The sequence below is a fragment of the Silene latifolia genome, chromosome 8 (genome assembly GCF_048544455.1).
Source record: "Silene latifolia isolate original U9 population chromosome 8, ASM4854445v1, whole genome shotgun sequence".
NCBI lineage: Eukaryota > Viridiplantae > Streptophyta > Magnoliopsida > Caryophyllales > Caryophyllaceae > Silene > Silene latifolia.
The window spans coordinates 23,715,369-23,787,457 of NC_133533.1; the positions used below are offsets into that span (position 1 = coordinate 23,715,369).

The 72,089-nt window shown below is 41.8% G+C and overlaps 2 long non-coding RNA genes across 2 annotated transcripts; both read left to right on the forward strand.

Moving 5' to 3' along the window:
• Window positions 1-19,107: 19,107 nt before the first annotated feature.
• On the forward strand, window positions 19,108-22,028 carry LOC141594209 (uncharacterized). The gene is made up of 4 exons (XR_012522064.1): window positions 19,108-19,251; window positions 19,351-19,418; window positions 20,266-20,352; window positions 21,844-22,028. It is a non-coding gene; the product is annotated as an uncharacterized LOC141594209 (long non-coding RNA).
• Window positions 22,029-25,023: 2,995 nt separating this feature from the next.
• Window positions 25,024-27,928, forward strand: LOC141594210 (uncharacterized). Its single transcript, XR_012522065.1, has 3 exons — window positions 25,024-25,369; window positions 26,194-26,280; window positions 27,777-27,928. It is a non-coding gene; the product is annotated as an uncharacterized LOC141594210 (long non-coding RNA).
• Window positions 27,929-72,089: the final 44,161 nt, after the last annotated feature.

Sequence of the window (72,089 nt, forward strand, 5' to 3'; positions counted from 1 at the left end):
AGCGACCTACCAGCGGCCACCTTTGATGAAGGAGATACATACGACGAACGAGAACATCAAGACGCACTTATTATCACCTTATCGATGGCTAATTGCACAGTCAGGAAGGTCTTGGTAGATACAGGAAGCTCGGTCAACCTAATCATGCTGAAAACCATAGAAAACATGGGATTCAGCGAGAAGGATTTGCAGAAGAAGACTATTCCGCTAGTAGGCTTCAGTGGGGAAACATCCAACTCATTAGGCGAGATAGTCATCCCAACCTATGTGGGATGAGTCAACAAGCAAGTCAGGTACCTGGTTATAGACGGCCCCTCCACCTACAATGTCATCTTGGGAAGACCATGGCTGCACCAGATGAAAGCGGTCCCCTCAACATATCACCAGTGCATAAAGTTCCCCACACCATGGGGAGTAGAAACAATAAGAGGAGATCAGGAGGAAGATGGAGGTTGCTATAAGAAGGCACTTAAGTGCACTGCCAGCCCTCCCGCATAACAATTACAGAAACAACCTATCCAGGACGAATACATCGAACCCCCAGCAGAAGAGCTGAATCAAATCAACCTGGACAAGCTGCACCCAGAAAGAACCGTGCTCATTGGAGCAGGATGCACAGGAAGCTTGAGACGACAATTAGTCAAGTTCCTACAGGATAACATGGATTATTTTGCATGGTCATATGATGACATGATAGGAATAGATCCATCCATCATAACGCATAAGCTTAGTGTGGACCCAAAGTGTAAACCCATCCAGCAGAGAAGAAAAAAGTTTGCAGCGGAAAGAAACAAAGTGATCAACCAAGAGGTAGATAGCCTGCTGGCAGCAAAGAAAATAAGAGAAGTAAAATATCCAGGATGGCTGTCTAACGTAGTGGTGGTGCCAAAGAAGAATGAAAAGTGGAGAGTATGTGTGGATTTCACCGACCTCAACAAAGCATGCCCTAAAGATCCATTCCCGCTGCCTCATATTGATGCAATGGTGGACGCAACAGCTGGACATGAGATGTTGACATTCCTGGACGCATGGAGTGGATACAATCAGATTAAGATGGATCCTGCAGATCAAGAGAAGACGGCATTCATGTCCGAAAGAGGACTATATTGCTACAACGTCATGGCATTCGGCCTAAAGAACGCAGGCTCCACGTATCAAAGGCTGGTTAACCGCGTGTTCAAAGAGCAGATAGGAAGAACTATGGAGGTATATATTGATGACATGGTGGTGAAATCAGAAAAAGCCAAAGATCACATGCGACACCTGGCAGAAACATTCTGCACCCTCAGGGAATACAAAATGAAGCTAAATCCATCTAAGTGCACCTTCGGAGTATCTTTTGGCAAATTCTTAGGCTATATTGTAACCCAAAGAGGAATAGAGGTCAGTATCGAGCAGATCAAAGCTGTCTTACAAATGGAGTCGCCTGAGAAGCCCAAAGATGTTCAAAGACTAGCTGGAAAGGTAGCAGCCCTGAACAGGTTCATTTCAAGATCTTCAGATAAATGCAGGTTGTTTTACGACGTACTAAGGAAAAGCCAGAAGTTTGAATCGACCTCGGATCACGAGTAAGCCTTCAGAGAATTGAAACACTACCTCAGCAGCCCGCCGCTGCTGTCGAAGCTGAAACCAGGAGAACCACTATTTCTATACCTGGCCATCACAGAGGTGGCAGTGAGTGCTGTCCTGGTCAGAGAGCAAGAAAAGGAGCAGAAGCCAGTATACTACGAGAGCAAGTCTCTGCTGCCGGCAGAGACCAGGTACACATCTCTTGAAAAGTTAGTACTAGCATTGGTAGTAGCATCTCGCAAAATGCGCCCCTATTTTGAGTCCCACATCATACATGTCGTGACCAACTACCCGCTAAAATCTATCATGAGGAAGCCTGAACTATCAGGCAGAATGTCAAAATGGTCTGTACACCTCAGTTGGTACGATATCCAGTATGACCCCAGAACAACAATCAAATCGCAAGCACTCGCCAACTTCTTGTCGGACTTATTGACCATCCATAATCTGGCAGATACGGAGATCCTCACCTTAGAGGGAAGCAAGGAGACATAGGTCTGGCAGATGCATATTGACGGAGCCTCCAACCAAAGGGGGGCAGGTGTGGGATTAATCCTGCGATCACCACAGGGAGACCTGATAGCGCAAGCAATAAGATGTGAATTCAAGGCAATCAACAATGAAACAGAATACGAGGCCTTGATATTGGAAATGAAGCTAGCTCTGGAGTTAGGGGTCAGGCACCTGCGCATATCCAGTGACTCTTTGCTAATAGTCAACCACGTAAACGATGAGTTTATAGCCAGAGATTCGAAGATGATTGCATACTTAAAAGCAGCAAAGGAGTTAAAACAGAAATTTGAAACATCAAGCTTAAACAGATCCCCAGGGATCAGAACGTGGAAGCAGATGCCTTAGCAACTCTGGGGGCAACATTCAAACCAACAGAACTATCCAACATTCCAATAGCACACATGCTGGAGCCTTCCATCCGGAAGGCAGATGAAGTATATAAGGGAGAACTGGAGGATTCACGGAATGGAGAAGGAGACCAGGCAGTTACAGAGGAAGGTAAGAACTTACAATCACCTGATCAAACATCTGAGCAGGCAGATGACTGGGATTGGCGCACACCTTACCTAGACTGGCTGCATCATAACAAGCTGCCAGACGACAAGAAAGAAGTGAGAGCTTTTAAAGTGAAGGCCTCCAGGTTCATACTCATTGATGATATATTATTCAGAAAATCACTAGCAGGCCCCTACTTATGGTGCCTGGAAAAGAAAGAAGCACAAATTGTGTTGCATGGTCTCCACAGTGGTGAATGTGGAAACCATGCAGGGGGCAGGAGTCTGGCAAATAAAGCCCTCAGACAGGGATACTACTGGCCTACAATGAAGGCAGATGCAGCAGAGTACGCACGCAAATGTGACGCCTGCTAGCGCTCAGACCAATGATCCATCGCCCAGAGAACCCTTGCACCCTATCATTTCTCCCTGGCCATTTATGGCATGGGGCATGGACATAGTAGGACCTCTGCCACGAGCCACAGAAAACAGAACCTGGATGCTGGCAATGACAGATTACTTCTTCAAGTGGATAGAGGCAAAAGCATTCACAGAAGTAAAAGATAAACAAGTCATTTCGTTTATAAAACGGAACATCATTTGCAGGTTTGGTATCCCATCAGAAATCATATGTGACAATGGCTCACAATTCATCTCCAACGACACCAAGGGATACTGTGCCAGGTGGAATATCACCCTAAAAAAGTCAGCACCCAGGACCCCGAAGTCCAACGGGCAAGCTGAATCCAGCAACAAAATCATCATGGACAATCTGAGAAGGAGGTTACAGGAGTTAGGAGGAAAGTGGGCAGATGAATTGCCACTAGTGTTATGGTCGGACAGAACGACACCAAAGATAGCAACAGGTCAAACACCCTTCAGCCTGGTGTTTGGCGCGAACGCAGTCATTCCGTCAGAAGTTCTAGTTCCCACTCACAGGTATGAAAATATGACAGGGGAACTGAACAATGCAGAGATGATCAGAAGCCTGGACACAATTGACGAGCTGCGAGCAAGCGCAAAAATCCGTATGACTGCCTACAAACAGTCAGTAGCCAGAAGTTATAACAAGAATGTGAAAGTCAGGCACCTGGAGGTAGGAGACCTGGTTCTCCGTGAGGTGTTTCAAAACACCAAGAATCAAAAAGCAGGCAAATTCGCCTATAAATGGGAAGGACCATACCAGGTAGAAGGAGTTGTTGGCCATGGTGCATACAGACTGATGACTATGGACGGTCAAATCATACAATGCCCATGGAACATACTTCACCTGAAGAGATATTACTTTTAATAATAAGTAGACTTTAGCTTTCAGAATGATGTACTATGAAAAGCCATCATTTTTAAAGTTAAAATAAAAATCCGGTAGTTGGCATACTGCCAATTTCACTTTTATTTCTGGTGTCTCTAGCTCTTTTTAAAACTTCAAACTACTATTAGATGGTGTGGTCTGGCAGCATCCTGGGACCACAATTGCTCTTGTACCCCATGAGATGGCGACAGGTATTTCACATCATTTTAATAGATTTTCCTATTTTCAGGCTTCTCTAGGTACATCACTCTGAATTCTGGTGTCTATGGTACTTTGAAAGGATATCTAGCAGGACTGTCAACTGCCAACGCGGGGTGACAAGGCACATGGCACTCCAACATGCCTAACCTATTCTCTCCACAAGGAGCACCCTCACCAAAGCGGTTGTGGAACATACGAAAGGGAGCCGGTTTGACTAAACACGCTTACCCAGCTACCCCTGATCCCACCCCCTGGGCGTAGCTCGCACTAATCGCAATTAATCAGGGCCCCAGCATGCATGCACACGAACATGGAACGTAGGGATATCTGCGCTACCTGAATCCTGCAGCGTCCCATTGGTCCTAGAATGACGATAAACTTGCCTAAATTACGCCCCTGTTGGCTTTAAACGTGATGAACACCTTGCGTCATGAACAAGGTTAAGTAGTCCAAAACTGCGGCATACGCTTAAATCAGCCATCAGGCTGACACGACAGCTAGCTTAGTCTGGATCAACCTCTTCAGGCTGACGAGGCTGGTCTAAATCAGCCTCTTAGGTTGACACGGCCACTCCTCCTTACATTGCGGCATATGCCTAAATCGCCCATCTGGTCGACACGGCGACTAATGAGTCGAACGTCGCCTTTTCAGGATGAAAGGACTCGCCTAAATCAGCCAAGCAGGCTGACACGACAACTTCCTAAACTAAGGGAATCTAAGAAACAAACACAAGATATAAATTAAACCTTGCCAAAACCTCGGCAAGGATATTCCAAAATACGGCCCCTGAGTTTTAACCACCACATTGGCGGAGCAACCACAAAAAGAGAGTTTTAAAACTTACAAGTCTGCCACCTATGGGCCAGACTGCCAAAAGTCCATCAAAACATAAAAATACTTAATTATCGGTTACATTAATGACCTCCACCTCTGGCACCTCTTCTGCCTGCTGACCCCCTGTTTCAGGTACCGCACCAGCTTGCACGCCCCCAGCTGCCATAGCATCCAAAGCTCTGTCAGCAGCATCCTGGGCCACTCCAGCGTCACCCCAGCAGCTTGCTCAGCCAATGCAGGAGAATTCACCTCCCCAACTTTAGGCATCAGCGCACTCAGGTTATATTGGGTGGGGTAGAGCATCTCCAGCTGCTTCTCCTCCTCCTCTATAGTTTGCTGGATAGGAGCCTCCTCAAAAGCAGCACGCATTCCGCTGATTTTTCCCCGCCAGGTAGCATAAGCAACAACGTTGGTGGCCAGGGAGATCAACTCGTTGATCTTCTCATCAGAGCGCTTGAGGGAGTCAGAGAAAGTGCTGCACACCTCTTGAGTACGAGCCAGCTGATCAGTCTCTTCCTTCAGCTTTTTCTTGGTGACAGCAAGCTCAGTCTTCAACTCCACCACACGCTCCTTCAGATCAGACCACTGCTGCGCCAAATCGGCAATAGTCCCCTTCAGCTCCTGGTTTTTTACGTTGGTAGCATGGCTGGTGGTCTGCACTATGTTGATCATCTTCCTATTATAGAGTGCAGACTGGAGGGTCTGGGGCAAGAAAGTCAGAAGTCAGCAAGAGAAATCTAAACAAAAGCAAATAAATAGGTAGAAGATGAAGAGCATTCACCATGAAGGCGTTGTGCACGTCGTTCTCAGCCATCTCCTCTGGGGAGAACTCTGAGAATGTCTCCTTCAGAGGAGGGGAGAGCAGCTGGTTAATCTCCGGCCAGTATGGCACCTTATCCACATTCCCAAAACCTTCTGGGAAATGAGCAGTAATGTCTCCGCTAGATGAAGAACGAGGACTGACAGGAGGAGTAGGCCGATGACGAGACAACGGGTCAACCTCCAAGGGCTCGGGTGCAGCAGAACTGGAAAACGTAGGAGGAGTCTGGAAGGAAGCAGCATGAGCACTCCTCTTAGAGGCAGAGGCCACGTCAGGGCTGGTAGAAGGTCTCTTCCTTTTGGCGCTTTGGAGGATGATTTCTAAAGGATCAACTTTTGAACCTGCAAGCAGATGTAGTCTCAGGCGTCAGGATAACTAAGGCATTAATAAAAGTTGCCAACTAAAACGATTGTGGTAAGCTCACCAGAAGACATCTTTGTGAGTGATTGAAGAGGGTTGGAAGAGGAAGCGGTGAAAAACCGGGGAGCAGGTGGGAACTTTCTCTCGATTCGGAGATATCGAACAATTTTGCGCAGCGGGATCTTGGCACCAATGCGGGTCAGGTCACAGGGGCCTGCACGAAGACGATGAAGTAAGCTAGTAAGCAGCGAGATAAAATAAATCAGGCGACAGGAAGGCAACTTACTCGAAGTTATGACCCATTTCTCGAAGATGTAATCGGCAGGAGGCTAGATGGAGTCCTTCCTCACAAAGAAGAAGTCCTCAAACCATTTCTCATCACGGGATTTGGACACGTGTCTGAAGAGAGTCTCTCCACGGCCCCGAAATGAGAATTGACCCCTACCCAGGGACCTGATATTGTACATATGGGCTAGATCGCCCAAAGTGATAGATTTACCAGTGTTCTGACCGGCGGCCAGGTAGTAAAGAAGAACGCTCCAGATGGCAGCAGAAATTTGTGCCTTGGCGAAGTTATTGGTAAAGATGAAGTCTTGAATGAGTTTAGGAAAAGGAAAACGGAGGTCGTATCTAAATGGGTACAGATAAAAACCAACCCACTTCGGACGAAGGGCGTCAGCTTTCTGTCCCGGTTCAGGGATGGCAATGTCCACCCCTTCACCAAGACCAAGCAGACTCTTGATCATGGGAATGTCGGCCGGAGTCAAAGCGGAGTCACGATCGTGGGGATGCTTAAAGAGTCCCCGAGAAGTAAAGGTTGGGTCAAGATTACGGTCAGCAGGTGCATGGGTTGATGAAGATTGTCGGGTTTTACCCATGATGAAGAAAGAGAAAATGGAAATCAAAGAAGGAAAATAGGAAGAATACCTGGTAAAAGAGACGGAGGGGAGTGGAACAGTGAAGCCGGCAAGATGAAAAAGGAGGGAAGTTGAGGGTTTAGAGAGAGGGAGAGTTTTTGAAATGGATTGGAGTAAATGAAAGTACAAAGTGGGGGTTGGGATTATAAAGAGGAGAGAGGGAGTAGGGTGCGATAAAAGAGGAATAGGGCGGTTGACGTGATGGATTGTATGAAAAGGAGTGTAAAAGACGGCTTAGGGTTTTAGCATTCGATTACGTAAATTCCTTGCTCGACACCTTAAAGCGTACTTCACAAGAAATTTGGGGTAAACTGTTTGGGCTAAAAATAACATAATAAGGAAGGCCCACTTAATGAAATAAAAGGCTATGGGAGGAGTGATAAGGAGGAAGAAAGCCCGTAATTAGGAAAAGGGGGAGCGGACTGAAAGAAGACCATGGGCCCATCAGAGGAGACGTCCGGATTAAGGAAAGACGAGTTAGGGAGAAGTTAAGGAGATCAGGGAGAATTGGGAAAGGCGGCCGAGTTTGGAAAGAGTTCTTATGGAAATTATATTCCCTTTCCATAATCAAAGTAGGACATATCTAGGGTTCTCACCCTATAAATAGCCAAGGAAGCAAATCAAGAAGGACATTCAACAACGCATCCACACACATATCAACACCACGTCATTAGCATATTCTTATACTCAAATATACATCCGTCCAAGATCTTGCAGGCCTGACGCCTAGCGCCAGCAGGATTAGTTTTACGCTTCAATTGTAATCATCCTCCTATTCAAGTATAGTGCGATATTTGGCAGGGTACCGTCCCTCCCGCGGTTGTTCCCACATTGGGTTTTCCGCGTCACCAAATCTTGCGTGTCAATTTATATTACGTACTTTATTTCTCTATTTACTTATCAACATACGAACAATCATACGATCGACCAACGAGTAAGACCGCATTGACCATAATCAATCAACTTGGTAAAAAATACCTAAACACTTGTTGCGATGAGTATTCTGGCAGGACTACACACTTTAGTGTGTAGTCAGGTGTGTGGTGATGTGATGGAGTTTGGTTGATTGGATTGGATTATAGTATTGTCTTATTGCAGCTGTTTGTTTTCTGTAATCACTACTGACCCCGTTTAATTGTTTTAAAAACTGTGGTGATCGATTCCGGGATGGTGAGCAGGTATGAGTTGATGCGCATGGGATAGCTGGGTTGAGTCTCACGAGCTGTTTAGAAGTCTTCCGCTATGTCAAAACATTCTCTTATATTGTTTTAGTTGGTTTGACAGTTTCGAGAAACGTTTGTATTTTACTTTAGCAGTTTTGGGATTTGAACTTGTATCGCTTTAAACTTAATTATTGAAGTATGTTTCTTTATGGTCTATTTGATATTTATTACCTCGAGTAACTGAGATGGTAGCATTTCTATGCCTTAAGTGGTCCTAGTAAGGCACTTGGAGTATGAGGGTGTTACAAATATAGCAGAGGTAAGTCGGGTATCGTAATCCATAAGGAGGCTATTATATCTACTTGTTATTCTAGTCAGTCACGGTAACAAATTGGGGGGTGTTTTGGATTGGTTTCTAAACTACTAAAAGAAATGTAAAGCAGAGAGAGACAAACAATAAAGACAGTAAAGAGAAATAAAGGATGTGATCAAATATAGAGAGAAATGCTAGGATGTTGGTTCGCCATGATATCACACAATTCTGCTAAAGGTAGATAAGTCGGTCTGATGTGAGAAGGGTAAAGGAAAGGTCCTCTCGGTCCGCTATCCACCTTAAAATACAACTAACTTAGCTTTCACCCCCATTAGTGTAGTCTATTGTTCATAGCAGGTCTGTCATTCCAATCTCTCGATCTAGGTCTGAATTTAACCGGATTAACTAGTTTAGAAGCGTGCACTCAACTAAACGATTACAATTAAATTGCTATGAATCAATTCTCACGGTCAAAACCGTCTAATATAATTGTAACATTATTGTTTCACTACCATGGCTCCCCTAATCCTAGCAACAGAGAAATTAGCTACTCATGGCGATGAATAAAACAATAACGACGATTAATGTAATGACAAGAGATATGATATAGAGATGAATAAAAAGAAATTGCATAAACCAATTAACACTACTAATAAAAACAGAAATTAAGAACAAGAAATTAAAAGTGCAAAGGAGAATTAAACTAAATTAAGAGAGTAAAGAGAGATTACAAAGCTTAAGATCCGGCAATGAAACGTTGAACAAAGGAAAAGAAAAAGTGTTTGCTGACCGAATGCTTAAAAGTAATTAAGAGATTCTGAGATTAATGAAAGATAAAAGATAACCTAACCTAATGACGTATTTCCTTTATATAGGAAAGAAAAATTATTAAACATGTAATTAACAAAATAAATAAGTCCTTGCGATAAAATCTCACGTAAAACAGCAAAGCTCTCAATCGAGCAACTTCAATATCCTCGATAAAGCAATTCCTTGGCAAAACCTCTCGATCGAGTACTTTACATACGCGATCGAGGAACCTCAAAGCAGCACCTCTCGATTGAGCACGGCAGGGTCTTGATCGAAGTCTTCTCACCACCCATATTTACTCGATCAAGCAGAAAGACTAACAAAAGTCTTCGATTGAGTACACTACCACTGAACCGCTCCTTACTTCGTTGGTTAGCTTCCGAGACCACTTCACGCTTTCCGAGGTAAAGACAATTCCGCTTAAATTCTTCGATCTCCATAAATGCATGCTAAGGGACAGAAAAAGGCATGATTTCGCTACCTTCGGGTCCGTTCCTGCAAATAAAGCAAAGCAAACCAAAGTAGACTATTCGGGCATTTCGTAGCTGAACACTACGTGAATGACATAGAAATACGTGCAATAAAGGCTCAAAAAGACTATATAAAATGTACGTATCAAGGGTGTAGCTGAAGGCGTGGGCGTGGACGTGGACGCGGGTGTGAGCCTAGCCTGTGTAGGTCTAGACCCCTCTCTGACTTCCCTAACAGCAGGGGAAGCCTCTTCCGTTTCTTAGAAATGGGTAGAAGTGATGTCAAGGAGGTAAAAAGGTCGAGGTGGTGGTAGTCTACCCCTTATAGTAGTCAAATGTGAAAGACGGGGTAGAGAGGGTGAGGGTAAAGTCATGGACGGGGAAGTGCCTATCTTCCACGTCCTATGGTCAGCTGCTAGGCAGTTCATAGAAAACATGACTGAAATATCAATGACATTATCCTTATCCATATATTTAAGACTACAGAGAAAGTCGGGGAAAAGGCGGCGGGCAATATGACTCACTAGCCCACTAGACGCTATCGTGCCCGAAACTTTTAACCCGATAGTGTTAAAATGCTGAGCTGTCAAGTAGGCAATGTTAAAGACAAAAGGGTTACCGCTATCAATGTTCAGGTACCCGACTAAAATGGACAGCTCAGTATTATTAACATTGTTAGGCTCATGAGGACCAAAAATAGTTTCTCCAAGCAGACGGAGAAAGTAGCGGGCTGGAGGCAAGTGGACGTGGGCACCACGTCGCTGACCGTAGGGGATGTGTGACAATGTAGTCCAAACCTAAGGCATGAGCTTCCTAGGAGGCTCAATGGAACCATCACTAACTAAGCCTAGCCGTTCTCTAAACTCAGCTAAAGTCCAAGAAAAGGTAGTGTTAAACAGACGAAAAGTGATGCAGGTGTTCCCAAGGTCAGTCGCATATCACTCGAAAGAGCTAAAGAATTCTAAGATCAGTGTCATATAGGTAAGCTCTTTGAAAGTAGCCAATCCCAACATTCCCATCCCTTTGAGCAGGTCAACAACGGGCCTAAAATTCTTAGAGTCTCTAGGGAAGGTCAATACAGAAAACGGGTCGAATTCATGTGACATTCCCAAATTTATTTAAAAAACGAGTTCGGTAGGACGGGGACAAGAATCATAACTCTGGAAACTCAAATAGAGCTTATGTAGAAGTTTCTGCAACATTCCTTACAGGGGCCCGCATCGCATTAGCACGAAAACCTGTGCCTGTCCCGGACCGCAAACCAGTAGCAGCAGCAACCGTAACAATGGCGGTAGTAGTAACGGGTGTCGACACAGCAGGGGTCGACACCGTCGGAGTAGTAGCAGTTGTAGCAGTGACAGCGGGGGCAGCATTAGGGATAGTGGCGGCAGCAGGGACCACTGACTGAGACGGAGTCGAAGTCGACGCAGAGGTTGTCGACATTGGATTTTCGACTCCGGTTTCTTTACTGCTATCCATAACCACACAAAAAGCAAGTTCCAAATCACATTCAATCAGCAAAATTTAATTTCCCCAAATCAATTTTCAAAACTCTAATTTGTATAAAACTAGAGGAAAATTGCATTTAAACAATGAAGAAAGGGGAAGAGAACTTACTTGAGAAATTACCCAACAAAATAATCAATAAAAACCAAATACAACTTCAAATTAATCGAATAAAATCAATTTTTTTTCGCAAACCCTAGCTCGAAAATCCTTAAATTAAACGAGATTTTGTGAAGCAAATAAGGGGTAAATGGTTTAATTGATGATTAAAGTGTATTTGGGTAATTTAATTGGTAAAAATGGGGAAGAAATTGAGATTTTGGTTGAGGGAATAGGGTTGTCGATGGAATTGGGGAAGAATATAAAAAACAAGCAAATGAAATAGAATGAGGAAAAGAAGTACTTCCTCGTGTAATAACAGCTTGAACTGCTCGATCGAGAGCTTTTATCCCTAATTTGCTCGATCGAGTGATATTTCTGCTCCATCGAGAACCTCTGATATTTGCTTGTTCGATCGAGAGGTTGGAACAGCTCGATCGAGGACTTTTGCTTGGGAATTTTCTCGATCGAGCACATAAAGTGTTTGATCGAGGACTTTTGTCTTTGCATGCTTCCCAATGATTAGAATTCTTCCCAAAACCTGCATAATACGCAATAATATTTCCCGCAAAAATACCAAACACCAAAAAATGCGCAGTCTATATTCGTCCTAAGCTAATTAAATCTAACTAAGCTAGTACTATAGTCTAAATCAAATAACGAAATAAGTGTCTAACGGAATTACAAATTACAAAATGTTACAAACGGGATAGCATCCCGTTTCATCCTCTGAAACAATTAAACAGCCCAAAACTGGGCTTCTGGCTCGATGAGGTCCCTTCAGCATTGGTGATCTCCGTCTTCATTTTCCACACAACTGAGCCATCGGAAGGGGAATAATGCATCTCGTAATCCGCATCCCTTCTCTTGTCTTTGTCAGACTTTTTCTTTCTATGTCCCCTATGATCTTTAGCGCCATTAGTGCTAGGTTCCAATTACAATACACCAAGTCCGGCAACGAGATCTCCATTGTCCATTCCGCCAACTCCTGCAGAAGCAAAACAACAGAATGGTCCTCCATTTCGCTCCCATACTGAGGCGGAGGTGTCACAACAGCACTGTATGACTCAATAACAGTAATCAAGAGATCCTCATCGGGGTCTATAGAGGGAATAGCGTTACAGGGCATGACTTGCATGGGAGCCCTACGAACACATGACTGGGTGAAAGTCAAATCCTCCTCACCCACATGAAATGTCAAAGTCTTAGCCCCGACATCGATTATTGCATGAGCAGTATGCAAAAATGGTCTTCCCAAAATGATGGGAGTGTAGAAATCCTCGGGTATGTCTAAGACTATGAAATCAACGGGAATAAAGAATTTCCCAATCCTAACAGGGACGTCCTCTAAGACTACTAATGGCCGTGATAATGAGAGATCGGCCATCTGTACGGTCATGTTTGTGCATTAAAATTTTGTCAATCCAAGTGTCTTTGCAAGAGACAGAGGTAAGACACTTACGCTAGCTCCTAGGTCACACAGTGCATTATCAATTAAATAAGTCCCAATATGACAGGGAATTGAGAACCTACCTAGGTCAGCCAATTTCGGTGGAGTCTTATTCTGAAGAAGTGCGGAGCACTCCTCAGTCAAAGCCACTGTTTCAGTTTCATCTATATTCCTCATATGTAAAAGAATTTCTTTCATAAATTTTGAGTAAGAGGGTACCTGGGTGAGTAATTCAGCTAACGGAATGTTAACTTTAAGACTTTTCAAAATATCGACAAATCTGCCGAATTGTTGTTCCGCCTTTGTCCTCCGTAGCCGCCCCGGAAATGGAACTTGGGGCTTATAGGAATTATCCTTATTTGCATATTTATCGTCCAAATTAGATTTAGACGACAAATTAACACTTTCAGCATTAATTGTGCTCGATCGAGTAACATCACCACTCGATCGAGAGCTTTTCTCAGCACTTTTGCTTGATCGAGCAGTTTGAGTTGCTCGATCCAGAGACTTGTTTTCCTCAGTGTTCAATCGACCACTTCCATCTCCTCGATTGATCACTTCTTCAGTAAATTCGCTCGATCGACCATCAGAAACTGGTCGATCGAGTAGTTCCCGTGACTTCGTTACTTTTTCGTCAAAAGACGCCTTTTCATGAACAGCAGCTTCAACTCCCGAGTCTAGAATTTTAGCATTCTCAGTTGGCATTTTGGGTCACTCATAAGAAATACCACGCCTTAAACTGATCAAATTTACCATCTCATGTGGTTTCTTGTCAGGTTGTGACGGTAATTGGCCCGGTTGTCTTGAAGCTTGCTTAGTAGCTAGATGAGCTAACTGGGACTCAAGCAAATTAATAGAGGCATCTCTCGTTTGTTCATTTTTTTTGCATCTGAAGTGCAAGTGTTTGCACTAGTGACTTCAACTCAGCTATATCATTGTTACCACTAGAAGATGCTCCTTGCTGATGCGGCGGTGGGAAAAAATGAGGCTTTTGAAAGCCTTGTTGTTGATTCCGATGGGGTGGAACATAAGTTTATTGTTGTTGCGGTGGAGTTGTAGGATTCAACACATTCTGGCTATACCACCTCAAATTGGGATGGACTCCAGCTTGATTGATAAATAGGAGCCTCCTTGCCTGAATTATTTAAAAGCAAAGACTTGCTCCTTCTCAGCTAAACACTCCACTGCAACAACAATATCTCTCACATGAGACGGTCTCTTGTCTAGACAACAAGTGAACCGTTTGTTGCTTTCCCACAGCTTGCAATTCTAGTTTATCAAACCTTTCATTCATGGCTTCCAGTTGAGCCACAAATGCACTATTATCCGTAGCAACTATTCTAGTGCCACTCCTTGGATTCCCATATTCAGCACAATGGGTAGCCATCTCCTCTATAATATGCGAGCCCTTATCATCATCAATATTCTTCTGAAATCTTCCATTAGCTGCAGCATCTACAATAGCATGGTGGTCATCATACAACCCATTGTAGAACTGGTTGCACAAAAACCAATGGCCAAACCCGTGATGTGGGACAGACCTAACCAGCTTCTTAAACCTACACCATGCTTCATACAAGTTTTCAGTCGGATTTTGTTTAAAACTTGTAATCTACCCTCGTAATGCATTCGTTCTCTGCGGAAGGTGGTATCTCTTGTAGAAAGTAAGAGCTAGGGTGTTCTAATAAGTTATCTATGCTACAGTCCTATCCAAGTCAGTCAACCACTCTCGGGCTCCATCGGTAAGAGAAAAAGGAAACAATACTTCCTTAATCTTCTCTTGGGTCACTCCCTAAGTAGCAGGGATAGTAGAACAATAATCTGTGAAGACCTCCATATGCTTCCTTGGATCCTCACCAGCTACTCTTCTAAACATGTTTCTATCCACCAGATTAATATAGGAGGGGAAATATATCGAATGCACACCCCTCATCGGTTGCAAGCTTGAAACCCTTAGGAATAGAATCAACTGTCGGCTTAGAATGACTAGCAATGTTAGGCATCCTCGCAGATTTAGTAACGATTAAAGAAATAGATGTGTCTTCCTCTAAAGACTGAGCTTCTATAAAAGTGAAATTTTCTAGAACTGGTTCAAGAGTACTCAAGTCTTCCTCTCGACGAATCTCTCTCAATAAGTTTTATCTACGGCGAAATGTCCTCTCTAGTTTAGGATCAGCTGGTACTAACTCTGATTTGTTGAACCTGGGAATAAACAAAACTAAGAGAAAAGAATAAGAACTGTCCCAAGGAATTAAAAATCCCTCGAGACTAAAACAAACTAAAATAAAACAAGTAAATAAAATAGTTGCCTCCCCGACAACGGCGCCAAAATTTGACACGGCTGTCACAACCCTATAAAAAATAAACCTAACCGGCTCTAACTAATGTAGCAGAGGTAACTCGGGTATCGTATTCCACAGGGTGGCGGTCACTATCTACTTGTTATCTAGTCTGTCTACGGTCACAAAATGGGGGTTTGATTGAGTTGTTTTGACTAAACTAATGAACTGAATAAAAACAATAAAGGAAACATCAAGCAAAATTAAAAATAATGAAATAAGATGTGATCAAATAAGAGAAAGATGCCAGGATGTCGGTTCACCATGATTTTACGCAAATCAGCTAATGGTAAGGTTAGTCGGTCTAATGTGAGAAGGGTAGTGGAAAAGTCCTTCCGGTCTGCTATCCGCCTTAGATTCTTCCTAAATAGCTTCCGCTCTAATTAGGGTAGTTTATTGTTCATAACATGTCTATTCATTCCAATATTTCGATCTAGGTCTTAATTTAACCGGGTTAATTAATTCAGTTGTGTGCACTCAACCTAATAATTACTGTTATATTGGTATAAAACAATTCTCACAACAAAAACCTCCTAAACTAATTATCACATCATTATTTTACTATCATGGCTCCCCTAATCCTAGCATTAAGGGAATTAGCTACTCATAACGATAAATAAGACAATAACGATAATAAATAAAACAATGATAAATACAGTATTAAGATGATTAAAGAGAAATTTCATAAACTAATGAAAGCTATTAAGGAACAAGAGATTTAGTGTAGCAAAATAAGGGAGAGTAAAGAAATTACACAATTCGAAGATCCGTAAAATGAAAAGCAAAGCAACGTTGACAAGAGTCTCGAAATTAATGACAGATTAAAGATTAAAGATTTAGAGGTCTCTAAACCTAATTAAGTCTCTCCTATTTATACGAAAGATATTTTATTAACCTAATGCGATAACTTAGGATATTAAATAAACAAGTTCACGCAAGAAAATCTCGCGTCAGATGTCAAAGTGGTCGATCGAACACCTTCAAACTTCTCGATCGATTAATTCCTAACAAAAACCTCTCGATCGAGTATAAAAACTAATCGATCGAGGAACACCAAATAGCCACTTCTCGATCGAACACAGCAGGGGTTCGATCGAGGACTTCTCACCATCACAAAGCTCTCGATCGAGCAGCTAAGCCCGCAAAAGCTCTTGATCGAGTTAACTGCCACTGAATCAGCCATAGGACGTATGATTTAGCTTCCGAGATGACTTCACGCATCCCAAGACAGTAGCATTCTCGCTCCAATTATTCCATCTCCTAAATGCAAGCTAAAGGGACAGTAAAAGGCTCAATTCTGCTTCTTTCAGGTCCATTCCTGCAATTAGAGCCAAACGAACCAAAGTAGACTATTCAGGGCATTTTGTAGCCTAAAACTACGAGAATTGCATAGAAATACGTGCAAATAGGATTTAAAAAGACTATATAAAATGCACGCATCAGTACTGACTTAGGCATCAAAGAGAGACCCCTTATCAACCCCTTATCAAAGTGATTTCATTTTATAATTTTTTAAAACTTATTTTAATGACTTTTTTTCACGCAACTAATAATATCGTATTTTTGTTTTATCAAGAGTAAGTATGTGTCACAACATTGCCTAAAAATATTAACAATTTGTATTATATAATTGGATTACTTCATGGGAATAATCCATCATATGGGTGCCCTTCAAATAACACTCCATCCTACTCGTAATTCTAATTAAATCCATCATATCTGTTTAGGCTAAAATTAGCACAACAAAGGAGGCCCACTTAATAAAATAAAAGCTATGGAAGGAATGATAAGGAGGAAGGAAGCCTGCGGATGGAGGAAGGGGGAACGGGCTAAAGGGAGGTCAGGAGCCCATCATAGAAGGCGTCCGGACTAAGGAAATAGAAGTTAGGGAGAAGTTAGGGAGATCAGGGAGAATTAGGAAAGGCGGCCAAGTATGAAAAGAGTTCTTATGGAAATTATATTCCCTTTCCATATTCAAAGTAGGACATATCTAGAGTTTTTACCCTATAAATAGCCAAGGAAGCAAATCAAGAAGGACATTCAACACACCCGTATTCACACATCCACATTCAAGATCACACCTCGACATATTATACTCAAATATACGTTCGTCCAGGATCTTGCAGGCCTGACGCCTAGGGCCAGCAGGATTAGCTTTGTGCCACAATTGTAATCATCCCCCTATTCATAGTGCAATACTTGGCAGGGTACCGTCCCTCCCGCGGTTGTTCCCACATTGGGTTTTCCGCGTCACCAAATCTTACGTGTCAATTTACATTATGCGCTTTATTTTTCTATTTACTTATTAACATACGAACGATCATACAACCAACCAACGAGTAAGACTACATTGACCCTAATTAATCGACTTGGGTAAAAATACCTAAACAGTTTGGCGCCCACCGTGGGGCATTGTGGTCGTCAATCGTTGATATTCTAGATACACAATGGATAAGCAAGCATCTGAAGCCGTGTCAGGGAGCAGGCAACCATCGCCACCGCCACCATCTACTCAAAATCCAACGTCAGCAGTGGCCACGCAGGCTCCCGGACACACCTCAAGAATCATACCGATAACAAAAACCTCTTTACCTCCTAAGGCTCCTGCTATCGCGGCCCAAGCCAGATCAGATAAAGGAACAGTAAGTTCAGGCCTCCCTCCGCCACCTAGTCCCACACAAATCCTGCTCACCGGCATAGAAAATCTTCAGAAAGCTATGGAAAACATGAGAGAAGACCAGAGGAAAGCTGAAACTGAAGCAAGAAGGAGGGACAGAGAACTCTGGGCACAGATAGACATCCTAAAACAGCAGTCTGTCACCCCAGCAAGCAGGATAGACGTGGGAAGGCCTACATTAGTAGATCTGACGCAGGGGGCATCAGGCAGCATGAATTCACTTCGACAGGTACCGGCTGAATTAATAACAAGATTGGATCTGTCCACGATACCATCATATGGAAGGATAACCCCACAAGGGCTGGGATACCTCACGCCAGATAACTGGCCCGCAGCTAGCTGTATGGAAGTACGAGCAGGTGGCATCCCTGTCAGCAGCCCCGCAACGATCGATCAGACGCCTGGAGCAGGATCCGAGTCAAACCAACAAATGGACTGGCAGCAGGGGACAGTCGTTACAACTCCTCCTCTAGCAGCTGGAACACATCAGAACCGTCAAGAGCTCGGATCAGGAGGCAATATATTTAACCAGCAGGCAGCCGACAGGCGGACCCCAGATTCAGGCAGCATAACAAATCATGTAACACCCCGTATTTTATTAAGTTGGATAAAATTCTTTTAATTGCTACTTTATATTTAATTACGTTGGTTAACGATTTATATATTTATTTTCTCAGCTAATTAATTAATTTCATCATAATTCGATACGTTAATTTTAATAATCATTAATAAGTTTATTGAAAGTTAGTTCAAGTTTATTGAAATTAGTTCGAGTTTATTTATTTAATAATTTCCGTTTCTTTACGAGTCCTTATGAAAGTTGTTTTAAGTGAACCCGAGATGGATTTTGGGAACAAAACCGTCCAATTAGCTATTTTGAGCTTATTTCACTAAAATAGCAATTTTTATTAATATCCGTTAGTTTCGTAAAAATCACTAATAATTCCGATTCAAGCTGATATCGTATTATTTCCGTTAACTAGCTGAGTTTATTTTATTTTCACTCATTAAATTTATTTATTATTAATTCCGTTTTTTACTGAAACTTTTACTAAAAACCGATTTTATTAACTCGAGGCGGTTTTACAAACGAACGAAAGTACTTAACGATGAAGAAACGTACGTATAATTAGTAGCTAGCAAGCTAGCTGGTGTTTCATTATTATTATTATTATTATTACATTATTATTGTTGTGGTTGATCATGCGTGACACCCCACACCTCCCTCCTCTTTTCCTTTGTTTTTCGTTCTACCAGCAAACAACAGACAACAACAACATTGAAACAACAGCTCCTCCGTACGCCATTTCCCATCGTTCAAACCCCAGATCCCGCCTCCATTCTCAACCAAATTCCATAATTTTTGTACCATTCTCTTCCCCTTTCCTTCCTCCTCCTTTTAAGGTAAGAAAGTCTCCTTTTTGTAGTGGTTTCGTCTTTCGCCGTCTTATAAAAGTGTCGTCTTTTAGCTTCTTTATTCCGTTTTCTTGCCCTTTTATGAAGGATTCGAAGACCCGGGGTGAGGCTCGTGCCTTGTGGACCATTTATTCGAAGAATAAGGAGCGTTTAAGGTAACGGTGATAGGTTACTCGAATTATTTATAATACTAGCTATTATATTTCCTATTGTTAAGTTAATTTTATTATTTGTGAGATGGGTCGAGAAAATTGTATAAGAGGATAATAGTTTAGTTACCAAGATAACAATGATTTGTGTGTGCGATATGATAAAGTAGCTAATGCACAAATATATTCTCGTGATTACGTCAATTAAGGTTGGGTATTAAATGGATGATCTGAAATCTAAATACATGTGCGGGTGGTATCATATTTTGGAAAGTACAGGAGATGGAGGATTTAGATAGAACTTGTTGATAGTGGTTGGATTAATTAAGTTTGAGTATGAGAAGTTTGACAACGGATAAAGTAGCTTCAACTATTTCGAATTTTTGGTTTTATATTCAAATTGTCGTTTTCTTTGACCTCGACTCGTGGGTGAGTAGCTTAGAGTTTTACTCTAAGTGTTGAGCACGGTTCTTTGAGCCTTTGGCAAAATTGATATTGAAATTGAGATGAAAATCTGGTTACTATGGAGTATTATTTTATGAGACGGAGTAATGAGTAGGACGGAGTAATGAGAGAGATGGGGTAGAGAGTTGAGATTGAATTAATTTTTGGGACGAGATTGACTTTTATAAGGTTGGCCGTGGCCTGCTGTAGCCTGGCCGTGGCCTGTTGTAGCCTAGCAGCAGCTGGCAGTGGCCTGGCCGTGGCCTAGGCAGTGGCCTGGCCGTGGCCTAGGCAGTGGCCTGGCTAAGTCGCGAGTTTGGTTTATTTAAAATATAATTAAATTAATTTACGTCTCATATTTTATATAAAGATAATTCGTTAATATCGTCCTTTCACATAATTATTTTAGGTGGCTCATATGGGGTTGAAGATGAAGAGTAATTTTGGGGTTTTAGAAGCTTTCTCAAGTTTTTACTTGTCTCTTTGCTAGCGTAAGGTAACTATTCCGAGTTACTCGACGAATTAATGTCACATTAGTAGTTAATGTGTGCCTGTTGTTTGTTAAGTGTTTAGGTGATTGATAATGTGTTACTTTCGTTTTTCACATGATAGAAATTAGAAATAGCATGAGAATAATATTGCGATAAAATTTGTAATTTGGGCCAAAGCGGCCAAGACTCGAGTGGGGGATTGACCGAACGAGTTTGGTCAAACTAGGTTTAAACCATCGGCCTCGATTTGACCGATGACCGTCGCGGGACTCGGGTCGAGGGTTTGTCTTTGAGGTGAGATTGGATGTTTTATGTTATGCCTTGATATTTGTAATTATCATTTCACATGTTGGTTGTTGGATGCTTTGGATGAAATTTTATATGAATTGGATAATCGGCCTTTTTCTTGTTTTAGGCCATTTATTATATCTCTATTTCACATGTGTAGTTAGTTGAATTTAAGTAGTTTCTTATATTGTAAAAACGGCCCTAGATTCCCTGAAGCCTTTAATATGCTTAATATTGTTAGAATTGGAAATTGGTATTGAGGATTCTGCTGGTTTATCTGCTGAATAGACATTTATATAGCCTTTCACATGATAGAATGTTAGCATTTATGTTGGTAAGTTAGACTCTTTGCCACTTAGGGTTAAGTGGGTGTCTTACTTATCTTGTGTGGTGAGTCTTGTGTGGTGTGGGCTAAAGTATTCAAGCTGAGACTAGCTGGGACTAGGTCCTAGGTGAGTATTTCGGCCTTCATCATAGATAGGTCTTTATAGTCTTTGACGAGTATATGTTCACTGCTTGATAGCCTTTGTGTTCCTGACTAGTGGATTTATATCCAAGTTGGGGCATGACCTCGTTACTTATTTTGTTAGTAAGTGGTCAGCTTAAGTACTAGCCAACCCTTTGGTGGACTCCTTAGGGTACTCACTTCATTGTTTTAAAAAAAGTTGTGGGTCTTGGGTGCGGTGGTGTGTATCCGCATGTCTAGGTCTGCGCAGATTTTAGGCCAGGGTTGTGTTGTGTCTTGGCCATGTTTTATTAATATTAACCGGTGAGCCAAGATACCGGTTCGATTACCTTCCCTACCTCGTGGTATAGACTCGAGTTAAAAAGTGACTATTGACCGTGCTAAGAACTTATGCCTGTCTTTGATATATTGCCCTTTCTTGTTTGATGATTCTATGAATCATAGAAGGTGAGATGCAAGCCGGCTATGGTTGATAGAGTTTGGATTCCCGGATGTTATTTGATTCAAATGATAGGGTAGTATGAGTCGGTCTAGTATTAACATGCTAGGACTATGTGTTGTTATATTGTTGTTCACATGATAAGCACGATTGTCTAGCATCTATATGCTAAGGCTATGTGTTATTCATATTCATATTCTTATGTTTACATGTTATATTAATTATGACATTTCGTGGCTGGGAGAACTCGGAGTTACTCCCCACTGACCGTGGCTTTCGTATTTGTATAAAATGCGATTTGAGGTAGGTGATGCATATATGGGGTACATGGACGAGCTAGCGAGCAAAGTAACCTTGGGATCTAGACTGGTTTTATTTCATTGTGACCCTTAAACCCTTTTTTGTCACATACATTTTAGGGACATATGTCTCCCTTTCTCATATTTGGTTTGTAAAACTTTGTTTCGCGACTTTAGCGATGTTTCATTCATGAGATTTATTTTGGACCTTGCATGTTTGACACCTTCCCTTTTGGATATCTTTATAACGAGTTCGGGTTTTAAAAATTAAGGTGTTTTTACCCAATTGAACCTATTACAAACATATCCTGTCAGTTTTTCTGTAGAATTACGTGTTTATTTTTCCGCAATAAATGGGGGTGTCACAGTTGGTATCAGAGCATATTTGCTCCCGACGCACGTTTGTGCACCCCACTATAAATAACTTGACCTTAAAATAATAAACTTGAGAGACGGGTAGGATGGGTAGATTTAGGATCTTATGTTGTAGTCTCTTTGTGTTTGCTCTTTGTTAGGTACTAACCTGTTTGTTGATTGTCATTTAATAATTGTTGCGTTCTTGGATCAATGACCGTGAGCTTATCTATAGCTAATGGAGTTATTACCCTTATTATAAAAAAATTTGAACTAAAGGTTTTGAAAATATTTTAATGTTTTTCACTGGTTTTAACGCCAATTAGTGTTAAACTTGTTATTGGAGACGTCTGATAATTAGTTTTATCATTTGTTGGTGTAAAAATGTACTTTTATGTCTTTGAATTGGAATATTGATGTTCTTGAGTGATCGCCAAGAGTATCTCCGTTCCATTGAAAGGACACTTATATTTTACGAAGATCAAGATTTGGTGCCTAATGCTGAAGATTGAAGATTTGTTCAACCTTTGAAGAATGCTTCTACTTCCTTGAAGATGTTTCTCGTTCTTTGTGTATCTCGCCTTATTCTTAATCTCTTTGTGCTTATCCTCCTTCTAAACTCCCTTCTGTTTTACTTTAAAAGCTACGCTTGTACTCCTAACTTGTCTTTTGTTCCTTGCTAATCCTCCCTTAACTCCATTTGATAGTACTCTTTCTTTTGAGGAATGTTGACCTTGGTTGGAAAACTTGACTCTTGAGGAGATTGTTTGTGTTTGACCATTTCCTGGTTTTGAGAGGATTTGATGATGGAAAGACTTAGGTAAGGTGATGAGACATACTTAGTGATTCTTATACCTAGTTCCTTGATTAAGTGAGTATAATTGATTGGTGGATTATTTGTGTTAGGAATGAGTTGCCTATGTAATTAAAAGTTATAGAACTTAGCTTTGTTGTTTATGTTTTGGGATTTGAAAGCTTAGTAGGTTGAGCGTCGTCACCCTAGGATAAACATGAGATAAGTTTAGAATATGAATTTGGAAGAAAACCCATTTTTAGATGTTAACAATCCCGTATAGATTGGGAATGTGATTTGGTCGTTTTGTCATGAAGGTACAATACCCTAATAGGCGTTTCCTTGTTGTCTAATTTCCCTTTCTCCTTGATCATGAGCGTTACCGTTCATACCTCCTTTCCTCGCTTCATCTTGCTCCTCCTTTAAGTTTGACACTCGTACCTGGTGAAACTCTATCTTTGACATCCTTGTAAATTTGACTTCAATTCTTATCCCTAGGAAGTTCATCATACCTCTTTTGTTGGTTAAGCTTGAACCCTCTTAGCATACTTGTATCTATGATGTCTAACTTACTTTTCATTTCACACAATTTCTAAATATTTCAAACTACTATTTTTGGTTCGTTGTTAAAAATTTATGTTACCATTACAAAATTTTCCCTACTTGTAAAGATTTGGAAAATGAAAATTCGATTTGATTCTCTAATTGTTCTTTGAGTATAGACTTCCTTATCATGGTTTTGAGTTGCTAAACCTGAGATTTTTGTAAATTTTATCCAATTTCTATTCACTTTGATCTATTATGATGCCTTTGTCAAAGTTTAATATTATATTTCAGGAATTTAACTCCCCTTTTAGTTATTTAAAGGTGAAACCTTTATTTCCATTTTGGCTTATGCAAAAGAAAATTTGGGTGGACTACCTTTTCTTTGGATTTTAACGTTAATCGGACGTTATTAGAGACGTTTAATAGCTTGTTCTACTCTTGTCGACGAGTGATTTTCGGTTTTAAATTTGTCTCTGACTTGGAAAGTTAGCGTTCTTGTGTGCACGACAAGAGCAATTCCGTTCCATGAACGAGACTTATATTTTTGAAAACTCTTCATTAATGTTTTTTGAAGGTATTTTGATTTTTGATTTATACAAATGATTTGACTTTTGACCTTATCTTTGATTTGGAAGGTGATGTTCTTGAATACGTAACGAGAACACTTTCGTTCCCTTGATGAGAATCTGGTTCTGTCGGAAAATTTTATTTGAAACTTTTGAAAGAATTTTGATTCTTACGATAAATAACCTTTAAAATGTTTTGGTTACCGATTCCAATTTCAGTTTTATTTTCATAACCTTCCATTTATACTTTCAAGTTTCGAGGACGAAACTTTTTAAAAGATGGGGTGATTGTAACACCCCGTATTTTATTAAGTTGGATAAAATTCTTTTAATTGCTACTTTATATTTAATTACGTTGGTTAACGATTTATATATTTATTTTCTCAGCTAATTAATTAATTTCATCATAATTCGATACGTTAATTTTAATAATCATTAATAAGTTTATTGAAAGTTAGTTCAAGTTTATTGAAATTAGTTCGAGTTTATTTATTTAATAATTTCCGTTTCTTTACGAGTCCTTATGAAAGTTGTTTTAAGTGAACCCGAGATGAATTTTGGGAACAAAACCGTCCAATTAGCTATTTTGAGCTTATTTCATTCACTAAAATAGCAATTTTTATTAATATCCGTTAGTTTCGTAAAAATCGCTAATAATTCCGATTCAAGCTGATATCGTATTATTTCCGTTAACTAGCTGAGTTTATTTTATTTTCACTCATTAAATTTATTTATTATTAATTCCGTTTTATTACTGAAACTTTTACTAAAAACCGATTTTATTAACTCGAGGCGGTTTTAAAAACGAACGAAAGTACTTAACGATGAAGAAACGTACGTATAATTAGTAGCTAGCAAGCTAGCTGGTGTTTCATTATTATTATTATTATTACATTATTATTGTTGTGGTTGATCATGCGTGACACCCCACACCTCCCTCCTCTTTTCCTTTCTTTTTCGTTCTACCAGCAAACAACAGACAACAACAACATTGAAACAACAGCTCCTCCGTACGCCATTTCCCATCGTTCAAACCCCAGATCCCGCCTCCATTCTCAACCAAATTCCATAATTTTTGTACCATTCTCTTCCCCTTTCCTTCCTCCTCCTTTTAAGGTAAGAAAGTCTCCTTTTTGTAGTGGTTTCGTCTTTCGCCGTCTTATAAAAGTGTCGTCTTTTAGCTTCTTTATTCCGTTTTCTTGCCCTTCGAAGACCCGGGGTGAGGCTCGTGCCTTGTGGACCATTTATTCGAAGAATAAGGAGCGTTTAAGGTAACGGTGATAGGTTACTCGAATTATTTATAATACTAGCTATTATATTTCCTATTGTTAAGTTAATTTTATTATTTGTGAGATGGGTCAAGAAAATTGTATAAGAGGATAATAGTTTAGTTACCAAGATAACAATGATTTGTGTGTGCGATATGATAAAGTAGCTAATGCACAAATATATTCTCGTGATTACGTCAATTAAGGTTGGGTATTAAATGGATGATCTGAAATCTAAATACATGTGCGGGTGGTATCATATTTTGGAAAGTACAGGAGATGGAGGATTTAGATAGAACTTGTTGATAGTGGTTGGATTAATTAAGTTTGAGTATGAGAAGTTTGACAACGGATAAAGTAGCTTCAACTATTTCGAATTTTTGGTTTTATATTCAAATTGTCGTTTTCTTTGACCTCGACTCGTGGGTGAGTAGCTTAGAGTTTTACTCTAAGTGTTGAGCACGGTTCTTTGAGCCTTTGGCAAAATTGATATTGAAATTGAGATGAAAATCTGGTTACTATGGAGTATTATTTTATGAGACGGAGTAATGAGTAGGACGGAGTAATGAGAGAGATGGGGTAGAGAGTTGAGATTGAATTAATTTTTGGGACGAGATTGACTTTTATAAGGTTGGCCGTGGCCTGCTGTAGCCTAGCCGTGGCCTGTTGTAACCTAGCAGCAGCTGGCAGTGGCCTGGCCGTGGCCTAGGCAGTGGCCTGGCTAAGTCGCGAGTTTGGTTTATTTAAAATATAATTAAATTAATTTACGTCTCATATTTTATATATAGATAATTCGTTAATATCGTCCTTTCACATAATTATTTTAGGTGGCTCATATGGGGTTGAAGATGAAGAGTAATTTTGGGGTTTTAGAAGCTTTCTCAAGTTTTTACTTGTCTCTTTGCTAGCGTAAGGTAACTATTCCGAGTTACTCGACGAATTAATGTCACATTAGTAGTTAATGTGTGCCTGTTGTTTGTTAAGTGTTTAGGTGATTGATAATGTGTTACTTTCGTTTTTCACATGATAGAAATTAGAAATAGCATGAGAATAATATTGCGATAAAATTTGTAATTTGGGCCAAAGCGGTGCCAAGACTCGAGTGGGCAGTTGACCAAACGAGTTTGGTCAAACTAGGTTTAAACCAGTCAGCCTCAATTTGACCGATGACCCGTCGCGGGACTCGGGTCGATGGTTTGTCTTTGAGGTGAGATTGGATGTTTTATGTTATGCCTTGATATTTGTAATTATCATTTCACATGTTGGTTGTTGGATGCTTTGGATGAAATTTTATATGAATTGGATAATCGGCCTTTTTCTTGTTTTAGGCCATTTATTATATCTCTATTTCACATGTGTAGTTAGTTGAATTTAAGTAGTTTCTTATATTGTAAAAACGGCCCTAGATTCCCCGAAGCCTTTAATATGCTTAATATTGTTAGAATTGGAAATTGGTATTGAGGATTCTGCTGGTTTATCTGCTGAATAGACATTTATATAGCCTTTCACATGATAGAATGTTAGCATTTATGTTGGTAAGGTAGACTCTTTGCCACTTAGGGTTAAGTGGGTGTCTTACTTGTCTTGTGTGGGGAGTCTTGTGTGGTGTGGGCTAAAGTATTCAAGCTGGGACTAGCTGGGACTAGGTCCTAGGTGAGTATTTCGGCCTTCATCATATATAGGTCTTTATAGTCTTTGACGAGTATATGTTCACTGCTTGATAGCCTTTGTGTTCCTGACTAGTGGATTTATATCCAAGTTGGGGCATGACCTCGTTACTTATTTTGTTAGTAAGTGGTCAGCTTAAGTACTAGCCAACCCTTTGGTGGACTCCTTAGGGTACTCACTTCATTGTTTTAAAAAAAGTTGTGGGTCTTGGGTGCGGTGGTGTGTATCCGCATGTCTAGGTCTGCGCAGATTTTAGGCTAGGGTTGTGTTGTGTCTTGGCCATGTTTTATTAATATTAACCGCTGAGCCAAGATACCGGTTCGATTACCTTCCCTACCTCGTGGTATAGACTCGAGTTACAAAGTGACTATTGACCGTGCTAAGAACTTATGCCTGTCTTTGATATATTGCCCTTTCTTGTTTGATGATTCTATGAATCATAGAAGGTGAGATGCAAGCCGGCTATGGTTGATAGAGTTTGGATTCCCGGATGTTATTTGATTCACATGATAGGGTAGTATGAGTCGGTCTAGTATTCACATGCTAGGACTATGTGTTGTTATATTGTTGTTCACATGATAAGCACGATTGTCTAGCATCTATATGCTAAGGCTATGTGTTATTCATATTCATATTCTTATGTTTACATGTTATATTAATTATGACATTTCGTGGCTGGGAGAACTCGGAGTTACTCCCCACTGACTGTGGCTTTCGTATTTGTATAAAATGCGATTGACAGGTAGGTGATGCATATATGGGGTACATGGACGAGCTAGCGAGCAAAGTAACCTTGGGATCTAGACTGGTTTTATTTCATTGTGACCCTTAAACCCTTTTTTGTCACATACATTTTAGGGACATATGTCTCCCTTTCTCATATTTGGTTTGTAAAACTTTGTTTCGCGACTTTAGCGATGTTTCATTCATGAGATTTATTTTGGACCTTGCATGTTTCACACCTTCCCTTTTGGATATCTTTATAACAGGTTCAGGTTTTAAAAATTACAGGTTTTTACCCAATTGAACCTATTACAAACATATCCTGTCAGTTTTTCTGTAGAATTACGTGTTTATTTTTCCGCAATAAATGGGGGTGTCACAAATCAGCAGTACTTGGAGTTAAAAGAAATACTGAGCAGGTCCCAGAGTTGCCACCCCCACTCGAGAAAGCAGCTCTGGAAAGCTACACCGACTCACCATTCGTGGACACCATATCCATCACAGCAATACCAAAGGGATTCACAAATCAAAATATGCCTCTCTTCGATGGCACGGTAGATCCCTTTGATCATATAAGCCAGTACAAGCAGAAAATGATGACAGTAACAGCTGTAGGGCAAGTCAAGGAGGCTTGCATGTGCAAAGGGTTCGGGTCCACCCTAACAGGACCAGCACTTCGATGGTTTGTGAGCCTGCCCAACAGGTCGATATCCACATTTGCTGAATTGGTGAACGCATTTACTCAACAGTTTGTAAGCAGCGGAAAACCACAGAAGCATGCAGGAGATCTGTACAGAATCGTCCAGGGGGCAGGAGAGAGCATTGGAGAATACAATACCAGGTTCAACAATGAGAAGGTAGCAGTACGAGAGTGTGATGTCTCAACAGCAGTAGAAGCCTTCAGAAGAGGCCTCCACCACGACTCCGACCTATATAAGCAGCTAACCATGCATCCATGCCATAGTTTCGAGGCGGTACAGGAGAAGGCAGCTGCCGCAATCAGATTGGAGGAAGATATCTCAGCCAGAGCCAGCTTACTAAGCACGCCAAGTATCTCTAGTACCTCAGCCGTGGAGAAATCAGGAAGAAAGCAAACCACCAGCAAGAAGGATGAGAGATACAGACCATATGGGAGGGGAGTCAACAAAATCGAGGAAAATCAGCTACTCCCCACTTTGGCAGAGTATGGATTCACTACAGGTATCGGAGGAATCCTGAAGGCACTCAGGGAGATGGGAGATAGAGTCAGGTGGCCTAACCCACCAGTAGGAGAACAAGCTTGGATAAAGGATAGCAAGAAGAAGTGTGAGTTCCACCGTGATATTGGGCACAACACTGAGGACTGCTACACATTACGAAGAGAGATCAATTAGCGCCTGTACGAACAAAGAAAGCTGAGCCACCTATTACCAAGTGGGGGCAAGCAGCAAGATAAGGTAGGCTCCGATAAGCCGGCAGACCCACTCACATGCACCAAAATCATAAACGTGATAACAGGCGGCTCGGACTTAAGCGGACTGACATACTCAGCAGCTAAAAGACGTGCCACCGAGATCAAAGGAGACAGGCCAGCCAATTCTTGCAGAATTTCACACAGTGACCTGCCAGCGGTCAGTTTTGATGAAGGAGATACATACGACGAGCGAGAACATCATGACGCACTTATTATCATCTTATCGATGGCCAATTGCACAGTTAGAAAGGTCTTGGTAGATAAAGGAAGCTCGGTCAACCTAATCATGCTGAAAACTATAGAAAATATGGGATTCAACGAGAAGGATTTGCAGAAGAAGACTATTCCGCTAGTAGGCTTCAGTGGAGAAACAGCCAGCTCACTAGGCGAGATAGGCATCCTAACCTATGTGGGAGGAGTCAACAAGCAAGTCAGGTACCCTGGTTATAGACGGCCCCTCCACCTACAACGTCATCTTGGGAAGACCATGGTTGCACTAGATGAAAGCAGTCCCCTCAACATACCACCAGTGTATAAAATTCCCCACACCATGGGGAGTAGAAACAATAAGAGGAGATCAGGAGGAAGCTAGAGGCTGCTATAAGAAGGCACTCAAGTGCATTGCCAGCCCTCCCGCATAGCAATTACAGAAGCAGCCTATCCAGGGCAAATACATCGAACCCCCAGCAGAAGAGCTGGATCAAATCAACCTGGACAAGCTGCACCCAGAACGAACCGTGCTCATTGGAGCAGGATGCACAGAAAACTTAAGACAACAACTAGTCAAGTTCTTACAGGATAACATGGATTGTTTTGCATGGTCACACGATGACATGATAGGAATAGATCCTTCCATCATAACACATAAGCTTAATGTGGACCCAAAGAGTAAACCCATCCAGCAGAGAAGAAGAAAGTTTGCAACGGAGAGAAATCAGGTGATCAACCAGGAGGTAGATAGCCTGCTGGCAGCGAAGAATATTAGAGAAGTAAAATATCCAGAGTAGCTGTCTAACGTAGTGGTGGTACCTAAGAAGAATGGGAAGGGGAGAGTATGTGTGGACTTCACCGATCTCAACAAAGCATGCCCTAAAGATCCCTTCCCGCTGCCTCATATTGACGCAATGGTAGATGCGACAACTGGACATGAGATGTTAACATTCCTGGACGTATGGAGTGGATACAATCAGATCAAGATGGATCCTGCAGATCAAGAGAAGACGGCATTTATGTCTGAAAGATTAACATATTGCTACAACATCATGCCATTCGGCCTAAAGAACACAGGCTCCACATATCAAAGGCTGGTTAACCGAATGTTCAAAGAACAGATAGGAAGAACAATGAAGGTGTATATTGATGACATGGTGGTGAAATCAGAAAAGTCCAAAGATCATATGCGGTATCTGGCAGAAACATTCAGCACCCTCAGAGAATACAAAATGAAGCTAAATCCATCTAAGTGCACCTTCGGAATATCTTCTGGCAAATTCTTAGGCTATATAGTAACCCAAAGAGGAATAGAGGCTAGCATAAAGCAGATCAAAGCCGTCTTGCAACTGGAGTCACCTGAGAAGCCTAAGGATGTTCAAAGACTAGCTGGAAAGGTAGCAGCCGTAAACAGGTTCATTTCAAGATCTTCAGATAAATGCAGGCTGTTTTACGACGTACTAAGGAAAAGCCAGTAGTTTGAATGGACCTCTGAGCACGAGCAAGCCTTCAGAGAGCTGAAGCACTACCTCATCAGCTCGCCGCTGCTGTCGAAGCCAAAGCCAGGAGAACCATTATTCCTATACCTAGCCGTCACAGAAGTGGCAGTGAGTGCTGTCCTGGTCAGAGAGCAAGAAAAGGAGCAGAAGCCAGTATACTACGTGAGCAAGTCTCTGCTGCCGGCAGAGACCAGGTACATATCTCTTGAAAAGTTAGTACTAGCATTGGTAGTATCATCTCGCAAACTGCGCCCCTATTTTGAGTCCCACATCATACATGTCGTGACCAACTACCCGCTAAAATCTATCATGAGGAAGCCTGAACTATCAGGCAGAATGTCAAAATGGTCTGTACACCTCAGTGGGTATGATATTCAATATGACCCCAGAACAGCAATCAAATCGCAAGCACTGGCCGACTTCGTATCAGACTTCAGCCCAGCCATCCAGAATCTGGCAGATACGGAGATCCTCACCTTAGAAGGAAGCAAGGAGACAGAAGTCTGACAGATGCATATTGACGGAGCCTCCAACCAAAGCGGAGCAGGCGTGGGATTAATCCTGCGGTCACCACAGGGAGACCTGATAGCGCAAGCAGTAAGATGTGAATTTAAGGCAACCAACAATGAAACAGAGTATGAGGCGTTGATATTAGGAATGAAGCTAGCTTTGGAGTTAGGGGTCATGCACCTGCTCATATCCAGTGACTCTCTATTAATAGTCAACCACGTGAATGATGAGTTTATAGCCAGAGATTCAAAGATGATTGCATACCTAAAAGTAGCAAAGGAGTTAAAACAGAAATTCGAAACTTGCAACCTTAAGCAGAACCCCAGAGATCCGAATGTGGAAGCAGACGCCCTGGCAACCCTGGGGGCAACATTTAAACCAACAGAACAATCCAACATTCCAATAGCACACATGCTGGAGCCTTCCATCCAGAAGGCAGATGAAATAGATAAAGGTGAACTGGAGGACCCATAGAGCGAGAAAGAAGTCCAGGCAGTTACAGAGGAAGGTGAGACCTCCCAGCCAAACAGGCAGACGCTTGACCAAACAGCCGAAGAAGCAGGCGACTGGCGCACACCTTACCTAGACTGGCTACACCATAACAAGCTACCAGATGACAAGAAGGAAGTGAGAGCTTTCAGAGTGAAGGCCTCCAGATTCATACTTATTGATGATATATTATTCAGAAAATCGCTAGCAGGCCCCTACCTACGGTGCCTGGACAAGGAAGAAGCACAGACTGTGTTACATGCTCTCCACAGTGGCGAATGTGGAAACCATGCAGGGGGCAGGAATCTGGCAAATAAAGCTCTCAGACAGAGATACTATTGGCCTACAATGAAGGCAGATGCAGCAGAGTACGCACGTAAATGTGACGCCTGCCAGCGCTCAGCACCAATGATCCATCAGCCAGCAGAGCCCCTGCACCCTATCATTTCCCCCTGGCCATTCATGGCATGGGGCATGGACATAGTAAGCCCTCTACCACGGGCCACAGGAAACAGAACCTGGATGCTAGCAATGACAGATTACTTCTCCAAGTGGATAGAGGGAGAAGCATTCACAGACGTAAAAGATAAACAGGTCATTTCGTTTATAAAACGAAACATCATTTGCAGGTTTGGTATCCCATCAGAAATCATATGTGACAATGGCTCACAATTCATCTCCAACGATACCGAGGGATACTGCGCCAGGTGGAACATCACCTTAAAAAAGTCAGCACCTAGGACTCCAAAGTCCAACGGGCAAGCTGAATCCAGCAACAAAATCATTATGGGCAATCAGAGAAGGAGGTTACATGAGTTAGGAGGAAAGTGGGCAGATGAATTGCCACTAGTGTTATGGTCAGACAGAACGACACCAAAGATAGCAACAGGTCAAACACCCTTCAGCCTGGTGTTTGGCGCAGAAGTAGTCATTCCTTCAGAAGTTCTAGTTCCCACTCACAGGTATGAAAATATGACAGGGGAACTGAACAATACAGAGATGATCAGAAGCCTAGACACAATTGCGGGCTGCGAGCAAGCGTAAAAATCCGTCTGCCTGCCTATAAACAGTCGGTGGCCAGGAGTTATAACAAGAATGTGAAAGTCAGGCTCCTGGAGGCAGGAGACCTGGTCCTCCGAGAAGTGTTTCAAAACACCAAGAATCGAAAAGCAGGCAAATTCGCCTACAAATGGGAAGGACCATACCAGGTAGAAGGAGTTGTTGGCCATGGTGCATATAGACTGATGACTATAGACGGTCAAATCATACAACGCCCATGGAACATACTTCACCTGAAGAGATATTACTTTTACTAATAAGTAGACTTTAGTTTTCAGAATAATGTACTATGAAAAGCCAAACAACTTTTTAAAGTTAAAATAAAAATACGGTAGTAGGCATACTGCCAATTTCACTTTTATCTCTGGTGTCTCTAGTTATTTTTTAAAACTTTAAACTACTATTAGATGGTGTGGTCTGGCAGCGTCCTGGGACCACAATTGCTCTGGTACCCCATGAGATGGCGACAGGTACTTCACATCATTCTAATAGATTTTCTTATTTCAGGCTTCTCTAAGTACATCACTCTGAATCCTAGTGTCTATGGTACTTTGAAAGGATGTCTAGCAGGACTGTCAACTGCCAACGCGGGATGACAAGGCACACGACACTCCAACATGCCTAACCTATTTTCTCCACAAGGAGCACCCTCACTAGGCGGACTGTGGAACATACGAAAGGGAGCCTGGTTGAAAGCTGAATACGCTTATCCAGCTACCCCTGATACCACCCCCTGGACGTAGCTCGCACTAATCGCAATTAATCGGGGCCCCAGCATGCATGCACACGAACATGGAACGTAGGGATATCTGCGCTACCAGAATCCTGCAGCGTCCCATCGGTCCTAGAATGACGATAAACTTGCCTCAATGACGCCCCTGCTGGCTTTAAACGTGATGAACACACCTTGCGTCATGAACAAGGTTAAGTAGTCCAAAAGCAAAGATACGCCTAAATCGGCCATCCCATCCGACACGAAACTAGCTTAGTCTGGATCAGCCTATTCAGGCTGACCAGGCTGGTCTAAATCAGCCTCCTAGGTTGACACGGCCACTCCTCCTTACATTGTGGCATATGCCTAAATCAGCCGTCAGGCTGACACGGCAGCTAGCTGAGTCAGAACGTCAGCCTTTTCAGGTTGACAGGGCTCGACTAAATCAGTCAAGCAGGCTAACACGACAAACTTCCTAAAAACAGGGAAAATAAGTAACAAGCGTACGATATGTAAAACTAAAACCTTGCCAAACTGTGACAAGGGGCATTTCAAAACATGGCCAAAATACGGCCCCAAGTTTAACCGCCACCTTGGCAGAGCAACCACAGGAAGAAGTTTTCAAAACTTACAAGGTCTGCCTCCTCTGGGCGAGACTGCCAAAAAAGTTCATCAAAACATAAAAATACTTAATTATCGGTCACATTAATGACCTCCACCTCTGGCATCTCCTCTGCCTGCTGACCTCCCGTTTCAGGTACCGCACCAGCTTGCATATCCTCAGCTGCCATAGCTTCCTGAGCTCCGTCAACAGCATCCTGGGATATTCCAGCTCCATCCCCAGACTTGCTCGGCCGGTGCGGGAGAATTCACCTCCCCAACTTCGGGCATCAAGACAATCGGATCGGGTTGGGTGGGGTAGAGCATCTCAGTTTGCTTCTCCTCTTCCTCTATAGCTTCTTTGGTAGGAGCCTCCACGAGGGCAGTACGCATCCCGATAATCTTTCCCCGCCAGGTAGCATAGGCAACAACGTTGGTGGCCAGGGAGATCAGCTCACTGATCTTCTCATCAGAGCGCTAGAGGGAGTCAGAGAAAGTGTTTCACACCGCCTAAGTGCGAGCCGGTGATCGGCCCCTCCTTGACTTCTTCTTGGTGACAAGCAAGCTCGGTCTTGACTCCACCACTCGCTCCTTGGATCGACCCGTTTTTGCGCCAGATCGGCAATAGTCCCCTTCGACTCCTGGTTCTTGATCTTTGGTAGCACGGCTAGTGGTCCGCACTATGTTGATCATTTTCCTATTGTAGAGTGCGGTTGGAGGGTGCAGGGCGGGGAAAAATCGAAGTCGGCAAGAAAGTTGAAAGATAAAATCTAAACAAGAGAAGACAAACAGGTAAAGGACGAAGAATATTTACCATAAAGGCATTGTGCACGTCATTCTCAGCCATCTCCTCTGGGGAAAACTCCGAAAACGTCTTATCAACAGGAGAGAAGAGCAGCTGGTCAATCTCCGACCAGTAGGACACCTTGTCCACATTCCCAAAGTCCTCTGGGAAATGAGCAATAATGCCTCCGCTGGACGAAGCACGAGGACTGGCAGGAGGAGTAGGCGGATGGCGTGATAACGGGTCGACCTCCAAGGGCTCACGTGCAGCAGAACTGGAAACTGTGGGAGGAGTCTGGAAGGAGGCAGCAGGAGCACTTCTCTTGGAGGCAGAGGCCACATCAGGGCTGGCAGAAGGTCTCTTTCTTTTGGCACTTTGGAGGATGATTTCCAATTGATCAACTTTTGAACCTGCAAGCATATACAGTCTTAGACGACAGAATGCTTAAAACATCAGCAGAAACAGCATGCAAATTAAAACGGCTGTAGAAGCCTTACCGTAAGACAAGACATCGTGAGCCGCGAGGAGGATTGGAGGAGGAAGCGGTGAAAAACCAAGAAGCAGGTCCTGGGAACTTTCTCTCAGATTCGGAGATCTTTGAACAGTTTTTGCAGCGGGATCTTGGCACCAATACGGGTAAGGTCACAGGGGCCTGCACGAAGACGATGAAGTAAGCTAGTAAGCAGCGAGATAAAATAAATCAGGTGACAGGAAGGCTACTTATGTAACACCCCCATACTCCAAGTGCCTTACCAGGACCACTCAGGTATGAAGACATTACCATCTCGGTTACCCGAGGCAATGATAATCAAACAACAATAAAGAAACAACGTTTATTATAAATGATTTAGCGAATAGTTACAATCCTCAAAACCAAACCAAAAGTACGATACATGATCTCAAACTGACTGTTCTAACTGAAATGTAAATAAACTAAAGGCTACAGCGGAAGACTCCTATCATCATGTCGTGGCATCCCAGCTATCCCAGTACTCATCTCAATACCTGCTCAATATCTGCTCACCATCCCCGAATGGATCACCGCAGGTTTACAAAACAACATCGGGGTCAGTACTAATCACACAATCAATATGTATAACAACAATAAGATACACAGAATGACTTAAGCTTTTAATCACACACACACACACACACACAACCAACCAATTCCCATCATCTCAATCTTGTTGTCCACTAGACCACCCCGCGGTGGGGGACCGCAGCCGTACCCACCAAATCCCCGCTCCACATAGTGAGCGATAACCCTGTCCATTAATATGCACATCCCTTCTGTGGCGGGTTCCACAGAAGGCGAAACTAGGGCGTGAAGCCACTCCCGCAAGTGACCCCACTCAGCCGAGGCCACGCCCCGCGAACCATCAACAACGATCACAACCACAATCACAGTACAATTATTATATCAAACAACCAAATACAATACATCAACCAATATCCTATTATGGAACTAATACTGAGTAGGAAATCTTACCTGGTATGCACACAATCAGACGGTCTCTACTGCTGAGTCAAAAAGCCTCTTCTATGAACCCTTCTCCTATCATACAACACATAGAGGCTACCAATCACATACTACACATAAAAACCCCCAATCTCTAAATTAGGGTTTAACCAAATCAAAGGAAAAACAATAAAAAGGGTACATAGATCTTACCCTCGACGCAAGGAACCCAACGATATAAACAACGACAAGAACTGACCGTCTGAACTCCGGGAATTGCTAAGAATGCGATTAGGAAGATGAACTTGTAGCTTTCTCTCTTAAACAGGAATTTAGGTTTTGTAAAAGTGGTTTAGAATAATGACGACGGAACTTAAATACCTTAATCGCATAATTAACAAAACCCGAGAAAACTCCCCGTAAAACCGGACACTCGATCGAGTACCCAAGGTACTCGATCGAGTACCCCCTACTCGATCGAGTGCCCCTGACTACTCGATCGAGTACCCATCAGTCGAAACTATTTTATTTCGCAACTTACCCTTACTCGACAGAGTAAGGCCTACTCGATAGAGTACCCCAAGACTTATAAATACGGAGTATTACAGTCTTCCCTCCTTAAAAGGAACTTCGTCCCCGAAGTTCAAACCACTACTAAACAAAGGTACTCCCCTAACTTCCCGACTCAGCAACCAAAAGAAAATTCAACATAAAACATGATACTAACCCAACTCATCCCGACAAACATCCCGACACAACATATAAAAGGGGTATAAGACTCTTAAAAACTGCTCGCGATCATCTCCTACCCCCCTAAAAGAAACAAGGTTACGTCCCCGTAACCATACATACCTGATCAAAAAGGAAAGGGTAACGCTCTTTCATAGCTTCCTCTGGCTCCCATGTAGCTTCCTCGATCTCGTGGTTAGACCACAGGATCTTAAGCAAAATTGTCTCACCACTCCTAGTCTTTCTAACCTTTCGGTCTAGAATCTGCTTAGGCACCTCAAGATATGATAAGGACTCATCTAGCTCTAAGCTCTCTGCCTCCAACACATGTGACGGGTCACTCACATACTTCCGCAGCTGCGATACATGAAACACATTATGCACTCTCTCTAACGCAATTGTGGTAAAGCCGGACGATAAGCAACTTCCCCAACTCGCTCTAAGATCTCATAAGGCCCTATAAACTTCTGACTTAACTTGCCTTTCTTCCCAAATCTCATAACCCCACGCATAGGAGACACTTTCAAAAGAACCTTGTCCCCAACTTGAAATTCTATGTCCCGACGATGTAGATCTGCATAACTCTTTTGTCGATCCTCGGGCCGCTCTGCTCTCATCTGTTCCCGATCATCTTAATCTGTTCCACCATCTCATGCACCATCTCTGGTCCTAAAACCATTTGCCTCAAGACTATCGTCCCAACAGATTGGACTCCTACATCTCCTCCCATACAAAGCCTCAAACGGTGCCATACCTATCTTTGGTGTGATAAGCATTATTGTTATTGTAAGAAAATTCTATCAAGTCCACCTCTGCTCCCGGCTACCACCAAAATCCATCACACAAGCTCGCAACATATCCTCAAGAGTCTTGATTGTTCTCTCGATCTGCCGTCTGTCGCAGGATGAAATGTTGTACTCATCTTCAAAGTTGTTCCCAACGATTCCAGCAACTCCTTCCAAAACCTCGATATAAACCTCGCATCTCTGTCGGACACTATGTCCTTAGGGACTCCATGTAACTTAAGCACGTTCTTTCGATAGGCCATAGCCAATTGTGCCTTAGTCCATGTATCTTTCATTGGAACAAAGTGAGCCGACTTGGTCAGACGATCCACTATCACCCAAATCATGTTGTGACCTTTGCGACTCTTGGCAAACCCACAATGAAATCCATGGAAATGGATTCCCACTTCCACTCAGGCACCTCTAAAGACTGAATCTTACCTTGTGGTCGTCGCTGTTCCCCTTTAACTCTCTGGCATGTCAAACAACGGGACACAAACTCAGCTGTCTCTTTCTTCATCCCAGGCCACCAAAATGTTTTCTTCAAATCCTTGTATAGCTTGTCTCCACCTGGATGAACTGAATATGGTGTGCAATGTGCCTTTGTCATGATAGTCTTTTTCAACTCCTCGTCATTAGGAACACACCACCTACCATCAAACCTCAAACTACCATCTGTATGAATAGAAAACCGGGACACTGTCCCTTTCTCTACTCGACTCTCCACTCCACTATCTTAGGATCCAAAGCCGCTTACCCCGAATATCATCATAAAACTCCGGATGTCTTTGTCATATCACCCATGGCATCTCCTTTCTGCATCATATGTATCCCAAAACTCGCTACCTCATCCCTCGGCCTCATCAAAGATAGAGCCGCACACGCAGGGAATGTACACTCTTCCTACTCAAAGCATCGGCTACAACATTGGCTTTCCCTTCATGGTAGATGATTTCCATGTCATAATCGCCAATCAGCTCCATCCACCTCCTCTGTCTCATGTTCAACTCCTTCTGCGTGAAGATGTACTTGAGACTCTTGTGATCAGAAAATACCTTAAAGATTGCTCCATAAAGGTAATGTCTCCAAATCTTGAGAGCAAACACCACTGCACCCAACTCCAGATCATGAGTAGGGTAGTTCTCCTCATAAGGCTTCAATTGCCTAGAAGCATAGGCAATCACTTTGCCATTCTGCATCAACACACATCCCAGCCCATTCTTCGAGGTATCTGTATAAACCTTAAAGTTCTCGCTCCCTTCAGGCAATGCTAAGACAGGAGCTGTGGTCAACCGCTCCTTTAATGTTGAGGGGTAATATCCGTATAATACCCTTAAATTATAGGACTATAACGTAAATTTAATATGCAATTTATTGTCATAAACGAAAAACAACAATGAAACGATAAAGATTAAGAATCAACCCCAGGTCCTTTGTAGTGAGGCGTAAAGAACAGAAATCAACAGAGATTTCCTCCTAATCGAAACACCCAAGACCGTCTGAGATTATGCCCTTGTGCTAGAAGTGAATTCTCTAATTGCCTTGCAATATTGAGAGAATTTGTGTGAGTTTTTCTTAGATGTGAGATCTAGGTTTTTCAGAGGAAAGGACTCTTCAAAACCCTAAAATTTTTGCAAATGAATGATTAGGTTACAAAGAGGAGAAGCTCTCCTTTTTGTTTCTTTCATTCGCCAGCCCGAAACCATACATGGGAAGTGGGCTTCCACTTCCTCTTAATTTTAACTTGTGGTCCGGCTCTTAAAATGCTAAATGTATATGACGCGGTTTTATTATAAATCGTCATCGGTTATCGGTTATTAAAACATCAACTAATAACTCGGGTTAGTTGAAATATTAATACATGTCCGACACAGACAATATTGTATAATTAATTCAATATACATTAATTAAATATAATCGTTTATATTTAATTTACGAATTAACTGTTTAATTCGCCTTAGCCCATTTTATTTAATCCGTATTGAATAAAATATCTCAACATCGCATTTTGACTAATTACTAGTCAAATGACTCGGACTAACTGCTTAGTCAATTTTGGCATCTACATGACTGTATTTTCATACCGTCACATCTCTCAAACGTATCCTATAGGTGTGACTTTTAGGGACCAGTTGATCACCGCCATCTGTATGACAATAACGTCAAACTTATCTAGCAAGCCAACCGTTATTGATAAACGTGGATCAACTGATTATAATACAAAAGTATACCCTTTGATCCTTCTAGAGATTTATAAGTCCTTGCACTAACTGTAAAGGACACCAGCCCCAACAAGCTCCCACTTGTCCGTACAAGTGTATGTGCAATGACGTTATCCGCACTAACTGGAGGACACAGCTCCAACAAACTCCCACTTGTCCGTACAAGTGTATGTGCGATAACCGATTCTCATATTCATTTAAAATTTCTCCCACTTAATGTAAAACAATTTGCAGATCCGGATCCGCAAAGGTCGTATTTTACAATCGATCTGTATCTAGAGTGGTTTCCCCGACTAGAGAGTAACTCAACTGATAAAACGAATTCGTATTCGAGCATGGCCATGCATTTGATTCTGACTCCTCGAGTGGCCCCGAGAAATATCGAGTGCACGATAAAGGTGAATATTTCCTTCAACTCGACTCCTTTCGATCTAAGCACAGCATGAAATGACCCAGAAAAAATCTACTTGGCCTTATTACGGATGACCGTGAGAAAGAAACCAAAGTCACCCAAAATCTGCCTTAGTCTCAAGAGATAGTCGATAGTCAAAAGAATCGACTCTTAGGATCACCATGGAGGTCCTATCCACGACCGGGCACCGAATGTTATAAAACATTTAGGACTCCACGTCGATGTCACAATTGTGTCCTACGAGATATCCGTATAAATCGCCTCTGTGATTGGTCAGTCAACTGTTTGACTTATGGCTCGTTGAACCCACCATCAACCAACGTCACAAAATAATTGCCAGAGTTATCAGCTCATGTGGGCAATTAAGGACTAAAAATATAATGTTTGTTCAGTTCACTTTGTGGTGTTCAAAATTGTCGTACAATTCCACATGAAAAACATAATATATATAAATATCAAAACGATGATGTCATATAGAGTACACAAGAAAATGAATCTAATCCATAAAAGAGTACTACAACTCATGAACACGTTTAATTCCCATGGAATTAACATGCCCTTCATGCTTATCTTGTCGTAATGGTTTAGTGAGAGGATCTGCTATATTATCATCTGTAGCAATCTTTTCTATCACTACTTCCTTTTGCTCCACGTAATCTCGGATTAGATGAGCTTTCCGTTGTACATGTCTAGACGCGACATAGTACTCGGACTCGATCGTAGAATCTCTTTGTAACACTTTGTTTGGAACTCTTCCCGGTGATCGTAGCGCCATTAAGAGTAAAAACGAATCCAGATCGAGATTTCGAGTCATCTCGATCCATAAGTCAATGCCCAATCTTTAGTCCTCCGTAGGTACTTAAGAATGTTCTTGTGACCATCCAATGTGATTCACCTGGATCTTTGTTGGAATCGACTTGTCATACTCAATGCATATGTCACGTTCGGACGTGTGCATATCATGGCATACATGATTGATCCTATAGCCGAGGCATAAGGAATCTGTGTCATGCGCTCTTTCTCTTCCGGTGTCTCTAGTGCCTGAGACTTGCTCAAATGCACCCCTGGAGCCATAGGAAGAAACCCCTTTGGAGTTAGTCATCTTTGAATCTCTCTAGGATTTTGTCTATGTAAGACTCCTGACTGAGAGATAACATCCGTCGTGATCTATCTCGATAGATACGGATGCCCAAAATTCTTTGTGCCTCACCCAGATCTTTCATCTGGAAGTGGTTTTTCAACCATACTTTCACCGAAGTTAAGAGAGGTATGTCATTCCCAATCAGGAGTATGTCATCGACATACAATATTAGGAAGACAATCTTGCTCCCACTCGACTTGATATATAGACATGGTTCCTCGACCGATCGAGTATATCCATTTTCTTTTATCACTTGGTCGAAGCGATGATTCCAACTCCTAGAAGCTTGCTTAAGTCCATAAATGGAGTCCACCTCGGATTTCATGGCCTCAAGTCAAAGCTTTGAGTCGGAACTAGTCAAGGCACCTTTATAGGTTGCGGGTTCACTACTCGTTAAGAGTAGGATGTCATCTATGTCATGTTCCTCGACCATACCAATGTATCTGTCCGGAGGAATAGAGACTCTACCCGACCTCCTAGGTTCCCCAGGAATATTAACCGTAGCCGGGATTGAAGGAACTGGTTCCTCCAATGGTTGCTCGGGATTTGGTTCTGTAATCTCCGACAGGTCGAAGGTTCTATCACTCTTTGCATTCTCGAGAAACTTCTTCTCTAAGAATGTCGCACTAGCCGCAACAAATACACGTTGTTCGGTTGGCGAATAGAAGTAATGACCAAGTATGTCTTGACCGATCGCGGGCCGAGCTTATCCTCGTGTCTCCACTTGACATAAGCCTCGTAGCCCCAAACCCGTATAAAGGACAGGTCAGGGACCGTTCCCTTCCATAGTTCATATGGAGTCTTGTCAACAGCTTTAGACGGATTTCGGTTAAGTATTAGAGCAGCTGACAGAAGAGCATAACCCTATAATGAATCAGGTAACACGGTGTGACTCATCATGGATCGAACCATATCAAGTAGAGTTCGATTTCTCCGTTCGGACACACCATTCAACTGAGGTGTTCCGGTGGAGTTAAGCGTAAGGCAATCCCACGATCTTTAAGGTGTTGATCAAACTCGTGAGAAAGATACTCGCCACCACGATCTGAACGTAGTGTTTTAATCTTTCTACCCAGTTGGTTCTGTACCCGATTCTGGTATTCTTTGAATTTCTCAAAGGACTCACTTTTATGCTTCATTAAGTAGACATAGCCATATCTACTTAAATCGTCCGTGAAAGTGATGAAATACCTATAGCCTTCTCGTGCGGTGATTGACATAGGTCCACATACATCCGTGTGTATAAGTCCTAATAGGTCAGCAGCGCGCATTCCAACACCTTTGAAGGAAATCCGAGTCATCTTACCGATGAGACATGATTCACACGTGCCAAATGATTGAAAATCAAAGGCCGAGATAGCTCCATTCTGTATGAGCTGTTTAACGCGTTTCTCATTAATGTGTCCCATACGGCAGTGCCATAGATACGTTTGATCTTTGTCACCAACCTTTAACTTCTTATTCATTACGTGTAATATTTCGGTGGTCTGATCTAAAACATAAATTCCATTCATGGAGACTGCCTTGCCAAAAATCATATCGTGTAATGAGAAAATGCAATTATTATTCTCTATTACAAATGAAAAACCAAGTTTGTCAAGTGCAGAAACTAAAATAATGTTTTAGAAAGACTGGGTACATAATAGCAGTTATGTAAAAATAACTCAAATCCGCTAGAAAGCTGGATCACGTGTGTTCCCCTCGAGATGGCAGCCAATCGTGCTCCATTCCCGATACGCAGGTCCACCTCACCCTTTACGAGGGGTTCGATGTTTCGGAGCCCCTGCACATGATTACACAGATGAGAACCACAACCAGTATCTAGTACCCAAGTTCCGTAACTTGCGTGGTTAATCTCAATCATATGAATAAAAGTAGGAAGGGATGAAGACATACCAACAGGTTTAACGCGACCTGCTTTTATGTCCTCATGGTAAACAGGACATGTACGCCTCCAATGCCCAGTCTTGTGGCAATGATGGCATTCCATGTTATCGGTTTTGCTCTTTGTCGTGCCTGATGAGTTACTTGCCTCACCAGGCCCACTCTTACCTGAACCCGACTTCTTAAACTTCGCCTTGCCTACTGCTAGGTCTGCTTTAGCTTTGCCCTTACCCTTGCCCTTGTTTGACACAACGAGAACATCCTGTTTCATACTCCCACTGAACTTCATGTCCTTCTGGATGCATACGAGAAGGGAGTGCAGTTCATGGGGACTTTTCTTCAAATCATTCATATAGTAATTCGCTCTAAAGAGCGCAAAACCATCGTGGAGTGAATGAAGCATGCGGTCAATCACAATGTTCTCGCTGATTTTACAATCAAGCGTCTCCAGCTTCTCGACATTCTCAATCATCGAGAATGTGTGGGCTAACCGGTTGGTTTTCTCGGAGTCTCGCATCAAAGAAGCGAGTGGTATGCTCATAGGTCACGATTCTCGGTGCTTTCGAGAATTCCTTAGTGAGCGTGGTGAAAATCTTGTTTGCACCATGGGCTATGAAGCGTTTCTGCAAATTGGGATCCATTGCAAAAATGAGTACGTTTTTAATCGCACCCGCTTCCATACAGAAATCGTTAAACTTGGCGATCTCATTAGCTCTAGCCGTGGGACCTGGGTTTGGCGGGATGGGCTCTATTAGATATTTAAGCTTCCCGTCGCGCCAGCGGCAAAGCATTCCGTAATGCCACCTCCCAGTCCGCGAAGTTTGATCCATCATTCTTGATCGAGTAGACGATTCATCGATTCATGAAGATCCGAAGCCGGGACTCACGGTCCAATGTGGCACTTGGCATTGGGTCGTTAGTAGGACCAACCATTTCGTTATTAGCAGTTTAAAAGTTCGTGTTCTACTTTGAAAAAGAAAGAAAAACAAAAACGAAATAAGCAACTCATCGAGGTGATTTAAGTCTATTTAAAATTCATTTTAGACTCATTGCACTTGCATAATTGATCTCCCTTAAGAATAATACAAGTGATCCCAAGACTCAATTTCCGTAAATTGATAAGCCAACTGTTTAGCTAATTCTTCCGTAAGAACTCTTGGTCGATAGATTTCGGTAAATCCTATCTATAGTCCACCATAATCACAGGATCGCACGAGTGACCATAGTGTTGAGATAAAATAGGTCAATCGGTTCCAACTTACCCGACGTAGAAGGGGTCATATTATGCCTACCGACGAAGAAGGGATTCATTGGAGTTTGACCTATAAAGACTGTTCTCAATTTTGGTTTATACGAGGAAGATCCCATCAACTTAGTTTAAATTCATTTTAAGTGAACGAATAACTAGCAACTGCGTGAATGAATTAATTTAGATGATGGCTTAAATCGTGTGACATATGAATGTCATAGAAAACTAACGCGTGACCTCTATATGAGTCAGTTTTCATGCAATTATTAGGTGGTTTGGTTTTTAGGCGGAATATGATGCAATCTATCGTTACGATAAAATAAATGAAAGAATGCAAAACGTAAATAAAAATTCCTAGTGTGGCCTATCCTAGTAAAAAGAACAAAATACAACTTTGGAATCCACCGTTGGACCCAAGAAACTTGTCTTGATGTTCCATCTTTGTCCATGTAGCGGGAGTGAGCATCCGATCTCCATCTTTGGTCTTCTCAAAATTACAATTAAAATTTACAAAATATAAACCTATTTACATTCTAAATAAAAACTGTAATTACAAGGGAAAAATAAAAATGGAGATACGAGATCTCAAAATACAACCAAGACCGTGTTCCATCATTACGGTAACACGTTCTACTAAGGCCACACTAAGTTACAACCGTTTGTAAAATAAAATAAATACGTAATGTAAGCATTCAAAAACGTTCAAAATAACGATAAATAAAATGCATCAACTAAAACAAAATTTATTCGTGACATAATTCCGTAATTATGTTAAATTTATCCAAACCACCTTTAATGATTAAAATTATGGGACAAAACCGCTTTAGTCAAGTTAATTTTAATCCGTGATAATCCGTTACTTTAAATCGTTTTAAAGTAACTAAATTGTACGTGGGTGAACCGTTTCACTATCAAGCGAGTGCACAAAATCCGTTTTATGCACATGTTATGGCCAAAAAGGAAAAATTTAGAACAAAAAAAAATTCCAGCCGTGGCCAAAAGAAGGAAAAACACGAAAAATTTTTTTTTTTTTTTTATTTTCCAGCGGGTTTTGCCGAGAGCAAAGAGAGCAAAAACAATTTTCAGCGGCTCAAATTTTTATAGCTCGGCCAAAACCAAACAAAATCGATTTGACAAAAAAACCCAATTGCAATTTAAACCTAATCCGTATAGAAGTAAATCTACAATTGTCAAAACTTTAACATATTGCAATAATAACCGTTTATAATAACAATATGCAAAATCAAATCGAAAACAAAAACAATCGATCGAGACACTGCAGTCCTCTCGATCGATCGAATAGATTCGATCGATTGTTTACAACAGAAACAGACGAGAAAACACGGGCAAAAAAAACAGCCGTGTACAGCAGCATGTCACGGTTTTCAAGAAAGAAAAAAAACAGAAAACAACCGTGAGCATATCAGTTCGGCCGAACGGTATTCAAGGCAAAAAAAAAATCGATTCAAATCGTTTTATGAAAATCACATAGAAAAATTTACGTGGCCTCGCTCTGATACCACTTGAGGGGTAATATCCGTATAATACCCTTAAATTATAGGACTATAACGTAAATTTAATATGCAATTTATTGTCATAAACGAAAAACAACAATGAAACGATAAAGATTAAGAATCAACCTCGGGTCCTTTGTAGTGCGGCGTAAAGAACAGAAATCAACAGAGATTTCCTCCTAATCGAAACACCCAAGACCGTCTGAGATTATGCCCTTGTGCTAGAAGTGAATTCTCTAATTACCTTGCAATATTGAGAGAATTTGTGTGAGTTTTTCTTAGATGTGAGATCTAGGTTTTTCAAAGGGAAGGACTCTTCAAAGCCCTAAAATTTTTGCAAATGAATGATTAGGTTACAAAGAGGAGAAGCTCTCCTTTTTGTTTCTTTCATTCGCCAATGAAAGCCATACATGGGGAAGTGGGCTTCCACTTCCTCTTAATTTTAACTTGTGGTCCGGCTCGTAAAATGCTAAATGTATATGACGCGGTTTTATTATAAATCGTCATCGGTTATCGGTTATTAAAACATCAACTAATAACTCGGGTTAGTTGAAATATTAATACATGTCCGACACAGACAATATTGTATAATTAATTCAATATACATTAATTAAATATAATCGTTTATATTTAATTTTTAATTAACATTTAATTCGCCTTAGCCCATTTTATTTAATCCGTATTGAATAAAATATCTCAACATCGCATTTTGACTAATTACTAGTCAAATGACTCGGACTAACTGCTTAGTCAATTTTGGCATCTACATGACTGTATTTTCATACCGTCACATCTCTCAAACGTATCCTATAGGTGTGACTTTTAGGGACCAGTTGATCACCGCCATCTGTATGACAATAACGTCAAACTTATCTAGCAAGCCAACCGTTATTGATAAACGTGGATCAACTGATTATAATACAAAAGTATACCCTTTGATCCTTCTAGAGATTTATAAGTCCTTGCACTAACTGTAAAGGACACCAGCCCCAACAAATGTTTGGAACGCCGTCTCACAACTCTCATCCCAACGAAACATGTTCTCTTTCCTCATCAACGCTGTCATCGGTCTAGCTATCTTGGAGAAATCTTTCACGAACCGTCTGTAGTATCCAGCTAAACCCAAGAAACTCCTAACCTCAGCAACATTCTTCGGTGCTTCCCACTTTGTCACTGCCTCAATTTTCGCCGGATCCACGGCTACCCCATCTTTAGAGATTACATGCCCTTAAAAGCAACTTTCTAACCGTAACTCACACTTGGACAGTTTAGCATACAACTCATGATCCTCAAAGTCTCGCAACACGATTCTCGGATGCTCCTCATGCTCCTCCTTAGTCTTAGAGTAGACTAAGATATCATCGATAAACACTACTACAAACTGGTCCAAGAAGCGTCTCAAGATTCTATTCATCAAATCCATAAACACCGCCGGCGCATTAGACAACCCAAACGGCATCACCACATACTCATAATGGCCATACCTCGACGTGAAAGCTGTCTTTGGTATGTCCACCTCTCTAATCTTCACCTGATGGTACCCCGACCTCAAATCAATCTTAGAAAAGACTGTTGCACCGCTCAACTGATCAAACAGGTCATCTATCCTTGGCAAAGGATACTTGTTCTTTATCGTCACACGGTTCAGCTCCCTGTAATCTATGCATAACCTCAAACTCTAGCAAGTCTACAGGGAAATCAACTTGCCCAACTATCAAAGATACATCTCTGAACAATCTCCCACACGATACAGACTCACCCGAAGGTATGAAAACTTGCTCACTGACAGACTCATATACTCTCAAACCCAACTGTTTGACATGACTCGAAGACACAAACGACTGAGAAGCCCCCGAATCAAACAAAACAAATGTAGGAATACCATTAACAAGGAATGTAACGGTGATAACGTGCGCATCTTCCTCAGCTGCTTTCTTCTCCATCATGAATAACTTGCCATCGGTTTTCCCACGCCTCACCTCGACGGATCTTGGCCGAGGTGGTCGCTTAGCACCGACCCTTGATTGTTGTTGTTTCTCACTTGTGGTTTCGATAAGAATTACCGCCGTTGCGGTTGCCTCCACTCTGGTAACTCGACTTCCCGGTTTGGCCACGATCCGGTGGCCCGTTGCTCGCGAAGCTCGCGCAGTCTCCGGAAAGATCCGGTGCACTTGTGCACTCATGTCTCTTGTGGCCTACACCACCATAGCTATAGCAGGTCACTCCCCAACTATTACTCACACTTCCACGGCCACGCCCAAAGGAAGCCCCAAAGATCGAACCTGGACCAGAAGAAAATCCCTTAGACCGATTGTGGTTGCCTTTCTTGTGATTCGATTAGCCACCACCCTCACTCTCAGACTTCCTCTTCTCACCACCTAACCTCTCCCGAGCCATCTCCACCAACCTCTCTCACTCTCCCGGCCCTCTCTCATAAGCTTCCTTAACATCGTAAGGACTCCCACGGGTAACTTATCCATAATCTTGGGGTCACCCCCTCTCAAACCTCAATGCCGATTCCCCTTACTCAAACCCATATCCTCAAGATACCTAGACTTCTCATTGAACAAACTGTAGTACTCAGCCACGGACATCTCGGCGGTCATCTTAAAACCATCAAACTCTTCTCTCATATTACTCCTCACATGTTCCGGTACAAACTCCTTCCTCACGGCCTTATTTAAACTCCTCCCAAGGTATAGCGGGTAAGCCTTGGTTTGTATATATCTCCTTAGCACTCACTTTCACCGAATCCCACCACACTCTTTTGCCTCCCTCCGATAGAACGCAGCCTATTCCACTCTCATCTCATCGGGACAGTGAACCAAATCTAATATGTTCTCCATCTCTCTCACAGCCAACTATCAAGAAGGTTAGGCTCCCCAACTCCCTTGTATTCTTTCGGGTTAAACCTCGCAATATAGAGGCTGATTTTTGAATGATCAACCTCCTTATCCTTATCCTTATTCTTGTCCTCATTCACTTTCTTTAGGGTCTCAATAAGAGCATCCTGGTGCTCTAACATCTTAACGATGTCATCCACGGTCATAAGCTCGGCTCTCGTGATACAAAGCGTTCTCTTGGGCGGCATCTTGAAACTATACATATATAAGAAAGGGTAGATATGAACACACGTACTAAACTTAAAAACACGAAAACACGCCATGCAGAACCCACTCGATCGAGTTCCCAAACACACTCGATCGAGTAACGGGCTACTCGATCGAGTGCCCCACGAACTCGATCGAGTACCCAAACTTGGACCCCAAACGGACCTTCGATCTCTTACCTACTCGATCGAGTATCTAGGCTACTCGATCGAGTGATTTTACTCGATCGAGTACCCTAGTTACTCGATCGAGTGCCCAAAAACGCGATTCTGGACTCAAAATCGTTAAAAACTCACCCGATTGAGTCAGTCCCACTCGATCGAGTCACTAATACACAAAAACTACCCGCATGTTACATCATATGCTAACATGCTAAACTTATAAATCACATTATATCATAATAAACATACTACGCATCTTTTCTACTATCTACGAGATCATTTCATCATGTTATTAAATGCCACATTGTAAATCATCCAACATGTTATCATCTCATCAACAAGTTCCCACATATCACCATTTTCTTTCACATGCTCAACTTTCTACTTCAACACCCAACAATTAACACATTTCATCACATTCTTACACAAGTTAACCAAACCAAACACACATACGACTCGACAAACACTTCCCCCATGTGACCGGTTCAAAGTTGTAGGGCGACCCCTGCGACTTTAGGACGTCTCTCAAGCCTTTACACTAGCTCCTACAACTTTTACCCCGGGTTCATTTTAATTGACTCCCTATGTTCATTAGGTTCATTGGTTACAGGTTTCAGGATCGTCGCTCTGATACCATTTGTAACACCCCCATACTCCAAGTGCCTTACCAGGACCACTCAGGTATGAAGACATTACCATCTCGGTTACCCGAGGCAATGATAATCAAACAACAATAAAGATACAACGTTTATTATAAATGATTTAGCGAATAGTTACAATCCTCAAAACCAAACCAAAAGTACGATACATGATCTCAAACTGACTGTTCTAACTGAAATGTAAATAAACTAAAGGCTACAGCGGAAGACTCCTATCATCATGTCGTGGCATCCCAGCCTATCCCAAAGATACTCATCTCAATACCGCTCAATATCTCGCTCACCATCCCCGAATGGATCACCGCAGTTTACAAAACAACACCGGGTCGTGACTAATCACACAATCAATATGTATAATAACAATAAGATACACAGACATGACTTAAGCTCACACACACACACACAACCAACCAATTCCCATCATCTCAATCTTGATCGTCCCTTTGGACAGCCCGCGATGGGGGACCGCAGCCGTACCCACCAAATTCCCGCTCCACATAGTGAGCGATAACCCTGTCCATTAATGTGCACATCCCTTTCCGTGGCGGGTTCCATGAAGGGCGAAACTAGGGCGTGAAGCCACTCCCTCAAGTGACCCCACTCGGCCCGAGGCCACGCCCGCGAACCATCAACAACGATCACAACCACAATCACAGTACAATTATTATATCAAACAACCAAATACAATACATCAACCAATATCCCATTATGGAACTAATACTGAGTTGGAAATCCTACCTGGTATGCACACAATCAGACGGTCTCTACTGCTGAGTCAAAAAGCCTCTTCTATGAACCCTCCTCCTATCATACAACACATAGAGGCTACCAATCACATACTACACATAAAAACCCCCAATCTCTAAATTAGGGTTTAACCAAATCAAAGGAAAAATAATAAAAAGGGTACATAGATCTTACCCTCGACGCAAGGAACCCAACAATATAAACAACGACAAGAACTGACCGTCTGAACTCCGGGAATTGCTAAGAATGCGATTAGGAAGATGAACTTGTTGCTTTCTCTCTTAAACAGGAATTTAGGTTTTGTAAAAGTGGTTTAGAATAATGACGACGGAACTTAAATACCTTAATCGCATAATTAACAAAACCCGAGAAAACTCCCCGTAAAACCGGACACTCAATCGAGTACCCAAGGTACTCGATCGAGTACCCCCTTACTCGATCGAGTGCCCCAGCTACTCGATCGAGTACCCAACAGGTCATAAACTATTTTATTTCGCAACTTACCCTTACTCGACAGAGTAAGGCCTACTCGATAGAGTACCCCAAGACTTATAAATACGGAGTATTACAACTTACTCGAAGTTAGAACCCATTTCTCGAAAATATAATCAGCAGGAGGCTGGATGGAGTCCTTCCTCACGTAGAAGAAGTCCTCAAACCATTTGTCATCACGGGATTTTGACACGTGTCTGAAGGGAGCCTTTCCACGGCCCCGGAATGAGAATTGACTCCTGCCTAGGGATCTGATGTTGTACATATGGCCTAGGTCGCCCAGAGTGACAGATTTACCAGTATTCTGACCGACGGCAAGAGAATAGAGAAGAACTCTGATGCGTGTCTTTTATATAAGGTTTTTACCTCATTTTTACACGCATTTCTGTACTTTTTATGTAGCATCTAGCTACAAATACCCCCGAATATTCTACTTTGGTTCGTTTTATGGAATTTGCAGGAATTGACCAAAGAGGAGCTAACCCGAGCCTTAATCCGTCCCATTTGCATGCATTCATGGAGAATAAGGAGCCGGAGCTTGGAAATCTAACACTTGGAAGACGCATGAGCTGGATTCGGGAAGTATTTCAAGGTCTAACGTGCTTGAATAGCTCGATCGAGTAGATTTTATGCTTGATCGAATGCTTTATATGCCTAAGGATGCTCGATCGACCACTTTCGGGTATGCGCAAGAGGAGACAAGCAAGAAGTGCTCGATCGAGTGGTTTATTTTCACTCGATCGAGAGGGTTGGTGCTAGTATGCTCGATCGAGTGGTTTATTTCCACTCGATTGAGTAGTTTGTCCTGCTTTAGTTTATTTTCCACCTAATTGTCTGATGGGCTTTTGTAATTAGTCCATAGATTAGGTTAGAATGTGTTTTTCGTATAAGACTGAGGAGTGAACAACATAACTGTCTCTTCCTCTCTTCTCCTGGATCTGTTCACTTTTTACTCTATACCTCACTACTGTTGATTGGATCTTTTCTTTCTTCCTATACTTTTGCTACTCGGATTCAGATTGTATTGGTACTATTATTCTACTTTAATCTCTTAATTCTTAACCATTGTTTTAATTCCTTCTTCCTCTATTTGTTATCGTAGTTGCTTTTATTCAAATCCCTAGTAGGTTTATCATTATGTTTAGTTTCGATTATTTATTTGTTATTATTGTTAATTCGATGATAATGAGTAGCTAATTCCCCCCTGCTAAGACTATAGGGGATCCATAATTATGAGGGAATAGTAATCGATTTATTGGGTTAATGCTGGTATGATCTTTGTTGTTTAAATGCTGCAATTAACTGTATCTGTCTAATTGAGTCGACGCGATTAGACATTTATATCTTAGTGATTCTTGACCTGGACCGAAAGGTTGGAAAAGGCGAGACTAGTGGCGAGCAATAGGGTATTGTAGTGAGGGCGAAAGCTAAGCTATTTATGCTTTAGGGCGAATTGAGACTGAAAGGAGATATTCACTGCTCCTGAGACCGTATTTGCATTGACCTGAGACCTAGATTACTTGACCGGATGATTATGGTGAACCGTCTGTCTTAGCTGTTTCTTTTTATCTGCTTAATTCCTTTCTCTTATTTTTTCTCTTCCTTATTGTTATTAGCTTAGAATATCACATTTAAAACCCCCCCATTTGGTTACCTTGACGAACTTAGATTTAGCTGACAATTTCCTACCTCTCTGTGGATTCGACCCGACTTCCCTAGTTATATTAGTTAGACGTGTCAAATTTTGGCGCCGTTGCCGGGGAGGTGGCGCAATTTTGTTGCTTTAATTAAGTTTGTCTCTCGTCTCAAGGAATTTATTCCTTGAGGCTGATCTTATTTCTGCAAAGTTTTGATTAGTTTTGCAGGTTAGTCGTTGCTTTAAAAGTCTATTTGCCAGGATGCCTACGATTACTGAGCATATAGAGCCATGCGGTAGATGTGGCGAGGAAGGGCATGACCCTATTGGATGCATGGCAAGTGTAGAGCGAGTCCTTGCCTATCGGAAATACAAGCAGGGAGTTCCTTTCTCTCAGTTGTATGAAGAAATAAAGAATGTCTCTACTCCTTCTACGCCAGCGCCGCAACCGGTTTCTCCTTCTGCAAATGAAGAAATTGCTTAATTGAAATCCTTTGTGATGAGCATATCACAACAGTGTCATGAGAAGTGCAATAGGAAAGAAAAGGTCATAGCGGAATTGAGGGAACAAGTCGCGCAGTTAACACTCGCGAGTGACCAAGCCAAACTTCTATCTACATGCAATCTAGTTAAAGTGACGAATCTCCAAGTTGGCATTACTCATGAAGAGCCAAAAGAACCGGAAGACGAGGTTTTGATAGCTGAAGATGCCTAGGAGGATGATATAGACGAGTTTTTGCAAGAAATACTTGCTGCGTGTAATCAAGACACTCGATCGAGTAATTTATCTACTCGATCGAGTGAATCAATTTATCCCATCACTCGATCGAGTGAAAATACTGGTCGGTCGAGTAGTGCAGAAATTGAAGATGGTCGATCGAGTGATATTCTTACTCGATCGACTGAATTTGCTGAAGAAGTTACTCAATCGAGTGATAAAGATGGTCGATCGAGTATATTGCAATGTGAAACCACTCGATCGAGTGGTAATTCTGCTCGATCGAGTACCAAAAGTGGCGGAGACCCTATTTTACTATCTAATCCCGCTACCGTGTCATCTTCCCCTGTTGTGGAGGTGTCACGCAATGATAAAGGTAAAGAAAAGGTTGCGAGCCCACTCATTGCTACCAGAGTGCCCTTCCCAGGTCGTTTGAAGGACGCAAAGATCGAGCGACAGTACGGTAAGTTTATGGACGTCGTGAAGAATCTCAAGGTAACTGTCCCTTTTTCCGAACTTGTTACTCAGGTACCTACTTACGCTAAATTTATGAAAGATATTGTGACGCGTAAGAGAAATTTAAGTGAATTTGAGATGATTTCAATCATGGAAGAGTCTAGTAATTTGCTTTTAAATAAGGGTCCACCTAAAATGAAAGACCCGGGCAGCTTTACTATTACCTGTATTATAGGAAACATGGTTATTGATAAGGCTCTTTGCGATTTAGGAGCTAGTGTCAGTGTCATGCCCCTTCCTGTCTGCAAGAAACTGAACATGAGTCATTTTAAAGTGACTAACATTACCCTACAGATGGCTGATAGATCTGTTAGGAAGCCCTTAGGTGTCTTAGAGGACGTGCCTGTGAAAATAGGCAAGCTCTTCATCCCAATTGATTTCATTGTTTTAGATATAGCTGAGGACATCCGGACCCAAATTATCTTAGGAAGACCATTCCTTTGTACAGCTGGGGCCGTCATTGATGTCAAATAAGGGCGTTTGACTCTTGCAGTAGGGGATGACGCGATCAGTTTCAGTATGTCTAGCACTTTGGCTCGGCCAATGATAGAGGATACTTGCTGTTCGGTTGATATTATTGACGAGTCTATCTATGACTTTTGGTCGGGTTCTTTTATGAAGGACCCACTAGAAGCTCTTATGCTTTTTGATGAGTGTGCAGATAGCCCAGACGACGATGACGCTGCGTTGGATTTGCTTGTTGATGATTTAGATGAGCATGAGGGAGAGCAAGTGGAACAAATGATTAGCACTCTTTGCTCCATTGAGGTAAAGGTCCGGAACGTAAGCCTCTCCCTTCTCATCTTAAATATGTTTTCTTAGACGATACAGAGCAATATCCAATCATTGTTAGTGCTAAGTTTAATGATGATCAGCTGACTTCTCTGTTAGCTGTACTTAAGAGAAACAGGAAAGCAATAGGTTATTCACTGGACGATATCAAGGGGATTAGTCCCGATGTCTGTATGCATAGGATAGAGTTGGAGGAAGATCACAAACCTTGCAGACAGGGTCAGCGTCGGCTGAACCAGAAGATGCAGGATGTTGTGATGGTTGAGGTAATGAAGCTACTAGACGTAGGTATTATTTATTCTGTTGGTAATTCTAAATGGGTGAGTCCAGTACAGGTGGTCCCGAAGAAAGGAGGGACAACTGTCGTTAAGAATGAGAAGAATGAATTAATACCTACTCGAGTAGTGACTAGTTGGCGGAAGTGCATAGATTACAGACAGCTCAATGCCGCCACCAAGAAAGATCACTTTCCCCTTCCTTTTATTGATCAAATGGTAGAAAGGTTAGCTTCACATAAATTTTTCTGCTATTTAGACGGGTATTCAGGGTTCTTTCAGATCCCTATCCACCCAGACGATCAAGCTAAGACTACATTTACTTGTCCTCAGGCCGTTTTTGCTTATCGCAGGATGCCTTTTGGTTTGTGTAATGCCCCTACCACCTTTCAAAGGTGTATGATGGGGATATTTTCAGAGTATATTGAGTCTATTATGGAAGTCTTTATGGACGATTTCAGTGTATATGGAAGTGATTTTTCTAACTGTCTGTCTAACCTTGAGAAAGTGTTGCATCGCTGTATTGAGGTTAACCTTGTGCTGAACTGGGAGAAGTGCCACTTTATGGTCAACGAGGGAGTTGTCTTAGGGCACTTAGTTTCTGATAGGGGAATAGAGGTTGATAAAGTGAAGGTGGAAGTGATTCAGCAATTACCACCTCCTGTTAATGTTAAGGGCGTAAGGAGTTTCCTTGGTCACGCCGGCTTTTATCGCCGGTTTATCAAGGACTTCTCAAAGATTGCTAAACCACTTACATAGTTGCTACTTAAGGATGCCCCTTTTGTGTTTACTGATGATTGTCTTTCTGCTTTTAACAGGTTAAAGCAGGCTTTAGTCTCTGCGCCGATCATACAACCTCCCAATTGGGACTTGCCGTTTGAGATTATGTGTGATGCGAGTGACTATGCACTAGGAGCGGTGCTAGGCCAAAGGAAAGACAAAGCTTTGAATGATATCTACTATGCGAGCCGAACTCTGGATGAGGCTCAAGTGAAGTACACTACCACCGAGAAAGAACTGTTAGCTGTAGTTTATGCCTTAGAGAAGTTTCGTACTTATTTAGTTGGGTCAGAAGTCACTGTTTTTACTGACCATGCAGCTTTCAGGCATCTCCTTGCTAAGAAGGAGGCTAAACCACGGCTACTGAGATGGATACTCCTTCTTCAGGAGTTTGATCTGTAGATTAAGTATAAGAAAGGAGCTAAGAACGTTGTAGCTGATCACTTGTCGCGACTGATGCGACAAGAAGGGGAAGATTCTCTACCTATTGATGATTCTTTTCCTGACAATACTTTAATTGCTGTTATATCGTCTATTGTTAACCAAGAACCTTGGTATGCAGATATAGCTAACTTCGTTGTCGTGGCAAGTGTGCCCTGACCTTTCGATCGCAGAGGAAGCGTTTTCGTATAACGCTAGCGCGATTACGGGATGATCTTTACTTGTTTAAGGAATGTGCAGACGGTCTCTACAGACGGTGTATTCCGCAGTGGGAGGCCAAAGTAGTCCTGAAGGGCTGTCACTCCTCTTCATATGGTGTTCACCACGGTCCATCGCGCACCGTGGCTAAGGTACTTCGATCTGGTTTTTCTTGGCCTTCTTTGTTTCCGACGCTAAGTCTTTTGTTTCAGGTTGTGATGCTTGCCAACGATCAGGGAACATTTCAAAGAGACATGAGATGCCACAAAACGGCATCTTAGAGGTTGAGGTCTTCGATGTCTGGGGCATTGATTTCCAAGGACCGTTCCCATCCAGTAAAGGTAACAGGTATATCTTAGTGGTTGTAGACTATGTGTCAAAATGGGTTGAGGCAATTGCCTCACCCCATTGTGATGCTAAGACCGTGATAAAGATGTTTAAAAAGATCATATTCCCCCGATTTGGTGTCCCTAGGGTCGTCATTAGTAATGGGGGGATGCATTTTAAAGAAAAGAAACTCACTTCTATTCTGTCTAAAGTTGGTGTTCAACACCGGCGTGGTTTGGGGTATCATCCCCAAACTAGTGGTCAGGTTGAGGTCTCTAATCGCGAGTTGAAAGAGATCTTGTCTAAGGTAGTTTCTAAATCACGGAAGGACTGGAGTCTTAAGCTAGATGACACATTATTGGCTTATAGAACTGCCTTTAAGACACCAATTGGTGCATCACCTTATAGGCTAGTTTATGGAAAATCGTGTCACTTACCTGTTGAATTGGAATGTAAGGCTTGGTGGGCAATTCGTGAGCTTAACTATGATCCTAAGTTGTGTGGTCAGAATCGTCTTTTGCAGCTAGATGAGTTGGAAGAGTTTAGGCTTAATGCCTATGATAGCTCGCGCATTTACAAAGAAAAGACGAAGAGATGGCATGACAAGAGGATCCTACCTCGTGAGTTTCATGTTGGACAAAAGGTGATGCTTTTCAATGCCCGATTGAGATTATTCCCTGGCAAGCTGAAGTCCAGGTGGAGTGGTCCTTATACGGTGACGGCTGTTACCAAATTTGGATCCGTGGAGCTCAAAGATTCTGAAGGTCATAGGTTCAAGGTGAATGGCCAATATGTGAAGCATTACCACGAGACGAACAAAACAGACAATCGTGTTGAAGTCTTGTATTTCGACACGCTTGACGCGCCAGTTATTTGATGCCAGAAAGTCGTGCGGGACCTCATAAACCAGCGCTCTTCGGGCAAAGTTGTTGGTGAAGATGAAGTCTTGAACGAGTTTAGAAAAAGGAAAACGGAGGCCGTATCTAAATGGGTACAGGTAAAAAAAAACCCACCCTGGGCGGAAGGTGTCGGCTTTCTGTCCCGGTTCAGGAATGGCAATGTTCACCCCATCACCAAGACCAAGCAGATTCTTGATCGTGGGAATATCGGCCGCAGTCAAGGCAGAGTCACAGTCGTGGGAGTGCTTAAAAAGTCCCCGAGAAGGAAAAGTGGGGTCGAGATTACGGTCAGAAGGTGTGGAGGATTGACGAGTTTTGCTCATGGTGGAGGGAGGAAACGAAAATTAAAAGAAGAAAAGAGGGTGGATTACCTGATGAAGAAGACGGGGAAGAGGAACAGTGAAGTCGGCAAAGGATAAAAAGAAGGAAGGTTGAGGGTTTAAGAGAGAAGAGTATTTTTTTTTTAAATGATTAATCAAAAGTGGAAGGTGGAGGTTGGAGTTATAAAGAGGAGAGAGGGAGTTGGGTGCGAGAAAAGAGGAGTAGGGCGGCTGACATGATGGATTGCATGGGAAGGAGTATAAAAGACGGCTTATGGTTTTTAGCATTCGATTACGTAAATTCCTTGCTCGATATCTAGAAGCGTACTTCACAAGAAATTTGGGGCAAACTGTTTGGGCTAAAATTAGCACAACAAAGGAGGCCCACTTAATAAAATAAAAGCTATAGAAGGAGTGATAAGGAGGAAGGAAGCCCGCGGATGGAGGAAGGGGGAACGGGCTAAAGGGAGGTCAGGAGCCCATCATAGAAGGCGTCCAGACTAAGGAAATAGAAGTTAGGGAGAAGTTAGGGAGATCAGGGAGAATTATGAAACGCGGCCAAGTATGGAAAGAGTTCTTATGGAAATTATATTCCCTTTCCATATTCAAAGTAGGACATATCTAGGGTTTTTACCCTATAAATAGCCAAGTAAGCAAATCAAGAAGGACATTCAACACACCCGTATTCACACATCCACATTCAAGATCACACCTCGACATATTATACTCAAATATACGTTCGTCCAGGATCTTGCAGGCCTGACGCCTAGGGCCAGCAGGATTAGCTTTGTGCCACAATTGTAATCATCCCCCTATTCATATAGTGCAATACTTGGCAGGGTACCGTCCCTCCCGCGGTTGTTCCCACATTGGGTTTTCCGCATCACCCAATCTTACGTGTCAATTTACATTATGCGCTTTATTTTTCTATTTACTTATTAACATACGAACGATCATACAACCAACCAACGAGTAAGACTACATTGACCCTAATTAATCGACTTGGGTAAAAATACCTAAACAATATCCACCATTATTCCCATAACACTCTCAGAAGACGGGCAACCTGAAGAACAAGTCACCCTTGTTATTTTTAGGTAAAAAGGCACTTCGTTATTCCTCATTCTCCATTAACTCCACCTTCCTCCATAACTATTCTACCTTTCACACTTCACCCTCCACCAACCCCACCACCACTCTGTCGCCGAGTCTCAACACCCTACCCTCACGACCGGAACATATGCTGGTACAAACCTTCACAATCTACACTTGACAGTCAACCACTCTCCACCATCTCCAAACCCCACTACCACTACCGAAACCCCAATTGAATTTCAAGAAATACATGATATATGGATCCTGTAAATAAGATCAACAAAGCACTAGACATGTCGATACCCATAAAACACCCTGAAAAAATCCTTGAAATCAAAATCCCTAACTATGCCTTGACATAATCCACAATTAGCGAATAAATATTCCCTCGAATAGAAATATAGTAAGTTGCAAAATTTCACAAAATATCGTCGCCACAATTACCCACGACTCTTACGCCCACTTCACAGCCCATCTGCATCCACTCTAACACCAATACCTCACTATTCCGTAAACTATGTGATACGTTCATTTTATATAGTCTTTTTAAATCTCTTATGCACGTATTTCTATGCGGTTCTCGTAGTTATATGCTACGAAATGCCCCGAACGTTCTACTTTGGTTTTTTTTGCTTTATTTGCAGGAATGGACCTAAAAGTAGCAGAATTGGGCCTAGAATTGTCCTTTTAGCTTGCACTTAGAAGATGAGTGGATTTGGAGTGGAAATGCTGCTGCCGTGGAATGCGTGAAGTGGTCTCGGAAGCTGAAATCAACAAAGTGATGAGCTGGCCAAGTTGGAGTGCTCGATTGAAGGCTCTTAATGCTCGATCGAGTAGTATGAAGAGGAGAAGACCTCGATCGATTGGATTCTTTGTTCGATCGAGGGGTGCTATATTGGAGATCCTCGATCGAGTAGTCATTCCACTTGATCGAGTGGTTTTTGTTGGCTTTTGTTCGATCGAGCATTTCCAAAGGGCTCGATCAAGTAACTAGCTAATAGACGCAAGATTTTATTATCTTACGTCGTGTTTTAGGTTTAGTAAATATATCCCCTATAAATAGGAGAGACTTAATTAGGTTAAGGGGGTTCCTCTTCTGGATCGATTATTGAGTATTAGTCAGACGTTAATTCCTCTTTTCCGTATCGAAATCTTTCTAACCTTTATTCTCTTTTTTTATATTAATTCTCTTTTGCTTATATCTTCATCATGCTTGTTCTGGCCTTATTTCTCGTTCTTGTTTTATTTACTATCATGCTTAGCTAATCCCATAATGCTATGATTAGGGGAGCCATGGTAGTATAGCGATGATGCAATAGTTGGTCTAGGAGGTCTAATGCGAGAATTGTTTCATTAGCAATATAACTATAATTGTTTGGTTGAATGCATGCAACTGATTTAGTTAATCTGGTTAAGTTCAGACCTAGATCAAAAGATTGGAATGAATAGACCTGTTATGAGCAATAGAGTACACTAGTGAGGGTGAAAGTTAAGCTAGTAGTATTTTAGGGCGGATAGCGGACCGAAAGAACCTTTCCTTTAACCTTCTCATATCAGACCGATTGACCTCACCTTTAGCTGATTTGTGTAATACCGTGGTGAACCGACATCCTAGCATATTTCTCTTTATCTGATTAATCATCTATTTTATCCCTTACTTTTATTAGTTTAGTTCAAATACTCAAAACCCCCATCTTGTGACCTTAGACAGATCGAATGACAAGTAGATATTGACCGCCTCCCTATGGATACGATACCCGACTTACCTCTGTTGCATTAGTTGAGCCAGTTGGTTTTATTTTTGATAGGGTTGCGACAGCAGTGTCAAATTTTGGCGTCGTTGCCGGGGAGGCAACTATTTTATTTACTTGTTTCTTTTTATCTGTCTTTAGCCTCAAGGAATTTATTCCTTGAGGCGGTTCTTATCTTTTCCTCTAGTGCTGTTTTGATAGGTACTATAGGTCCTACCTAGGCAGATCTAGGTAAAAGATCATCAAAGGGAAGGCTCGAGTACCTTTGATCTTCCACCTATGTTCCATCATATGGCGCAACAAGTGGTGCACTGTGAGAGATGTGGTGCTACTGGGCATGAAGTTGTTATCTGCTTGGCGGGGAACGATGAAGTCTATGCGTTCAGGCAGCGTAAACAAGCTAGTCAACCCTTTGCATATGTGCCGCCACATCCGCTTCAGAAACTAGGCTATCAAAAGCCTTCATTTGTTTGGCCACCACAACAACAAGCTCTTCCTGATAAACAGAAAGAAGAGATTGCTGAATTGAAGTCTTTAGTGAAGGCACTTGCACTTGAACTGCAAGAAGACGATAGATCTATGGAAGCTCAAATCAAGGAACTTGAGTCTCAAATAGCTCAGTTAGCTTCCAAGTCTAACTTTAGGCACTCAGAGAAGGCATGCGCTACCTACACCAAAAGCAGTCTTTCCTATGAAGGACCTGAGTTACCTATCGACAATAATGATATGTATGACTCGGATTACGAAGATCTATTTGAAAACGAAGCATCATACGAAGATTTATGCATTATACAACAACAAGAGCTCGATCGAACTTGTAACACCCCCATTTATTTAGGAGCCTTTAGCAAGACATTCCCAATAAATAGGACTGTTACCATCTCGGTTGCCCGAGGTAAATGATACAAATTAAAACAAACCAAAGTACTTTAATAACTTTAACTGAAGTAACGATTTTATTACATTGCCAACCGATTAAATTTAAACCTTAACATTACAATTTACTACGCAGCGGAAATTACATAAATAAAGTTGTATAAGTCAACTAAGTGATCTAGACAGCAACTATGGTCCAAGTCGAGCTCACGTCCCAATGCTCCCAAGTCAGCTAATCTTTGGTACCTGTCAAATCTGCTCCCCATTATGGTTCATCACAGGTGTTCACGAATACACAGTCAACCACGAGGTTGAATAGGATAAAAGACATTAAAACAACCAATCTCTCACAATTGTCAATATTCCAATCTCAACTGTTCACATGTCACATCTAGACATCACCGTCCACATTATCCACCAGAGACTAAGCCTGGGGCAGTCCAAGTACTCAGACACGTTATCCACCAGAGACTAAGCCTGGGGCCTTCCAATTAATCATACACGTTATCCACCAGAGACTAAGCCTGGGGCAGTCCAATTACCACTCACGTTATCCACCAGAGACTAAGCCTGGGGCAGTCCAATTCTCATAAAGCATTCCACAATATAATCGTATAAAATATACACAACTCCAACAATTAACAAAGTTAATCACTCAATTAGCTTAATTAAATAAGCAATCATACACCAATCATCCTTCCAATATATTCACATATTAAACATGCAAACCAGATATAGTTGAGTAGATTATCCTACCTGATAAGCAAATATTCCGTATACAACGCTCCAAGCAAAGCAAAGCAATCCAACACGTAGAAACCCAATCAAATCGTCTCAACAACTCCGTCACCTAATAAAATAATGATTTATCCAATATTAATTTTTATACTTTATTTATAGTTTATTATCAATTACACATTAATTATTTACTATTAATTATAACATTACGATACTCCAAAACCTGATTAAATTACAAAAACCCAAGTCACCCAATCAACTCGTGTTAACCCCGTTACAACACAAACCCACGTCATATATCAAACACCCCCACAACTCAAACACCGTTATCAAACGTGTTCCACCATCCCCCTTTAACCCGACCATAACGACATTACTAGACCACCACTCACACTACCAAACACCGTTACCACCAGCCTGCAACACCACGACCCCCTTACGACCTCCAAACACCACCCCAATCGTCCCCTACCACTCACAAACCCATGCCCTAACAACCACCACACTACCAATTACCGAAAACCCGTCAACTAACTTTCTAACACTAACCCCACCACCGTTGTCACCAATGACCCACGGTGGTTCCAGGGGTGGTCCATCCTTCCCCTCGACTCAACACCGCCACCACAACAGCCCCTGAAACCGCCAGCAACAACAACAATCAACACTTCCCCTGTTCTCCTCTGTTTTCGTGAAACCCGACCACCACCACCACAAACCACCACCTTAAACTACCCTAACACCACTACAATAGACGACCCACCTCCATGAACCCAACCAACCTAGGTTCGACTCAAGCAAACCACAACAAGGAGTGTAAATCCGGTTTTATTTGTGTAAACAACAACCCATAACCACCTTCGAAAATACGACCACCCACCCATAAAGCCACCGCCTTTGCCACCCTTAACCACCCACATAAGTTTACCCAACACAAGGAACCACCCTACCTCAAACCCAAGTCAGTCAAGCCTCGATTTTGATTCGAAACCGTATAAAATGTGTAAAACAACATAAACAACCACCCATAAAACCCCCTTCAAACACCCCTCTCTCGACGGTCAATGGCGGTCAACGGTGGGTCATGTCACTCCCTGGTGGTCTACGTCCAAGTTCATGGTCTCGGGTCAGTCAACGGTTGTCTATTTAACGAGTTATAGCATAACAAAGAGTATACATGAGACGGTCTTACCTCGAGTTAATTAGCAATATTAATCTTGTGAATATTGAATGTCGATCCCAATTTTCTCCCTTTTGTGAATTCTTCAGATTTATTATGAATTATAAGGTCTATAGTTTCATCTATTTATATAGGTAGCTTAAGGTTATAAGAAATTAACTAGGAAATATGTAATTTGCCATATTAGTAATATTATACAATTACTCTTATTACTACTATTATACAATTACATAGATATACTATTATTATCTTTATTTTACCACACGAGCAACTAGCACACGGTCCAATTAACAAATCCCGAATAATTCATTATTTTTATCATTAATTATCGTCTCATTTGCAATTATTAATATAAATACCTTTTTTAATTAATTATTCGAATTATATAAATTATTCCTATAAATAATTATCAATTTACGGGGTATTACAGAACTGGCTATAGTGCTCGATCGAATGGATTATCTGAGGAAGACCTCGATCGAGCAGATCTGTTTGTTCAATCGAGTAATATTTAGGAGGAGAGTTCTCGATCAAGTACTATATTTCCTCGATCGAACATAATGGCCACGGAGAGCATTGCTATGTCATCTGGGTTCGTTTTGGATGACGATTTGGACGAAGACAGTGGTTATGGTGAATCCCCCATTTGAAAAGCCGAGATGGACGCTCTAGAGGCTGCAATATACGGGATAGAACCCACAAAGGAGGGGAATGAAAAGGTAGCTGAGTCCGAGAATGTTCCTAGCACGGTAGAGGTAATATATTCTTTTATCATTGATTCCGACGTTAGGAGCAACCGACCTGAGGTAATTAACGATAATTTCATGATTATTGCTACGACTAACAGTAAATTACCTCATATGACTTATGCTATATGTTTCAATACTCCACCCCCTCCCAGTTGGACAAATAAGCTAATAATGTTTCACCATATTTGTCATTGAAAATTTGTTAGGCTGAGACGGTACTTCAGATTGCTCGTATATGCTCCTTTTCAATTTTGGTGCTACTTATGCTCTTGTGTAGCACACGCACATATTTATGATCCAATGCTAAGAGCTTTGAGTTGCTTTGATTATTCCTAACTCGAGCAATTGGTTGAAGAAAAGATGGTCGAGCTGGGACATGTCTGAAACTAGCGCTGTCCGGGAATCAACTCGGAGTTTAAATTTTTAGTTGATTTACATTTCAGTTTTTTGTGGTGTGTGTAATAAATGGTTTTCAAACCATAAACTGTGAACAATTTAGGCTTGGTTTTTGGTCGTATTTGTGGTTTCTATTGGTGTCTTTTGCAGGTGTTTTACTGACGCCTGGGAGTTCGTGCAATGGGGAGCTCTCGATCAAGCACTATTCTACTCGATCGAGTGCCTGACTCCCTCGATCAAACGCTTGGCTTCCTCGATCAAGCACCCATAGAAACCGACCTTTCAATCGAGTAACCATGTTTCCTCGATCGACCAATTTTGCAGCCTAATGTACTCGATCGAGTACTAAATCTTCTCGTTCGAGCACCATCGGGTAAGCTTGTTTTGATTTACTTCCGGTGATGCTGAAGGAGCTTTTATACACCTCCCATGTTGCTGGTTGGTTTGGGGAGGTCCCTACTTCGCGTGCTCTCGTAAGTTTTCCGAGGTTCACTCTCTTCTTTTCTAGTTTGCATTTCCTTTCCCTATATTTGGGTACAATGAGGGCATTGTACGGTTTGGTTTGGGGAGATTATGCATCCATATATGTGTCTGCATGTTGTTTTTATTGTATTTTTGTTATCACATTTAATTTTCCGCTTGCATTGGCTTTTATTTTCAAAAAATATGAAAATCTCATAAAAATTACTAAAATCTCTAAAAATTCAAAAATATTCACGTTTATTTTTGCATTTAGGTCGAGTTGAAATGGTAGATTTCAATGATGAAATTGTACTATCATTTGTCTTTTTGCTTAAGCCATGCATAAACTATATATCTTTTTAGTATTGTCTTATTGCATATCTACGAGTTAATGTTAAAATTTAGCTGAACAAATAGACTTGACCTGAAAATTTTGGTAAACTACTTATAATTTCTAAGGATTAGAGCTTAATAACTAGTGTCATTTATGACCAGTTCATGTAGGATTATGAGTAGTTACTCCTTGCATAACATGTTCACTAATTTGCACGTTTATGAAATTCAATTGCTTTTTCCCTACATACATTCGGGTTAGTGGTTGGTGTCACATGCAGGGAGGCACTTACATTCCCCTTTTCTTTCATTTTTACCCATTTAACTCCACATTAGCCAAATTTGCCTTTTGACCCTTAACTAGATCCAAATTTAGCCTGCCTTGTCAAGCTAGTTTAGTGGTTGTTTTGCGGTATATAATTTATTGTGCCAAATTTGGCTTATTTGATGATTTGGAGTAAGTAATTTATGAAAGAAAGAAGGAGGATGAAAAAAAAAAAGTTGAAAAAGAGAAAAAAAAAAGAACGTGAAGAAAAGAATGAAAAAAATGAATGATGAAAAAAAAGAAGTTCGATTGTTGACGGTTTTACTCCTATGCTTTACTTACATCTATTGAGGAGTATGTTCGGGTTGGTGAGTTTGTATGCCAGTTAAGGGCATTGTGCTTAATTTTGATGGATTAGAAATGGATATGTTCCATTTGGTTCTGTTTAGGTACTAGCTTGGCCGCCTATACCCTCACATTTCCAAAAATGTTTTGCCTTTTCTTACCCATTGCCTCACTTTACCATACTTTCGTAAGCCCTCGGTTGTGACAAGACCTTGTTTGGTTGGAATGTATATACGGTAGCTAGAATTGTCTATCATATTAGCTGCATGCATGTCTATGTGGGTCGTAGTTTAGGTGAGCGACTATTTTCTTCCTCTCTTGCATCCTTATGCTTACCCTTTGCTTCATGAGAGAAGATTGACCCGTGAGAGTCCATCATTAATGGTCTTGCAAGGTCGACAGTTCAGCTTTATTATAGACATCTTATAACTTGTTTGCATTTGACTGTTTCGCTATAAGTATTAGTTTGCTTGCATTAAATTGGTTTAAGTGGGCAATTATAGCTAGCTCTGAGCTTTCTTTTCCATTCCATTAGTTTGCATTTAGTTTACTCGAGGACGAGTAAAGGTTCGATTTGGGGAGATTTGATACGTGCATTTATATAGTCTTTTTAAGTCTCTTATGCACGTATTTCTATGTGGTTCTCGTAGTTCTATGCTACGAAATGCCCCGAACGTTCTACTTTGGTTTGTTTTGCTTTATTTGCAGGAATGGACCTAAAAGTAACAAAATTGGGCCTGGAACTGTCCTTTTAGCTTGCACTTAGAAGATGAGTGGATTTGGAGGGGAAATGTTGCTGTCGTGGAATGCGTGAAGTGGTCTCGGAAGCTGAAATCAACGAAGTGATGAGCTGGCCAAGTTGGAGTGCTCGATCGAAGGCTATTAATGCTCGATCGGGTAGTTTGAAGAGGAGAAGACCTCGATCGATTGGATTCTTTGTTCGATCGAGGGGTGCTATATTGGAGATCCTCGATCGAGTAGTCATTCCACTCGATCGAGTGGTTTTTGTTGGCTTTTGTTCGATCTAGCGTTTCCAAAGGGCTCGATCGAATGACTAAACTAATAGACGCAAGATTTTATTATATTACGTCGTGTTTTAGGTTTAGTAAATATCTCTCCTATAAATAGGAGAGACTTAATTAGGTTAAGGGGGTTCCTCTTCTGGATCGATTATTGAGTATTAGTCAGACATTAATTCCTCTTTTCCGGATCGAAATCTTTGTAACCTTTCTTCTCTTTTTTATATTAATTCTCTTTTGCTTATATCTTCATCATGCTTATTCTGGCCTTATTTCTCGTTCTTGTTTTATTTACTATCATGCTTAGCTAATCCCATAATGCTAGGATTAGGGGAGCCATGGTAGTATAGCGATGATGTAATAGTTGGTCTAGGAGGTTTAATGCGAGAATTGTTTCATTAGCAATATAACTATAATAGTTTGGTTGAATACATGCAACTGAATTAGTTAATCTGGTTAAGTTCAGACCTAGATCAAAAGATTAGAATGAATAGACCTGTTATGAGCAATAGACTACACTAGTGAGGGTGAAAGCTAAGCTAGTAGTATTTTAGGGCGGATAGCGGACCAAAAGGACCTTTCCTTTACCCTTCTCACATCAGACTGATTGACCTCACCTTTAGCTGATTTGTGTAATACCATGGTGAACCGACATCCTGGCATATTTCTCTTTATCTGATTAATCTTCTATTTTATCCCTTACTTTTATTAGTTTAGTTCAAATACTCACCCCCCTCCCCCCATCTTGTGACCTTAGACAGATTGAATGACAAGTAGATAATGACCGCCTCCCTGTGGATACGATACCCGACTTACCTCTGCTGCATTAGTAGAGCCAGTTGGTTTTATTTTTGATAGGGTTGCGACAGCCGTGCCACCATGCCAACCATCAGCGGTTTCCATTTTCATCTTTTCCGCCCACCACTAAATGCATCATCACCATCAATATATAACCCTTCCTCGTATCTATTTTTTTACCCCCTTGTCCTCGCCGTCAACCGCCTCGCTTCTCGTTGTCCTCAACTATCACACAACTTCATTTTTATCTTTTTCGGTCACTCCTCTGAGCCTCTCTCTTTTCCTAACTTTTTTAGCAAGATTTCACACGGAAGTAAAGTCTTGCCAGGGGTTTATTTTTGTGGGGTAATCTAACTCAGTTAACAATGCCTGACTAGTACGATGGATAAGTAAAGAGTGAATAATAAAGTGAAAGACAAAGATTTGTACGTGGAAAACTCTGGAAATGAGGGAAAAAAACCACGGACACCAAGCCAGGAGGGATTGTTACTATCTTTAAATGTACCCTGACAAAAAATTTGTATGTCAGGCTAGCACGAGGTATGAATACTTAATGGAATTACTTAGAGTGTTTACAATAGAGTGAGAATAAATGCGTAAGTCGATGATGCCCCTCTTCTTTTATGCTCCTTGCTATTTATAGTAGCTTCATTTAGTCTCCAACGGTCTTCTGCACATTCATTGGAACCTTCCTAGTAAATAGGCCTTGTGCCCTATTTACCCGGAGGCAGGTATTTGACTTCTCTAAACTGCCTGCCTTTATCTCTGCTTGGTTGGCTACCCAATATTCGTTGTTGGTTGCGTTTAACAAGTCCTCCATGTAAGTAAGAACCTCTTTGTTGCACTTTGGATGTTGCCTGACTTGTTCTAGTAGTGCCCAATATACGGCTGGTGATTTATTCTTTCAGGTCTGGCCTGGATAGATGGCCTGACCTGTCTTTCCCTCCTGGCTTGGCACCTGTCTGGGCATAATATGATTTGTACTGAGTTGCTTCCATTCAGGCTATACTTGGTATCTCTTTGCCTGACTTTTGTCTGATCAGGCAGAATAAATCTTGGCCCAACAATTGCCCCTTATCTCCTTATTTCCATTGGATTTGGCCAGGAATGAGGTGATAAAAATCGGGCCAGGCAAAAAATGTGAGAATCTTTACTGAAAAAGAATTTGAGCCCCTTTCAACTTCCTAATGGATAGTGTCCATTAAATGGGGTAGGTTCATCAAACTCTAGGATAGTCATGATTAAACTCATCAACTTACATTATTCGTTGGCTTGTTTTTGCGGCTATAAATTACTTTGAGCCGTCATTTGATTTCAGGTTTTCATTCTTCAACTCTTTAAACTTTCTCTCTCTCTCTCTCTTCTCTAATTTCTTTGCAAGGTAAGTTTTTCTATTTCAATAATCTTCACACTAAATCAAGAAAAAATGGCCGGTGGAAGGAGAAGAGCTGTTGCACTAAAGACTGTTGAGGCTGAACAGACTCCAGTGGTGATCGATGTCCCTGAAGTCATCCCTGAGGATGAGGTTATGGAAATTTATGTCCCTGTATAAATTATGTCTATTACGCACAATGGTGTCAGTTTTGCCCCTGTGAAATCATTGTCTACTTCATTCCCTGAGGCCAATCAACTTAAACCTTCTTTTGAACATTTGTTGAAGGGAAGAGGTCTACTTCCTTCTGATGCTGAGGTCTGGGTCCCTAAGTGGTCCAGTCAGAGCTAACTAGTGCAGCCCTGCTGGTTTTGTATCTTTGAATGGGCGTTTAAGGGGGGTTGCAGGCTTCCATTCACTCCATTGATGGTTGAGGTTATCAGGGCCATCAAGGTTGCTCATTTTCAACTTATGTCGATGGTTTGGAAGATTGTTTAATCTATCGAACATCTATGTGCCAAGCATAACTTGGTGATCACCCTTGAAGATTTCAAGAACGTTTATCACTTGAAAAGTAATACCACTGGGCGCTTCAACTTTTGAGTCAGGGCAAAGATGACTCATCTGATAACCAACTTTGATTCAGGCGATGATAAGGGTTGGGCCACAACCTATACATTCATCAAGGCAGATTATGTCACCCCTGACCTGGATTATCATAGTTATCTGGCGGTGGAGGGTGGTAAGTTCTCTTCCCTGCGTGCAATTCAAATTATAATAGTATGTAAATCAGATTTTAATGAAAACTTACTTGTGTTGTACCATAGTGGTTGACTGGGCTTGTGATCCTGATGCTGAGGGGTCGGCTGACTGTATTGTAGCTATTATGCCCTTTCCAGATGAGGATATGGCGTGGCCTTCTTGTCTTGGTCAAGAGCCCCTGTCTCGCTTCAGGAAGGCTAAGCTGAGTACTTATAAGGCTGCTAAAAGTGTCGAGGCTTCAGGGGCCCCATCATCAAAAAGTGAGTCTTTGTCCTTTCTATGTTGATTTTAATGCCTGAGCATGTGTTAGTATTGCTGATATAGAATTTCGTCGTGTAGCTACTAGGGCTTCTGCGAGGATTGCTAGCTTTGGCTTGTCCCTGGTAAAGGCAGGTGTTTCCCAGATTACAGGGGAAAAGTCCCGGACTAGTGAGGCTACAGGGAGTGACAGTACACTTCAAATCCAGGTCCCTGCTCATCAGGCTCAATTGGTGTCTTCTCCGCAGGTTGTGGTTGATAATGATGAACCCAGTCAAGCTGGCAAGAGAAAAAGGTCAGATGAGGTTTCTGAAGGAGTTGGCGGTGAAGGTGTGAGTGAGGGCAGGGAGGTCAGGGCTAGGCTCGCTGATGTTCAATTTGCCAAAGAACAAATCTAGGCTCACTCTTTCCTGGTTGATGATCCTTACTATAAATATCAGGCTGAGGAGATGTCTGCCTAGGCAGTGGCTGCTATGTACCGTTCCAGGGACTGTGCTGCTAATTTGGTTATTATGCTGCAGGAGGTATAATTCTTTTTCCCTTAGTTTTATTTTTCTTGTTTGTTTTTTGCTCCAGCTTGTCTGATTCGTGATTTTCTTGCAGAATGTAAATGACATGCTAAGGGGTGCCTATGAACTGAAATCTTCGAACGCCAAGAATGAGACTTTGGACTGGGAGGTGCAATGCCTGAAGAAGGACGCTGAATATTTGAAGACGGACTTGGAAGTATTGAAAAGGGAGAATGAGTCTTTAAAGAAGGAGAATGAGGCAGGCAAGGCAAGATTGGCTGTTGAAACATCCAAGTTGGGGTCTGCTCAGAATGTTGTGAAGTCCACCCAGGCTAAACTTGCTGCAGTCCAGGGCGAGTTGAAGGCTGAGAAGTAGGCTATGCAGGATCTTCTGAAGGCAAATGAGGAGCTGGTTGTTGAGAGGGATACGGTGCAGGGCAGGTATAAAGATGCTACCTTGTATTTCTTTGGCAAAGGTCGTGTTGATGCTATGAAGGAGTGTAATACTCCGTATTTTAATTAATAGTTTATATTTATAATTATGTGAGTAGTCGTAAATAAATAATAAGATGAATAAATATTAAGTGGAATAAATAAATAATAAGTTGTAGTCGTAAAAGAAAAGAAGTAAAATAAAATAAG